This window comes from Eubalaena glacialis, chromosome 5, assembly GCF_028564815.1.
Source record: "Eubalaena glacialis isolate mEubGla1 chromosome 5, mEubGla1.1.hap2.+ XY, whole genome shotgun sequence".
Lineage (NCBI taxonomy): Eukaryota > Metazoa > Chordata > Mammalia > Artiodactyla > Balaenidae > Eubalaena > Eubalaena glacialis.
In genome coordinates this window covers 3,331,884-3,397,019 of record NC_083720.1, presented here as the reverse complement: position 1 = coordinate 3,397,019, position 65,136 = coordinate 3,331,884, and the positions used below count along the sequence as shown (strand labels likewise).

At 56.3% G+C, this 65,136-nt stretch overlaps 1 protein-coding gene across 3 annotated transcripts; it reads left to right on the top strand.

Moving 5' to 3' along the window:
• The first annotated feature begins 15,171 nt into the window (after positions 1–15,171).
• Positions 15,172–48,068, top strand: HTRA3 (HtrA serine peptidase 3). 3 transcript variants are annotated; one of them, XM_061191068.1, is made up of 9 exons: positions 15,175–15,866; positions 26,497–26,596; positions 29,459–29,681; positions 32,621–32,815; positions 33,552–33,584; positions 35,302–35,416; positions 43,533–43,581; positions 45,167–45,262; positions 46,918–48,068. In XM_061191068.1, the coding sequence occupies exons 1-9, from the start codon at positions 15,482–15,484 to the stop codon at positions 47,081–47,083; spliced, it is 1,362 nt and encodes a 453-aa protein (XP_061047051.1). In that variant the 5' UTR covers positions 15,175–15,481; the 3' UTR covers positions 47,084–48,068. The 3 variants fall into 3 exon arrangements, with proteins under 3 accessions (XP_061047053.1, XP_061047052.1, XP_061047051.1); XM_061191070.1 differs by lacking the exons at positions 43,533–43,581; positions 45,167–45,262; positions 46,918–48,068 and adding an exon at positions 36,654–36,677 and having other exon boundaries at positions 15,172–15,866; XM_061191069.1 differs by lacking the exons at positions 43,533–43,581; positions 45,167–45,262; positions 46,918–48,068 and adding an exon at positions 36,743–37,497 and having other exon boundaries at positions 15,173–15,866.
• Positions 48,069–65,136: the final 17,068 nt, after the last annotated feature.

Below are 65,136 nucleotides of genomic sequence, written 5' to 3'. Positions count from 1 at the left end.
GCACACCCAAAGCAATACACACACCACATCAACACACACACGCACACACACGCGTCTCTATAAAACAACTATTAAAGTTATACCCTCCATACGCGTCAATGGCGAGAAAGGCAGTAAGTCAGAAAGAGAAAAATAAATATCGTATATTCACGCATATCTGTGGAATCTAGAAAAATGGTACAGATGAACCGGTTTGCAAGGCAGAAATAGAGACACAGATGGAGAGAACAAATGTATGGACACCAAGGGGGGAAAGTGGGGGTGTGGGGTATCGGGGGGTGAATTGGGCGATTGGGATTGACATGGATACGCTAACTAATATGTATAAAGTACGTAACTAATGAGAACCCGCTGTATAGCACAGCAGGGTCCCGCCACCATGGTGCACATGTTAGAGAACTTCCTTCCAGATTTTGATAGAAAGATGTATAGGCATACATCCTGTCTAAGTTTTACCAAAATGGCATCATAGGGCCCCTCTGGGGTGTGACCTCTTTTGTCACCCTAGGAGGTAACGTGACACTTTCCACTTGCTCTGAGTGGAAGCCTGCATGCCACTGCCGTGCCCCATGGCACACCATCCCTCAGACCCCCGCCACGTGGCGTTAAGTCACGCCTGGTTTTCAGTGTCATAAATAGCGCCGTGGGAAGCATCACAGCTCAGAATCTGTGCAAAGCCTTAACTGTTCATCTCCTCGGGATACATTCCTAGGAGCCTGTTGTGAGCAGCGTTTCGCCTGTATGAGAATCCGTCCCTGTCCATCTGTCTGTCCAGGTGTCCCCGTCCCCCAAAGGCATCCTGCACAGGTTCAGAACACAGAGGGCGCTCCCAGACGAAGCGGGCGCTCCACTCGGAGGGGAAGCAGTGTGGGCAGAGGCCTGGGGGTGACCACTGCCAGCCAAAATCTCCCCAGGTGGCGCAGAGGCGACAGACATGGGATGGCGGGGGCTGACTCCATCATAGCATGAGGCCATTTATTGCCAGTAAACGAGGGTTGGGTCTTTTCGATTTTGGTAAAATAGATATAACACAAAACTCACCTTTTAGATCATTTTTAGGTGTACAGTTCACCGGCATTAAGTAATTCATAATGTTGTGCCAACGTCACCACCATCCATCTCCAGACAGATATGTCACTGCAGGGAGCCTGGCCAAGCTGGGAGGCAGAGAAGTGGGGGCTGCAGGGCCCCAGGAGATGGAGAGGAGGGGCCTGAGCTCCACCCTGAGGAGGCCCTGCAGCCCAATCCACGCACTGGAGCGCCAGGCCCGGAGCGGGGGAGGGGGAAGGGGTGCGGGCAGGGGGCATGCCTCGGAGGTGAGGTCACCCAGGACGGCTGGGCCAGAGCAGGAGCCCAAGTGCTGTGTCTGCACAAAGTCAGGGAGGGCTGCGGGGTGACTGGAGCTGGCCTAGCGCTGGGGCCTCACAGGGGACAGGGAACCTCGGGCCATGAGGCTGGAGCTCCCGGCCCATCCCGCAGGGAAATTATAGGGGCCCCCGGCCGCGCGCCAGATGGGAACAGCCTGGCAGGCTTTGCACGGACCGTATCCACACAGGGTGCTGAGGTTAAAGGGGCATCGTGTCTGCAGCTCAAAGCGCCGAGCCCAATGCTGGACACCACTGGGACGCAGCCTGGATGGGCACTATCCTCGCTCAGCCCTGCCTCGCCCCTCCTGGCCACACAGCGGCCAACGCCACCCTGCAAGGACACACGTCACCTCACCCTCCAGCCCCTGCCCCCCCAGGAGCCCTGCCTGGAATCTTCGGCCAGAGCCCACCTCTCCATCCCTGCCCACGCTCTGGCCACAGAGAGCCTCCTTCAGGCTCCTCCAGGGAGTGGGACATTCCGGCTATGCTGAGTGCTGCCCGGTGGGGACGTCCACGCCACCATCAGTGCCCTCTGGCTGGGCCTGGGAGGCAGGAGCTGCATCCAGTCCCGGGCAGCACGGCCCTGGCCATGGGCACTCGGCCCAGAATCTGGATCCTGGGAAGCAGCTGGCGCCCCCCAACTGTGAGCAGCAGCTCCGTCCCGCTGCACCTCGACTCCCTCGCCGGACACACTTACAACTCACAGCCACCTGGCAGCTCACAGGCAGAGCGTCGCCAGGTGGGAAGGCAGGTGTGTGCGGTGGGGCGGGGCAGTGTCTCTGCCTGTCTGCCCAGCTGGTGGGGAGACACGCTGCAGACAGCGACACGAGCCTGCCACGGGGAGGGAGAAGAGGCTGCCTGGGTCCCAGTGCCGGGGTCAGCACCTCTGTCCCACCCCCCGTAAGCTGCAAGCCTCGAGGGCAGAGTCGCTAATGAGCCAGTGTCCCCAGGGCGCTGCAGAAATGCTGTGGATTCTTCCTGGTTTCAGATGTCAATGCTGCCCCTTCCTGGTCTGGGTTCCCAGCCTCACCTCAGGCTGGACACTCAGACGGTCTGCCCTCTCACCTCACCCCGCCTTTGGTCGGGTTCCCCAGAAGCAGACCTGAGCCTTTGCTCACTGTGTTGTGGATATGCAGGGGGTGCCCCTGTGCTTAGGACACGCACGCCGAGGAATTGAAGGTAAAGAGATGTCACGTCTGCAACTCGCCCTCAAATATCCCAGGAGAAAATCTGTGCGAGAGACAGAGACAGAGAGATAGAGAGAGACAGAGGTAGAGGGACAAAGAGAGACAGAGACAGAGAGCGAAGAGGAGAGAATAGGCTTTGCGAGGACTTCTTGAGGAATGGACACTAAGATCAGAGCCGCCCAAGGAAGGGAGAGGAAAATCCCCAGGACGATGACTGACTCCAGAAAACGGGAAAGGTCAGGCCTGGTCGTCTCCAGGGGGTCTGGAACTCAGAACTGTTGCAGAGGGGCACGTGAGCAGGACAGGCGATGGACAAAGTGCTGTAAATCAGAGTGAGGAAGGGGAGAGGGTGTCAAGACCACTCAGTGGGGAGAGTATAGTCTTTTAAACAAATGGTGCTGGGACCACGGCATCCCACATGCAAATGAATGAAGTTGGGTCCCTACTTCACACCATATACAGAAATTAACTCAAAATGGATCATAGTCCTAAATGGAAGAGCCAAAGCTATAAAACTCTTAGAAGAAAATGCAGGAATAAATCTTTGTGACCTTGGGTTACAAAGGCTTCTTAGATATGTCAGGGTTAGGCAGAGGCTTCTTAGATATGTCACCAAAAGCACAAGCAACAAAGGAGAAAATAGACAAATTGGACTCCATGTTAAAATTAAACTCTTGTGCTTCAAAGGATACCAGTGAAAAGACAACTCACAGAATGGGAGAAAATATTTGCAAATTATATATTTCATAAAGGGATTTTATCCAGAATATATAAAGAACTCTTATAACTCAATAATAAAAAGGCATGTAACCCAGTTTAAAGATGGGCAAATAATCTGAATAGACATTTCTCCAAAGAAAATATTCAAATGGCCAATAAGCACACGAAAAGATGCTCAACATTACGGAAATGCAAATCCAAACCACAATGGGATACCACCTCATATATAGTAGGATAACTACACTAATTTTGTAAAAGACAGAAAATGAAAGGTATTGGCAAGGACGTGGAGAAATCAGAGCCTCAGTGCCGATGGGAACGTGAAATGGTGCAGTCACTTTGGAAAACTGTTCCTCGAATGGTTAAACATAGAATTACCATATGACTCAGCAATTCCACTCCTAGGTATGTACCCAAGAGAACTGTAAACTTAATGGCCACACAGATTTACATATGAATGTTCACAGTGCTTTCCATAATGGAAACAACGCAAACATCCATTAATGGATAACAATGGATTACAAATGGACATGTACTATGTGGTATATCCACACAATGGAACATTACTTAGTCATAAAAAGGAATGAAGTACTGATACATGCAACAATATGGTTGAACCTTGAAAACGGGATGCTCAGTGAAAGAAGCCAGTCACAACAGGACCACGTGTTGTATGATTCCATTTATATGAAATGTCCAGAATAGGCAAATCCATAGAGACAGAAAATAGATTAGCAGTTACCAGGGGCTGGGTGAAGGGGAAATGGAGAGTGACAGCTGACGGGTACAGGGTTTCTTTTTAGGGTGATGGAAATGTTCTAGAATTAATTGTAGCGATGGTTGTACATACTTGTGAATATATTGAAAGACCACTGAATCGTACTCTATAAAAGGGTGAATTGTATGGCATGTGAATTATATCCCGATGAAGTTGTTATATTTGTTTTAAAACCAAGGGGGGGAAATTCTATGGCAGTCCATTGGTTAGGACTCGGCACTTTCACTGCCGTGGCCCAGGTTCAATCCCTGGTCGGGGAACTAAGATCCCACAAGCCACATGGCACAGCCAGAATAAATAGATAAATAAAATAAAACCAAGGGGGATTGTTAGAAACTGAGATTTCGGAGGTGGAGCAGTTTCTGGTGATACAAGAGCCGGGACCAAGGAGGGCTGGAGGAGGAATTCCCTGCGGTGAGGAGTCCTGGGAACAGGTCACCGGATGTGCTGTCACACAGTCACTCGGTGGGGATGGGGACTGATGTCCGGGGTTTGGGAGAGAGGGGAGGGGTGGGCTCGGGCCAGGGGAGTGGATGAGAGTCAAAGAGATGATGGGTGGGTGAGGGGCGTGTGTTTAGGCTGGAAACCGTCATCCACAGGGCTGGGAGTTGTGGGGTACATTTAGTCCTGAGGTACTTAGAGGAGGCGGTACCCAGGCTGAGAGGTGGGGACGGGGGCCCTGGTTCTTTACTGCCTGGTCAGCTGGTTACCTGGTGGCAGCCAAGAGCGATGTAGTGCACAGGAGGGTGAGAGCCAAGTGTGCCCTTTTTTTTTTTTTTAAATAAATTTACTTATTTTTATTTTTGTTTATTTTTGGCTGTGTTGGGTCTTCGTTGCTGCGTGCGGGCTTTCTCTAGTGGTGGCGAGCGGGGGCCACTCTTCGTTGTGGTATGCAGGCTTCTCACTGCGGTGGCTTCTCTTGTTGCGGAGCACGGGCTCTAGGCGTACGGGCTTCAGTAGTTGTGGTGCACGGGCTCAGTAGTCGTGGCTCACGGGCTCTAGAGCGCAGGCTCGGTAGTTGTGGCGCACGGGCTTCGTCGCTCCGCGGCATGTGGGATCTTCCTGGACCAGGGCTCGAACCCGTGTCCCCTGCGTTGGCAGGCGGATTCTTAACCACTGCACCACCAGGGAAGCCCAGTGTGCCCATTTTAAGGAGGAGGAAACCGAGGGTCAGAGAGGTGAAAGAGCACTGACACGGTCACACAGCAGGACGTGGCAGAGCCTAGAACTTGAGCTTGGAGCCCCCTGCATCTTGGAGCTGGCTCATGGCTATACCATGTGCTGCCTCCCAAAGTGCCAGGCGTAGGCCATGCCCACGCCTCCTGCAGGGATACTCAGAGCGAACTAGCGATGCTCCCCTGACATGTGCGGTCCAGAGAGTGCCGGTGGACTTGGCAGGCTGGCTGTGCATGGTGGGGTCCACAGGGTGGGGAGCCCCATGGCCTCCCTGGTTCTGGATGTCCAGTGTGGCCAGGCTCTGGGCTCCAGCACACATGCAGTGCCTGGGGACTGCCTAGGGGCAGAGAAGGGCATGGGCTCTGGAGTCAGACAGACCCAAGTTCAAATCCTAGCCTTGGGTGAGACTCGGTGATCTCTTGGTCTCAGGTCCTCACCTGCACAGAGGGAACCTTGTCATGGGGGCATAAAAGAGACAGTGCCCAGCAATGGCAGGTGCTCTGTAAGTGGCAGGTGCATAACCCCCACCACTTGGCTGAGCTCTCCTCTTGAATCTATGTTTATTGTCAGGGTCTGGCTGGGCACAGCCCCTGTACAACAATCTAAGTCGCAGGTAACTGCAGGAAACTCAAATCAAGCTGACTTCAACATTACAGAGGATTTACTGGCTCAATCGACTGATAGCTTAGAAACAACAGCTTCAGGCATGGCATGATCCAGGCTCAAGACCAGCTTGCTTTCTCTCCTTTTCTCAGTTCCACTCCTCAGTTAGCTCCATTTCAAGGCAGACTGTCCCCTCAAGGTCATCAGATGGCTGTCAGTCCCACTTTTCCTGGCTCCCACGCTGAGGGAAAGTGTCTGGGCAGAAGGAAATGTTTCTTCCTAACAGTGTCAGCGAATGGTACCTTATGTGGATTGGCTCTCGTTGGGTAAAGGACCCACCCCTGAACCAATCACCATGGAAGGCGGATGGGATATGCTGACAAGCTCAGCCGACCAGGGCTCACCCTTGAATGGCACTGGGTTCAGACCCACCTGAGTTTCCTGACGGAGGACAGGAAACCAGGCTCCAATTGATTGGGAAAATGGGAAGTGGTTCTCAAAAAGCGCCAGGATCTGCCTCCAGAGCTTATACTGTCACAGGGTGGGTGCTGGGAGGTCTGCCCTGGGTCCAGGCTGAGAGGCTGAGGTAGCTGCGGGGAGCCCGGCCTGGCAGGAGAAACATGGGTGTGAGGTTCTGCCAGGCCAAGGAACAAAGGGGGGCGGGCTGTCCTGGAGGGTGTGTGGGAGGGGCTCCCATCCCTGGGGAGGTGCAAGCCCATCAGGAGGACGCTCAGTGGGGACTCTAGACTCTTGTGGGACTCCCTCTGGCCCGGAGCAACTCATCTTTGTGACTGTGTGACCTCAGTCTCCAACTGGCCACCCCACAAACCAGGGCCCAGCTGTGTGGCCCGCCGGTCAGCACCCAGGTCTGCCGTGCCTGGCTGTGTGGCCCTGGGTGAGTCACTTCACCTCCCTAAGCCTGAAACATGGGGATGGTAAGAGTTTCTGCACAGGGACCCCCCGGGGGTTAAACCACACCTGGGCACAGAGCATGGTGGGAACAGGTTTGACATTAGGACCGTTGACGGGGCGGGGGCCTAGGGAGCACCTGTGTCCCATTAGCAGCATGAAAGCTCGGAGTGGAGCCCCAGCGGGCCAGCAGGCGGCCTCCTCGCCCTCAGTTCTGAAGTGCTTCCTCTCTGGCTCACCTTCAGTCTAGCAGCCCGCTGGGACCGTGTGGACACAGCTCAGGGGTCCCGAAGAGCAATGTGGCCCAGGGGCGAGGGGAAAGGGGTGCCAGATCCCTGCCCATCACTCCCAACAAGCCTGCCCATCCTGACACCCTGGATGGCCAGAGTGACTGTTTCTGGGCATCAACTTGCCCCCCCAGCTCCGGCGAGGATGGGGAAGGGCCTCAGGGGCTGAAAGAAAGGCTGGCGGCTCCTCAGAGGGTGGACAGAGGCCCAGCAGCCTCCAGGACAGCTGCTCCGTTGGCTGGGGCGTGAGCCGGCTGTCCAGGGAAGGCCGCCTTGCTGGACAGGATGTACCCTTCCAGGAGTGGGGTGGGCCGCTCTGGTCCAGGGGGAGGGTCACGTCCAACTCCTGTCAGCATTGAGGTGGGGCAGGGTGATTTCCAAGAAGGGCTTGGGCTGCAGACAGTCAAAGCTGAGAATTGTTGTCTTAAAAGAAGGGAAAAGGACCAAGCCCTGCTGGCCGGGCGGCTCTGATTTCATCATTTCAATCAGCCGGGACCCCTTTAAGACGTCTGCCCGCTCCTTCCTTTCAGCTTTCCTTGCCTGGCCCTCATTCAGGTCTGCTGGTTCCAAACCAGCTTTTGTAGGAGAGGCACGTTGCCTGGGTTCCAATCCCAATTCTGCAGCTCCCTTGCTCGCTGTGTGACCTTGGGCAAGTTATCGAACCTCTGTGCCCTGCTCTTTTCATCTGTGAAACAGGCATGTCGATGGGAGGATGTGGTGAGGACCAGACACAGATGCTTTGTGCTGTTACGTAGTAGAGGCTCAGTCATGTGACCTTTTGTTAACAATTAGCCTGGCATCTCTGCAACCCACCTCCCCTTCTTGGGCCTCAGTTTTCCCTTCTATAAAATGGACGTGGAACAGAAGTGTGGTGCTGGGGTAAGAGCATGAACTTTGGGGTCAGACCCAACTATTTTCTAACCCTGGGTCCATTGCCTAATGGCTTCGGGGTCTTGGGAAAGCCACTCAACCTCTCCTAGCTTGGTTTTCCGCTCCCATGAGGTGGGTGTAACTAGCGCCCGCCTCGTGGTACTTAAAGAAACACCCCGAGAAAGGGCAGAGCTGGGCCAGCAGGCGGGGCCCAGGAGTGGCTGTCTCCGGGGCTGGGACTTGGCCCCAAGGGCTGCCTCCCCTCCTCCAGGCTGTTGTCCCCCCACCCCTCCAGCTGCTTCCCTTGACTTGCTCCCTCTGTCCCCTCAGAGTTAACGACACACTTACTCAGCCCTCACCTCCTGTATTCATTTTCTGTGCCGCAAAACAAATCACCACAAACCTAGTGGCTGGAAACAACGCACATGTATTGTCTCATGGTATCTGTGGGGCAAAACTCCGGCACGACTTAGTTGGTCCTCGCTCAGGGTCTCACACAGTGTTGGCTGCCTGCACCCCCGACTAGAGGCTCAGTGGGGAAGACATCTTCAGGCCCTTCAGGCTGTTGGCAGAATTCATTTCCTTGCGGTTGTAGGACTGAGGTCCCCACTGTCTTGTGGGCTGTCAGCTGGGGACCACTCAGCTCCTAGAGGTCACCCCAGGTCCTTGCCTTGTGGCCCCCTCCACGGGTCCCTCACACTTCCAGTCTCTCTACACTTTGAGCCTCTGCCTTCAGGAAGGGCCCAGGCCCTTTTAAGGGCTCACCTGATTAGGTCAGGCCCACCCATACTCAAGGGGCATATGAAGGGTGTGTACACCGGGGGCAGGAACCTTGGGGGCCATCTTACAGCCCTACCTACTGCCTCTGTTGGTCCCTAGGAACCCCAGGAGGAAGTTTCCTTCTTTTCATTCTCTAGATAGAAAACTGAGGCCCAAGGTCACAAGGGAACTAATAGAGAAGAAACATGATGACCAGCCTCTGATGTTTGCAGCCTTCTTTTTTTTTCTTTATTATTATTTTAAATTTTCTTTACTATTATTTTTGTTTTTTGGCTGCGTCGGGTCTTAGTTGCAGCACGCGGGATCTTCATTGAAGCGCGCGAGCTCAGTAGTTGTGGCAAATGGGCTTAGTTACCCCATGGCGTGTGGGATCTCAGTTCCCCCACCAGGGATCGAACCCACAACCCCTGCATTGGAAGGCGGACTCTTTACCCCTGGATCACCAGGGAAGTCCCTGCAGCCTTCTTTTGTAGACAAGGGAACTGATGTTTTCTCCACAGTCTCCTGGGGTCCAGCAAAGTCCAGAGGTGGGAATTACAGCAGCATTTAGCTCAATCGAAGGAAGAACATTCTAACAACGGGAAGGATTGCCTTGATGGGTAGTGAGCTCCCCGTCACTAGAGGTGTGCAAGCAGAGTGTCCACCTCTGTGAAGGGAATGCCCAGATCTGCTGGTCTCAGTCACTGTGTAGCTTCTTTCAGCTAAGTCTCTGAGACTTACCTTCCTGCCACCTGGGACTGTCTTCTGGCTGGAAAATGCTGAGCCCAGCAGTGGGTGATCAGAGCTGGACTGCAGGCAGCTGCTCCTGACTCTGCTGTCTTCGTGATTGGGTCAGGGATGGATGTGAGAACCATCATAAGACACGCTGAGACTTTTGCTGGGACTGCAGGGGAAGAGGCCCCTTAGAGGATGTGAGTCTGGTTCTGCTGGCAGCCATCCTGCAACCCCTAGAGCCTGAGAATGAAACCAGCGCCACGGCGAGCACAGCCCAGATGGGCCGCAGGACACTGTGAGTTCCTGGACCAGGCCATACCTGACGTTAGGTCACCTTGCACCTTCCAGGAAGGTGCACCGATAAGCCCTCTTTTGCTGAAGCCAGTTGGAGTGGGGCTTTCTGTCGCTTACCTGCAAACAACTTGGGGCCAAGGCATCACCTTGCACCTGGATCTCTGCAGAATCCCCCGCCAGGTCCCCTACTTTTTGCACACCCCCTTCTGGCCAATCCAGGCCCTCATGTAGCCAGAGCGAGCTGTCTCAAAACAGCTGACCTTGCTGTGCTGCCCCTTCTCCTCCTCCAGGGGTCCCCACTGCCCTAGAGAGAAGGCCTGCCTTCCCTAACCCTGCTGGCCCCCTCTGCACCCCTGCACCCTCTCCTGGGGCTCCCTGTCTTCCTGCTCTGTCCAGCAAACCCCTCCCCAGCATTCAGAGCCCACTCAGGGAAGGCCCTCCTTTCCCCTGGGCCCCAGAGTGGCCCCCGTCCAGCCCCCAGGCTTCCCTCTGTCCAAGCATCCTCCGTGCGTGCTGTCATGGTGTGGTTGCCCCGAGACAGCGCGGTGAACTGGCCGTGGGCACGCGCTCTGGAGCCATACACCCTGGGTCCATATCTTGCTCCGTCTCGGGCAGGCTCTGTGCCTTTGGCCACCTTACCCCACCTCTCTGTGCCTTGGCTGCCCCACCTGCAAAATGGGGATTATAGTAGCACCTATTCCCCAGGGTCCCCAGAGCAGTCCTGAGTGCTAGCTGGTGCCTGCCCCTCCCCCTCTGCCCCTGGAGGCCAGGGGCCAGGGAGGACACAGGGGTGAGGAGGGAAGTCTCTCTCTCAGAGAGACTCACCTCCTCCAAGTGTGGTAAGGGCCAAGGGGCTGGGGGCTGAAGACAGAGTGGGTCCCACCCACCCTGACCCCCTCCCCCCCCAACCCTGTGCCGGGGGCCCACCCTCTGAGTCACCCACTAACATGGGCTGACGAGTCTTACTGCAGGCCGAGGTGCGGCCGGGATGCAAAGTCCCCAAAGTGACCTAAGTCATGACCTCATCCAATGTGAAGCCTTAGACAAAGTTCAGGTCAAAGGGCAGAGGCTTCCCAGAGCTTGGAGAGCTCGACCCGAGGACCAAGGCCCGGCCGGCTGTCCAGCTCTGTGCAGAGATGGAGGCCTGCGGTGGAGGTCCCCCAGGGCTCCCGCCTGGATGGACTCAATTCCATTCCGATCAGTGGAAGTAACCTTGGCCGACGCCCAGCCTGGCCAGCGCTGGGGAGATGAGACACCGTCCGTCTCTGCGAGGGGCTGACATCTGGAGCGGAGTCAGGCACGACCCAGATGGTGACCATACTATGACGGCAGGCTGGAGCAAGGTCACTCTCTATAGCAGGAACCCCACCTACAGATGCAGGACCCCGAGCCCCACAGAAAATATCCCTTTGGCCCAAGAATTTGGGGGCGTCTCCCCCAGGGCGCTTCTCCTGAGCTCACAGATGAGGCAGAGCCTGCAGGCAGCACTACTGCCCTCTGTCCACCGCTTGCTGCTCTGCCGGCGGTCAGGGCTGTGCCAGGCGACCCCACCGGTCTCCCCGCCTGGGCCCTTGGGCGCTAGGCTACGGGGAGAACGCCTCGGTCCCCCGGGCTGTGTTTTGCTAGAGGGTCCCAGAGCAGAGTGTCTGGGGCCCTCGCTGACATGGTTCTGACGGCCTTCAGTCCTCATGGCCCGCTCCCCTCTTCTGGAACCTTCTCGCCCTGCTCTGTTGTGTGCCGAGAGTCACATGGGCTGACCCGGCCCGCGCACGGAAAGGTTCGTGGAGCTCTTGCCCTGCGGTGTAGTGTGTTCCATGGGGAAGGCGTTCTCACGAGCGAGTGAGGCCACTTCTCATCAAGTTCAGTATCACGAGCTCCTGCTTCTGAATGAGGTTCTAGGATGTGCCACCAAGCTTGGGCACTTACTGCAGAGCCCCCTGCTCCCCCTGGGCCAGGCTGAATCCCACCTGCTAAGGAATGGAGCTTCTTGCAGGATCCCTAGGCTGGCTTGCCCCTCATTCCCACTGAGAGCTATTTTCTGGGGAGCCACACGGGACCGGCTGTGGAAGGTGTCAGGCCATCCTGCAGAATCCTTTCTGAGGCTCCCTGGGGACACCTCTTTCCCCTTAGTAGTGAGAAGTCAGGCTGCTTTGGAGTAATGGCTTCTTTCTGCAACATAGACATCACGTTTCCATCTTTGCCTTGGCTACCAGGAAGCTGGGAGCCAAATTTATGGGCATGTACTCGAAAATAGCATTTTGTGACAAGAATTTGTATCTTACCTCCACCTCTGGTTTCCCATTATTTTTCTATCACTCTTTTTTGCTTTACTTGATTTCTCTTCCTTCCTTTTGATCTTGTTCTTGTTTGTAAAAGGCCTTAAGTACCAACGGTGGGGGTAAGGGGGAGTAAATATAAATGAATGAATAATAAATAGGAAGAGCCTCCACCTTCCTTGAAGCACCACCTGGGAGCATCCTAGGCCTTCGAGGACGTTCACCCACAGGAGGGGAGACTCAGATCCAGCGGGAGGGGTTCCTGCAGCAGGCGGGGAAGCCACTGAAGGTGCCCTGGTTTGCACCCAGAGGCAGGATGGAGAGGGAGCAGCAGGGGGCGCTGCTCCCTCCGTCTCCCCGGCAGCTGCACTAACATCTGGAAACAGATTCCCTTTTTACCGACAGAGCACTCTGGGCCTGGGGCCAGCCATGCTCACTGCAGCCTCTGTGAGAGGGGCCTGCCTATTTCAGGCAAAAACAAAGGCAACCCCAGGGACTGCACCCCAGTTTCAGAGGGGAGAAGGGAAGTGACGGATGGGTCCTTTCACTTCGGGCCTCAGTTTCCCCATCTGTACAAGGGGAATAAATATCCCCTTTGCTCGACGGTTGTAAAAGTCAAATCAGGTGACCGTTGGGGGCAGTGTGGTCTTGAGGGAAGAGCATGGACGACTGAGTCCCAGGCTGCCACACACTGTGACCCGTGCATCCCACAGCTTCCTTCAAGGATCGCAATACCCACCTCCCAGGGCAGCCGTGAATATGGCATCAAGTCATGTAAGCAGAGCACCTGAACAGCCGCAGGGCCCAAGAACAGCAGGCGTTGTCCCGTGTAAACTGTAGAGGGCTGTGAGAGCTCTGGTCTGCAGCTGTGGCCAGCCCAGGGACCTCTCTGTGACTCAGTTTCCCCACATGTAGACAAAAGGTTTAGAAGAAATGAGCTCTCGGTCCTACCCAGGTCTCTGCTTTTCTGTGCACTGGAGCATCCCGGCAGGGTTGGGTGTCTGGCATGCCAAGGCCCCCCAAGGAGCCTACTCTGGGTCATGGTGCCCCCAGGACGTCCTGGGCCCATGGGCCACTCCCTCTGCCCCTCAGGCCTGCACCCTCCCTAGAGGAGAGACAAACCAGGAGCCCTGGCCAGGGTTGGGGGAGGCCCAGACCAGCCCTGTGGCCTCCTACCCCTGGCATTCTGGGTTATTCCAAGAAAGGCCTGAAATTCTCCACATCTTCAAAGCAAAATCCATTTCCACTTTTTCGAGGCAGAAGTGCATATCCCATTGCCCTTTGTCAAAGGGCCTTTTAGAAAGGGAAGACCCAGGCTCCTCCGGCCCGTTCTCCTGCTGACCTTCAACCCTATGCTCACGGCCACTGCCTCTCAGGGGCCCCAGCTCCCCTTCTGTACCCCAGCCTGAGCCACTTCCTCCAGCGTACCTGTCTGATGGGCCACATCCCGTCTGACCTCTCAGCAGTGCCCAGTCCTTCAAGGACGCCAAGGCCCTCAGGGACCAGACACAGTCCCTCCCCTCCGCCCCAGCTCCCTCTCCCTCCTCTGAGCCAGAGGTTCCTAACCTGGGTGTCTGAAAACTTGGATGAAAAAAAAAAAATCTTTATTTTCACCAACCCCTACCCTGAAGCCCAGCATATCCTTCCATGGTGAAGCAGGCCCAAGCCACAGGGCCCCTGTGACCCTGTCACCGAGAGGAACACAGGTATTTCCCCCCATGCTGCAGCGGCTGCAGGCACCTCTAGACCCCCTTGTGCTCTGAAATCTGGCCGGGTGTCCCACTGCTGGACAGATCTTATTTAAGGGGTTCACAGAGAAGCCATGTACTTACCATGGATTTATTTGTAGTTTTATATGTTTAAATAACTGGACTAATAAGAGCACTGCTTCCCCTAGTAATGCCGGCAGCTTGTTTTATGCATTTAAAAGACATCATTCCGAGCAGGGCTCTCCAGACTTCGCCAGGCAGCCGAAGGGCCTGCCAGAGAGGGTACAGACCCCCAGCTCCAGGGTCTGCACCCGAGAGCTTTCTCTGCTGAATGGGTCGCCACTCTGACTTGCCTTTGCTTCTGGACCCTTGGCCCAGGTGGGGCAGAGCTCCTGGCTTGACCCCGCCAGCCCCCAGGCCCATGACCGCATCCAGACCCTGCACCCTCTTATTTATTTATTTGGCTGCTCCAGGTCTTAGTTACGGCATGCAGGATCTTTAGTTGCGGCATACGGGATCTGGTTCCCTGACCAGGGATCGAACCCGGGCCCCCTGCATTGGGAGCACGGAGTCTTAAACACTGGACCACCAGGGAAGTCCCAGACCCTACACCCTCTTGAAGCTCACCTCCAAAGGACGGTTCTGCCCTCTCCTCGGATCCCCACAGCCCTTGTCACGCTGATGACATCATGGTCACCAGGCTCTGGGCCCTCGGGCGGGGCCTGGGTCTTAAGTGGCTTTTCAGAGACCGTGTGCGGAATAATCAAGAGGATGAAGCAGCCTCCCGGTCCCGTGGGCCGACCGCGTGCCACGCACAAGGTGCTTGCGGACATTCCTCCACCATCCACTGCGTGGGACTCTCCCTACATCCTGTGAGGCAGCAAGTGCTATTCCTTCCCCTTTCGTGCAGAGGAAACTGAGGCACAGAGCTGTAAGACAACTGCCAGGGCCACAGAGCACCGAGAGCCGGGCTGCAACCGGACAGACCCTGTCCAGAGCCTGGGGGAGCACATCCTCCAAGCTCTAAAGACTGAGGACAATGGGGTGGGGGGGGCACTTCCTGAAGGTTTGTCCCCAGTGGAGGTGGGGAGCCAGGAGGGGTGACATCCATCCCTCCCACCAACGTGGATTGGTCCGGGTCTGTCCGGAGGGCTTCCTGGCTGAGGCGGCCTGGGGTGCGGGAGGGGCGCCAGGGGCTGAGGAGAGGGAGGGGAGGCAGGCTGGGGAGGAGGAGCTGGGACGGTCTGGCCTTGCCCATTTCTATGAAGGGGAGGGTGATGGGGGGAGTAGCTGAGGTCACTGGAACTCAGTCATGAACTCGGCTAGCTCAGGGATTCCCAGGGGTGCCGGAGGCCTGCACACTGGTGGCTCCTCCTCCCCAAGGCCCCTACCCGGGGGCGGGGTCGCAGAATATCCATCACACCGGTTTCCCAGACCGGGCAGGCCCAGCTTTCGGCCGCGGTTGGGTCCAGGCCCGGAAGGCCGGGCGGGGGCGGTTGGGCCGGGGCGGAGCTGGCGGAGGGGCCGGGCCGCCCCCTTCCAGCGAGGGCGGGCGGGAGGCCGGCGCCTTTAAACGCGGCGGGGCCGGCTACCCGCAGACCGTCTGCCCAGAGGGAGCGGGCGCCTCCCCAGTCCCCCGGGTTCTCCGCGCCCCGGGCATGTCTCTGCGGTCCCGGCGCCCGCCCGCCTGAGCCGCCGGCGCGTGTGGCCGCGCTCCCGCCCGCGTTCCCTCCGTCGGCGCCCGGAGCAGCGGCCTCGGTGCGCCCCTGGCCGGGTCCCCCGCGCTGCCGCCCGCCGCGGGCCCGTCCGCCATGCAGGCGCGGGCGCTGCTCCTGGCCGCCCTGGTCGCGCTGGCGCTGGCCCGGGAGCCCCTGGCCACGTCGTGCCCCGCGCGCTGCGACGTGTCACGGTGCCCGAGTCCCCGCTGTCCCGGCGGCTACGTGCCCGACCTCTGCAACTGCTGCCTGGTGTGCGCCGCCGTCGAGGGCGAGCCGTGCGGCCGCGCCGTAGACTCGCCGTGCGGGGAGAGCCTGGAGTGTGTGCGCGGCGTGTGTCGGTGTCGCTGGGCGCACGCCGTGTGCGGCACCGACGGGCACACCTACGCCAACGTGTGCGCGCTGCAGGCGGCCAGCCGCCGCGCGCTGCAGCTCTCTGGGACGCCCGTGCGCCAGCTGCAGAAGGGCGCCTGCCCATCGGGTAAGCGCTCGGTCGGGCTGCTCCGCTAGCACTGCGGGGGGTGGAATGAAGCAATCTCCTGGGGAAACAGGCTCAGAGCCGGGGCGGAGCCTCAAGGTCCACACTCCCCGGGCACAAGGGATGGTTTCTTTGAGAAATCATCCAACCAGCCTTCTGGTCTTCCAGGTGGGGAAACTGAGGCTGGGAGAGGTAAAGTGCTGTCCCCAAGGTCACAGAAGTAGCCACAGTGAAACCCGGTGCTCTCCTGACCACCCCGAGGGGCCTGGTCTAGCTCTACATCTCTCCAGCCTCTGGCCTCATCAAAACTTACCCATGTTGTGTCTCATTTCTCCTGGTCCCCATATCCCTCCCTGCCTGGGTGTTGGATGCAAAGCAGTCTTTCCTGGCCTTAAATATCCAGTCTGGATATTCAAGAGACACCAATTGAGTGACATGTGGTGTCTTCTTTCTTGTCTTGCACTGCGCTTAAAACACATGTCCCCGGAGGGCTGTTTAGGAATGGGGAGCGGGCTTGTGGAGCCTCTGGACTGCTTGGAGCTCCGTGGGGACCGGCCGTCGGGGTAGGAAATTTCTCAGTCCCGTCAAACCTTAGAACAGCCTCTCATAACCTGGCCTTGGCTCTGGGTGGCTTCTTGCCACACAGGTTGACCCTGTGGAAGAAAATGCTGGAAAACCCTGCTGTGCCCTTATTTGTTTGGGGCACCTCTTAGGAATGCAGGCTCCGGCGTTGGTTCCGCAGGAGCTCTGAGTGCAGCAACCTGCGCTGGGCCCAGAGTTCACGGCGATGGAGTTGTCAGGCCCCACGTGTGCCCTCAGCCCGCAGCTGCCCACCAGGAGATGCTGACCGCCAGAACAGGCTCTACGGTGGGGCGCACGGCTGCCTGGGGTGCCGGGAAACCTTCAGGGGTGAGGGGCATCTAAGCTGAATCTCCAAGGATGAGGACACGTCTTCCAGGTAGCGGGAGGGGTAGGCTTTCTGGGAAGAGAGGACAGCGTGAACCACCGCATGGAGGCGCGTGCATGGTGAGCCACGTAGCCCAGAGCAATTGTTGTGCAGGGGATGCGTGTGTGCGCGCGTGCGTGCGTAGGCTTGTGAGAGACACCCAAGGCTGGGCAGCTTGGCTGGGACAGGACCACAAGTGGCCCATAAATGTCGTGTTTTAGGCTTCATCCTGTAGGCCAGGCTTCCCGAATCATGTCTGGGATTCTGAAAATAAGTGTCCTGTGGCCCCAAAAGTTTGAGAAAGTAAACGCCAGCCCTGCAATGGGGATTCACACTCCGCTTGAGTCTATCAGAGCTTCTGAGAACACCTACAGCAAGGAAAAAAAAAAACCCCACAAAATGATAAAACCCAGGGTTTCCCAAGAGAACTTCAACAGAGCTCTTTCCTGGCAGGACACACGTGACCTCCTCCTGGCACACCGGGGTTCCGGGGAGCCCGGTTTGGGAAGCGTTATGTGGGATTAGCCATGATTATACGGGAGAGCCACTGAAGGGTTTTAAGAGAAGAGAGGGTGATGAGGTCGGTCTTGTGTTTGGATTGTGCCCAGGAGACTGGGAGCATGGTGCCACTCGATGTCATGGAGATGGGCGTTATCACTTCTTGAGCACCCACTGCACCTTCTAACTTGGGGCCCGGAACCAGCCACCTGGTGGGTCTGGGAGGCACAGGGCTCAGGGTGGGCCTGGCGCCTGCCCACTGCAACTCGGTGGTGTCTGTGGGCCCTTTCCCAGTGCCAACCCCCCCAAGTAGTGGATGCTGTTAGAATCAGGCTCCAGGGTGCCGGGGGTCAGCAGGGAGGTTGGAGGTGGTCTAGGCATTTTGGAACCTTTATTCTTGACTGAGGGAGTCCACGTCTGTGAAGCACCTTCTCTGTGTGTCCCGCTGGCCGTGGGCTGGTAACAAGGCCCCTGTAATGAGGCAGACCCCATCTGTGTCCTGGAGAAACTCAGACGGTGGGGGAAACACAGGAGGGTGAGAAGAGGACAGTAGTTCAGTGACCACAGACAGACGTCTGTCCAGCACCTGGGCTCAGTAGGTGCTGTGGAATGAAAGGCTGGCCCACATGGTGGGTGTCCCTCCTTGCATACCTCCAGTGATGATGGGTTCATTACCTATCCGTGGAGCTCCTGTGTACTCCCATGTCTGTGCTAGGCAGATACTACACGGTGTGGGTGAATATCTGTCAATGGGAGAGTAAAACCCAGAGAACTGTGTGCAGAGGGTCTGCGTAGAGCAGAGGTGTCCCTTTTCACAGCCTGTCTGCCTACAGCTGCAGACAAATAGGCCTTCAAGCGTGCAATTAAATCAGAATCTCAAGCCCTGGGCGGTTCACAACGTGGCATTTAATCATCAGCTTTTATTGTTCAGCCCCAGTGCAGGTGCCAACAGAGGCTCTCGGCTCTATTTATTTAAGCGCTTTGTTGGCTTTCGATTTTTAATCCTCTTAGCAGCTTCCTGGGGCCTTGTGGGTCTCAGAATTCTGCATTCAGGACTCATCAGGCGTCCCCACTCCTCTCACTCCCCCTGCCCAGACAGCAGGGCTGAACTGCAGCATCTGTTGGCTCCTGAGGACTCGTGAAGAGCCAGGAGTCCAGCCAAGAGGAGCTTAAGGCCCGGGGTGCTGTGCAGCTGTTCTTTTCCCTCCAGGGCTTGGCCTGGGAAGCACCCTCGCCCTCCACGCTCACTGCGCTGGTCTGGAGGTGCACTGGGATCCCACAGCACCCCGTCCAGTCTGTCTTCCCACGCCTCTCCCCTTCCCATGCACCTCCACACGGTGGCCCGAGGGGGCGGGTATGAGACGCACATCTCCCCAGCCCAGAGCCCTGCTGTGACTCTGGGGCCACTGCCTTTGGGACCAAGCAGGACTTCTGATGCAGCCTGCAGGCTCAGTACGTCCTGGCCTCTGCAGCCTGTCCACCATCACCACCACCAGCCGAGTCCTTGTGAAATCCCTGATCATCTGTGTTGTGAGGGACAGGTGACAATGTGTGGAACTCAGGGGAGGGAGAACCCATCTCTGGGATGGGGAGAGACATAGATCAGGGAGGGCTTCCTGGAGGAGGTGGCATCTAAACAGCCATGGAGAGGTTGATGCAAAGAGAGCCTGTGCTGAGGAGGACAGCAGGAAATGCTGAGCATAAGCTGGTGCCAGATGGAGGAGCTGTGAGGGTGACCCATCTTTAGGAGGTGAGGGACCCCTGAAGGCTTATGGGTAACAGGTGTGCAGAGTGGGTACAGGAGCCCAGCTAGTGCGAGTCTGGTGCCCTGAGGAGGCAGAACTGATGAGGCCTGAGCTAGGGGGACAGCCGAGGGGGACAGGCTCCAGAGGCATTAGTATCTCATGACTGATGGGGGGAGGGGGTCAGGGTGGGTGGCGGGGCCTCTCTTGGAGCAGCAGGTTCGGAGAGTTGTGATCAAGTTCTGGCGGGGGGCTCTGGCGTGGAGGGTGTCTAGTGGGGCACGGGGTTCCGTGACAAGAGCCTGGCTGATGCGTGGCCCTGTCCGTGTGTTGGTGGCAGTACTGCTCTGTTTGTGTCATTGAGAAGGGGTGGCCTAGGTTTGGGACAGGGTAGCAGGCTTATCACCTCTCCAGGCTTTGGGGGCCCCGCCATGACCTGTGAGGCCTGTGGAGCCCCACCCCCACCCCCAGCCCAAATCCAGGTCCGTCCTTGCCTTCAAGTCCACATCCGAGGGGACCCAGCAGAGACGCCCAGCCGCTTTGGGGATGAACCGCCCTGACTTGGTCACACTGCAAGCATTGTGCTGGGTGAGCTGGAGCAAGGGTGCACCAGGCTCAACCCACTGGCTGCGTCCACCTGGCCTGACACGCACCTCTCAGCTGCCGGGAGCTCTGGGGAAAATGAGGCCAAGCAGAGCTTCACTTGGCCTCCTTGGAAGCCTGGGGTTCGTGCAAACTGGATGGCGGAGTAGCCCTCGGCTGACCGAGTGAGCCGGTGTGTCCTGCCAGAGGGTCTGAAAGCGGCCTCCTCCTGGGCCTGCTCTGAGGGTGAGAAGCCACCAGGTTTTACCAGGGTCAAGGGCGAGACCTTGTTCTCTGGGCTAAACACACATCGTGTCTGGGTGTTTTTGTCACGGCCCTTTAGAAGAAAAGACTCATCAAGGTGTAGTGGGCTGCCCGAGGTCGCCAGGTGGGGAGGCACAGCTGTGCTGAACCCGGGTCCTCCTGACTGCATCTAGTGCCCTGTACCCCGGGCAGGCCTCCAGCACCTTGAGGAAGTGGCCTCCCTGCTTGGTTTTGATAAGGATGTTGAATAAACAGGTTGGAAAGAGAATAAAATCACAGACCCCTTGTCCTCAGTGTAGCAAAGATGTGGCCAGGACGTGTGGGTGTGTGCGCATCCCAAACTGAATGCCCGGTCTGGTGCAGAGGGTAGCAGTGCACAACCTGCCCAACTGTATTCTCTAGCCCCTCTAGCAAATAATGGGCAGAGCCACAACCGAGACCCAGTTCTGTTCCCGGCTGCTCAGGGGTGAGTCCCAGCTCTACCACTTCCCGTGGAGAGACGCTGCAAATCTAAGCTCTCCACGCCTCAGTTTCTTCATCTGTGAAATGGGGACAACAGATCCTCCTCACTGGGTCATTGACAATCAATGAGATAATGAATTTCAAGTGCTTTGCACGATGTAAGCGTTAATTAATAGGCGTTAGTGGGAATAAACCTAAATGTTGACAAGTGGACGTATCTGACATAAGTGGAGTTTGTGAGAGGAAGGTGGGGCAGTGGAGGACGGGAAGGAGCTGGAGGGCAGTGTTTGTGGAGTGGCTGCCACGTGCCAGGCCCTGCCCACGGCGGTTCCACTGGCCTCGTTTAGTACCCACGTCACAGCTGAGGAGCCTGAACCCAGAGGAGTCAGCTGATGGACCAGTCAGGGCAGGGAGGGCTTCCTGTAAGAGGAGGAGCAGGGGCTGACCCCACCGTGGCTTCTGTGGCTTGGGCGGCCCTGTGGGCAGCCCGGAGTCCTGCCTGGCCTGTTGGGCCCCTTTGACAAAGCACAAACGAGCTGATAGCCGAGCCCTCTCCTCCACAGGGTTGGCTGCAGCCCCAGTGGGATTCACAGCCAGAAAAGCCAGGCTGGCCCTAAGCTGAGGACCGGCCAAGGCTGGGCTCTCCTGGGGGCGGGACAGCCAGTCACCCTGGCTGAGGACCAGCACGGGGAGAGAGACGTGCCGGGGGTCAGGGGTCTGGGACCTGGCTGCGGGCCTTGGCGGGTCTCCTGACCTTTCTGAGCCTTTTTCCTGTAAAATGGGTGAAGATTCCTGCCCTGAAGAACTGCTGTGAGAACTCCCTGCTATCATAAGTGCCCGGAGCCCCGGCTGGCGTGGCCCACGGAGAGGGAGGCCCGGCTGCAGCCCTCAGCCCTGGGTTCCAGAGACGGGAGCCTGGGGGTCGCAGACAGCAGCATCGCCCCCCGGGAGCTGTAGCCACTGTCTTTGGCTGGGGGGGAGACAGTTCACTCGGGGACAGGCATGTTTTCAAGAAAAAGAAAAACACAGGCAGGGAACCATCCTGGGAACTAATCAGACCCGGAAGGCGGCTCTTGGGGCTTCGAAGCCTGCCCCTTGTGGGTGGTGGGTGGGGCCTGGGGTGAGGGCGAGAGGCTGTGGAGGAGCCCCTGGTAATTCCCCTGCTCCCCTGCTGCTCTCCGCTCACCACTGTGGGTCGGGGCGCCCAGCCCACGGGGACAGTCTCGAAGGACAGGTCTGGGAGGGGTCGCCAGGTGCCTTGGGCCCCAGACGAGTGAGCTCGGTCACTGAGCCCACTGAGTCAGGGCAGGCTCCCCAGGGGAGGTGTGTTGGCCTGGGCCTGGGGGTGATGAGGGAGGGACTGATTACAAAGGTTTTGGGGGGCACTTCAGAGCACGCATGCTTGGGGAACCAGAGCCGAGGGTACCGGGTCGGGGGCGTGCGGCAGTAGCAAGGCTGCAGATGTAAATGGGACCTGGACACCCAGGTCCGTGAGCCCTGCTGAGAGGTTGCCATCTGGCCTGCAGGCTGTAGTCAGCATTATGGACAGATGGGCGCAGCCTGGGACCTTGTGGGCACCTGCGGATGGCCCCTCCATTCCCAGCTCTTACCTAACTACTGGGTGAGGGGGGGGCGGTGTCTTCTGATTGCAGGAGGCAATAGAAGAAGGGGCAGTGACCTCGGAGTTAGAGGAAAGAACTGGGTCTCAGTCCTGGCTCTGCCCATTGTGTGCTGGACGGGTAATGCATACGGTTGTGCAGGTTGCGCACTGCACAATTCCAAGGGAGGTAGTCACGCTGTGATGTTTGTTAAGAATGGTCCTGGAGTTGTGCAGTACACAACCCGTGCAGCAGTATCAGTGGCCCTGTGGGGTGTCTGGGCCAGTCAGTGTCCCACCCTGGGCTTCGATTTCCCCATCCATTCCATGGCAGTCGTGACTGTCCAGAGCTGGCACATCATAGGTCCTCTTTCAGGGTCTGCCGCTGTGCCGGAAGCCCTGCCATGCAGAAATGTGGGAGGTGGAGCCCCGGGCCCCGCCTGGCTCCCTGCCAGCCCTTCTCCCCGTCCCTTTCCGCCCTGGCTGTGCCCCTTCCTCTTGCGGGAGGGCGCCACCGCTGGACACCTGGCCTTGTTTGCTTTGCTCTGTGTCAAGTTCTTCCTGACTAGAACTTCCAAAGCCTGTGGATTGCAGCTTATTTTTGAAAACAAAACAAAAAAAATGCTAACAGCTGAATCCGGTCAAGACTGACTGTTGACTTCAGAACTTTGGCTCCAGGACAGTGTGAGGGTGGGGATGGGGGTTGTCAAAACCCCCAAATAAACAGAGTCTGCCTCCCAGCCGTGGGGCCCAAGGTTTTCATGTGGAAAGAGGCAGTGGGAACCACGTCTTCCCTTCCCACTGATTCATGGGATGATTCATCTGTGTGTGGGGAGGAGGACCAGGAAGCAGGCCCTGCCCGCCTCCCACCTCCTCCCCGCCACCCACCTCGCCGGCTTAAAGGGACAGGGCCTGGCAGGGCCTGTGTCACCAGCCGGCTGACCCAGGAGCTCCGCAGGGGAGCCCCAAGCCGTGGGGTCAGGGCGGGCGCGGGCTCTGAAGTCCATGGGACCGGGCGCTAGCTCCAGGCCTGTCTCCACCCTAAACCATCTTTCTCTCCAGCCTGTTTCCTGGGACACACTGACGCTGCTCTTGTGAGGCTGCTCCCCCCAAAAGCTGGTTAACAGGCTGAACAATGTCCTTTGTGGTGGTGTTTACAGACCTACTGTGTGCTGGGCCGGATGGGGTCAAGCAGAGCATCCTCATCCTTGGGTTAGGGTTAGGGTTAGGCCCTCCCTCCCGTGCCCCCTCTCAAGGGCTGCCTTGGGGGTTCGCGTATGCTGGTTACAGCTGGGCTATCGGGGGATCCGGACATGTCTGTGTCCCAGAGGAGCTGGTGCCTGTGTGGGAGGTGAGCCCCGCCCGGCTTCTCCTTGGAGCTTCCACAGCCAGCCAGTCACCAGGGCCCTGCCGGGGATGGTGGGAAACACAGCCTGGCCTCTCGCTGTCTCACACCCCAGCCCAGCTCACAGCCCGTCCAGGCCTTCCTCTCTCCCTTGTTTCTTTCTGTATCTAACTTGCTTACAGGAGAACATTTGGAAAATTCACAAAAGAAAACAAAATCACTCATAACTTTACCTCTGCCCCCGAATATCCACCATGAAATATTCTGATGTGTTTCCCGCCAGCCTTTGGCCTATGAATATTTTACAGAGGGTTTTTGTTTTTAAATCGTCACATGAAATTGAATGTCGCCTATTTTAAGTGATCTCTGGAGAGGCCACATTGGAAAGAACAGCATCTGGAGGGAGGCCGCCGTGCCGTCCAGATCTGCGGGTGGCCAGGTCAGCTCCTTGGCTGCTTGGGCAGCTCGGGGCGCTCAGCCTGCGGGACCTCGGCTGGTTCAGCCAGGGGCTGGACAGACGCGCCTAAAGCTTTGGAGTCGCTGAGATCTGGGATCGAGTCACGTGGCAACGCAGCCTCTTCTGATCAGATGTTTTCACCCCTCCTCTGTCTTATTCACACTGGGCCCGGTTTGGAGTCAGCCGAATCCACCCATAGCTGCCCTCATGCGTGATGCTGTGTCTTTGCATCTCTGTTCCCCTCCCGGTGTGCTCTTCCAGGCCTGGATTAGGGGTGCCACTGGACTCCCGCATCTCACCCTGGGCATCCCCCTGTCCCGTCACTGGTCACACAGTGCTGTGCCTGGCTGGTCACTGGCCTGTCCCCAGCACTGAGCACACACACGGAAGGCACTCAGCCTCCCTATGAGAGCGAGTGTGGTGGGTGAGGCATTATGCTGGGAGCCCCAAGGGGGGCTGGAAGAAGACTGCCAGGGGGGCTGCCTGGAGGAGGCGAGATTTGAGCTGCACCCAGGACAGGCCAGAGCATCGTGGTAGGGAAAACTGGGGAGCGGTCCATGTGGGAATGGTGGATGATGGCGCAGAGACTGGGGGTAAGTGGCCCCCATGGTTTACAGAGCAGGGAGGGGTGACACCTGGCCTCACCCGCCTGGGCTTGCCTGTTCCAGCATGGCATGGTGGGCACGAGCCTTGGCCAGAGGAAATCCAGGCCTGGTGCTCCTCCCCCCTGCCTGGGGGTCCTCCGGGACCTTGGTGATGTGGGGATTGCCTGGCAAGGGAGCTTTCTTGTCAGCAGAACCTGGAAGGGGCAACAAGGTTGGTGGCTGGCTTCCTTCCCTGTGCCTTTAAGATAAAGCATGAATGCTGGTTCCCAGTGCCCTTGGGATTGGGCAGGCAGAGCTAGGCTCGGGCCCCACAGGCTAGCTGACAGGTAGCTTCTCCTCCAGAGTTTCAGGGACTGTTGGCTATCCACGTGGAAATAAACGTGCCTGGCACCCACGTGTGCTGGGAGAGGCAGAGCCGTGGCCCGGCATGGGCCTTGCCCACAAACATAACCTCTGAATCTTAGACGCCACCCCTCCACTGGGCTTTGCCTCTGGGAGGAGGGCTCTGGGCACAGCGGTCCCTGGCGGCCGCAATTTGATCATCAGGGAGCCACGAGGTGGCCCTGCAGTGGGCCACGTCTCCCAGCCAGTCTCCAGCCACCCCGGATAGGCGGCCTTTGATTCAGGCTGACCAAGGGGGCTGGGCCCGCCGTGGCCGGCGCCCACAGGCTGGTTGAGAGGCAGATATCACAGGATCCGTGGGGTGGGCCCTGCTTGCCTCCCCGGACCGAGGAGCCCAAGGCAAGCTCTCCTCTGGGCCCCGAGTCCCAGCTCAGGCTTAATTCACAGTCAGGGCCTTGAGGGGCCACGGGAGGGAGGGGAGGGCCCTAAGGAAGGGAGCCCTGCAGCCCCTGTCCTGGTTCTCCTCGAACTGAGCCTCAAGTTTCCCCACCTTTAGGATGGAGCTGATGCCCCCTGCCCTGGCTGCCCCCCTGGACAGCTGGGGAGATGAGTCGGGCCGTGGATGGGGACCGCACTTGTCCACGGACGTTTATGAGGCACCGACTGTGGGCTTGCCCCCACCTCCTGTGCTGCACCCAGCCTGCTCCCTCCCGTCCCTTTGGACAACCAGGAAAACCAGATTTTCTCTAGATCCTCATGCTTGGTCACTTCCCAGAGACCATTGAGAGACATCAGCTGCAAAGCTGGACCTTACAGGCCGAGCCCTCTTCGTTCACCAGCATCAGGGAGCAGGGTGGGTGGTGGGCTCCCCCCTTCCCCTCCCACCCCTGCCGAGGCAGGGAGCATTACAGTTTGCAAGTCGCAGCCTATTCCCACAGCTCCCTGGGGGATGGGGGTCGAGAGGCACCTTTGGTCTCACATTTCAGGTGAGGTGTCGAGGCCCAGAGAGGGTAAGTGATTTGCCTAAAGCCACACAGCTGGAGCTCAATGGTGCTCAGCCCAGTACTCATTTCAGGCCCTGGGAGCCCTTACAAGCAGGGCTGGGCAGCGTGGGTTCCAGACAGCGCCGGTCTCTGGCGGGGACCTGGGAGACCCCAGCACGTGCCCGAACAGGGAGACCAAAGGGGTGTGGGCCTTGTGCCACCCACACGTCTCAGGCCTGTGGTCCTGGCGAGCAGCAGCCCCACTGCTGACGGCAGCGGAAATCTGAGCCGGCGAATGTTCCAGGGAAGGTCGTGAGCTGCCTGGCAAGCCAGCCTGGGGCCTGGCTAAGTTAGACACAGATCAGGGTCGGGGTGGGGGTGGGGGGGCCCTGGCGACTCAGACAGCGGCAGCCAACCTGGCCCAGATGGGGGCCACACCATGGCCAGGAGTGGGCAGCTCAGAAGGGACCACCCAGGGGCTTCTGCTGTAACCTTGTCCAGCCACTGCAGTAGCCCAAGGCCTGGAGGGACAGGCCAGAGCTGGCAAGGGGAAGGGTCGGTTTTCTCACGCCAGGGCATTGCTGTATCTGAGAGAAAGGGCAAGGGCCCAGGGGGACTAGCCCAGATCCAGCCTGAGCGTCACGTCAGTGCTGTGTGGCCCAGGGCAAGTGTTCTGACCTCTCTGAGCCTCCTGGCCGGGCTGGCGATGTGAGGTGAGGAAGCTCAGCATTAACCATCCTTGGGGCAAGTGAGCCCCCCTTCCCAAATGTCTGGGCATCACTAAAGCACCTGGTTCTTCTGCCAGTACAGGTCTCCACCAGCTGACCAGCCCGCGGTACAAGTTCAACTTCATCGCTGACGTGGTGGAGAAGATCGCGCCGGCCGTGGTCCACATAGAACTCTTCCTGAGGTACGTGGAGCCCCCCTCGCCTCTCCAAGGTCTCCCCCCCATCTGCTGGGCCCAAAGTAGACTCAATTCTAGCACTGGGAGGCAGGAGAAAGCAGAGCGGGCGTGGGGTCCGGCGGGCCTCGCTCAGATTGCCGGATTGCTGTAGCCCTTGCGGGGGATGCCCCCTCCCTGACTCCGACCTCCTCGCCTAAGGAGACAGGAAGCACCTCTCAGGTGACCGGGCTGTGGCACGAGCAGGTGCGAGGTGGGGGGTTGCTGAGGTGTCACAGGGACACTGCAGACCGCTGGCTCCCGTGGAATCCTGGGGTCTAGTCCCAAATTGACTTACACCCCGCAAAGAGAAGACACGAAGAGCATGACTTTTCTCACATTTAAAGTGTTTCTTCCATCGAGTTTCCTAACCTTTTGGCCAGTAGCAGCCCAGATGAGACGCACAGGGTCAGAACCCCACTCCATCCTGTTGGAATCGGAGGGAGCCAGGCCCCCGTGTGCCACGCTGCCCGAGGGGACGGTCACTGAGGCCTCGGCCACGACCCCAGGGCCTCGCTTGACTTCACAGCGCTCTCCCCAGGTGGTGGAGGCCGGCTAGTGTCATTAAGCCCGCCTGAGGCACAGAGGACCAGGTGGCCCTGGGGGTTCCCAGGAGTGGGCAGACTTGCTCACGCCCTGACTCCTGGCCCCAGCACAGGGCCCCCTGCTCGCTGGCCGTGGAGCTTGACGAGTGGGAGCCCTTGTCACTGGGCATCGCTGCCCCCCGTCTCTGGAGGGCAGGGACCGTGCTCACCACTGACGGTGCTCCGTGCGGGGCGGGGCGGGGAAGACTGATGGTGTGAGCTCAGCAATGTCCTCAGACGCCTGCTGTGTGCCCATCGCCGCACGGGCTGCCTTTCCTACAGCTCCCGTGCTGCTCCAAACAGCCCTGCTATGTGCCCGCCTCCTAAAGGAGACACGAGGACCAGGCAGCCTGTCCCTTAGCGCTGACTGACAGCCTATGCACCTTCCCATGAATCCAGAAGGCGGGCTCCCATGTTCCCATTTTCTGGATGTGGAAACAGAGGCCCGGGGAACTGCCCCAGGCTCAGAGCTGCAGAGCTGCCCCAAGTCTCTTGGACCTCAGAGCTGAGCCCATCCCCCTGCGATACGCTGACCCCTCGCTGTCCTTTCCACGGGCCCCAGACCCTGAGACGTGTCATTAAGGAAATGACAACTGGACATGTGAGTAGCACGTCCCTGGCCTTGCAGGTGACTTGGAGGGGGCAGCGTCTTTCCAGAAGGCCCCAGGCATCAGACCCCCAAACCAGCAGGGCAGACGGTGATGCCATTTCCAAGTCAGCCTTGGAGGCTGATGTCCGGGTGGTGAGGCCAAGGCGGGCGAGATCCCAGACACCAGAAAATGATCCTCCAGCACAGGCACCTCTGGCTGTGACCCTGGAGCTGGAGAGGAGGCCCTGGGCTGCCTGGGGCCCTTCTGCAGACACTTGACAAATCCTACACATGGCAGCCCTGCGGGGCTCAGGTGCGGCTGCCACTCAGGGACCCACGTGGAACTAGGCGGGGGCAGAAGCTGGTTGCTGGTGTGAGTGAACAGATGCTCTGGTCACCCTGCAGAGGGGCCGAGTGACCAGGCTGCCTGGTTCAGACCCCTGCTGTGCCCTTTTCCTGCCTGACCCGGGCAGCTGGTTCATGTCACTGGTCCTGTTTCCCCACCTGCGAACTGGAGGCCTGCCTACCTTATAGGGCGGCTGTGAGCGTGAAATGACTTGGTCCCTGGCTCAGAGGGAGCTCTTAGTGACATTAGTTGTCCCTGGTCCTGCTGCTGGTGAGGTGGTGTTTCTGCACCTCCCAGAGACCCACTCCCCGGAGACTTCCCTGCCATCCCTGCTCCTTCCCTCCCGTTGTCTCTGCCAGGCAGCCTCAGGCACTGATGATGTGCTCCATACAGGCCCTGCACTGGGGTCCCAGAGGCGACCGACCCCTCCCCCGGGGTAGGTCCCAAGCTGTGTCGGGCATCCTGGGAGCTGAGGTTGCTACTCAGAGGGCTCCAGCCGCGGCGGGGTGTTGTCCCCCACCAGAGAATACTGACTCGGGCCCCATGCCAGCTGCATCACCTGTTCCATCCCATTTCACGGAGGCAGACGCTAAGGCCGGTGTCCCTGCCCTGCCACGTCCAGGGCTCCCCCTGTAGGCGCGTGGCGTGGAATTCACGGAACGGAGCCTCGCCAGCTCTGCTCCTCACGCCATCTGGGCTTCAGGGTAGGCAGCAGTGGGGAGGCGCCAGAGGGAGGTGGGAGCACGCTCCCCTCAGTGTTTAGACCCTCTCTCTGCGCAGCCAGAGATCTGGGACCTGCTGTGGGACAGTCCGCGGAGGCCCGGTGCACATCCCCGCATCTTCCCTATGCCAGGAGCAGCCCTGCTTGTTGACCAACTGCCTGCAGGCCCCCGGCTCTGTGGAGCAGGTGTTGTTAGCCCATTTCCTAGATGTTTATGAGAGGGGTCAGCGTCCTGCCCACAGTCAGGCAGATGTACGTGGGGACTGGACTTGAGGTTAGAATCCTGGTCTGTCTGGCTCCAGGGCAGGAAGTGCCTGCTGTATCGTCATGGGTCTGACATTCACGGGCCTCCTGACTCATCCTCGCAGATGGCAAGTCACATATCACGGGCCCCTCTTTGCGGCTGTGAAGTGGGTCTAGACTTAACGACCTGGCCAAGGCCACAGCCAGGCGGTGGCAGAGCTGGGATTCGATCCTGGGCCTGGTGGACGCCCAGCCCAGGCACTGGCTCTGCTCCTTTCCCCCCCCCGGCCCCCTGCTGTGGCCGACCCCCAGCCCAGTCCTGAACGCCCGCCTGCTTGCCCCCCCGCAGACACCCTCTGTTCGGCCGCAACGTGCCCCTGTCCAGCGGCTCGGGCTTCATCACGTCGGAGGCTGGCTTGATCGTCACCAACGCCCACGTGGTGTCCAGCGCCGACGCCGTCTCGGGCCGGCGGCAGCTCAAGGTGCAGCTACAGAACGGTGACACCTACGAGGCCACCATCAAGGACATCGACAAGAAGTCGGACATCGCCACCATCAAGATCCACCCCAAGGTGCGTGGGCGGCGGGGGAGGGGGGGAGCCCCTCCTGGACCCCGGGGCTCTGAGACGCGCTGGCCCAGCCCTCCCGTCGGACACTCGGAGGCACTGAGACCCCCGGGGACCGGCGATGTGTCCCCAGTCTTGGGTCTAGTCAGACTAGAACCCGGGCGTCCGGACATCGCCCTGTGCCTCCCCTGAGCCGCCCGTGCAGGGCAGAGCAGGCTCTGTGCTGCCCATAGCCACTCCCACACGGAGGGTCTCCGAGGCCCAGGACACTTCCGTTGTCCCTCCCGGGCCCATTCCTGGGGATGCCGCTGTCCCCGTGGGGGTGACAGAGGCCAGTGGGGAGCACTTGGGATACTTCACCCCCTCCATCCCCCCACTTCCACATCGGCACCCCAGCTGAGCAGGCAGACCTACCCCGGGGCCACAGAGCTCCTCCGTGACTACCACTGGCCATTTCTGGGAGGCCAGCCTGAGCACACCCCCCAATCCCCACCATAGCCCTTGGCGGGAGGGGCGCCAGGGTCCGGCTATTTCGGAGGGGAAACTGAGGCCTGGGGAGTCAGGTGATTGCCCGAGGTCAGTCTAACCAAGGGCAGGTTGGGCCCACTCGGCTAAGTCCTGGACTCCCTCCAGCGTGTTTCTTGTCATCCAGCGTTGTGGTCACGACTCTGGGGGCCACTGCGGGCTCACCTGCGGTGACCTGTGCCCTGCCTATGCCATGAGGTCCCTGAGGGGCGGGCCCATCTGGGCTGGCGAGTCCAGCTTGGCTGAGTCTGAACCTGGCTTCTGCTCTTAAAGTTGCCAGCACTTGAGATGATCGGTCTTTTGCAAGGAGGTGTCCTCTTGCCCGATCACGGGAGAGGAGGCTTAGTGGCTCCACGCCACTATCCTAACGGAGACCCTTGCCCACTTTTGAGCCCTTTCCCAGTAGTTATTGAGTCTGGGAACACCACCTCCATTTTAAAGACGAGAAAACTGGGGCTGGGGAGGAGGGATGTACTCAAGGACAGAGGCTGGCACACTTTTTCTGTGAAGCGCCAGGTAGTAAATGATTTAGACTTCGCGGGCCCTGTGGTCTCTGTAGCAACTTCTCTGCACTGGACTGGGAAAGTAGCCACAGGCCAGATGGCTGGGCTGTGGTCCAAGAAAAGATTATTTACAGAAGAGGCTGCTGGATTGGGCTGGATTTGCCCAAGGGCCACAGTTTGCGACCCCTGCCCAAGGACCCCTGTGGGGAGAGGCAGAGCTGGATTAGACCCCAGGTCTGGCTGTCTCTGGGTCTCTCCCCTTCCAGGCACTGGAATCCCAGGGGGGGCAGGGGCGCACCCCAGCGGCCACCTGGGGCCAAAGATGCCAGTAGAGTCAGTAAGACCCAGGTGCTCTGGTGCCCAGAGATGCCCAACGCCTGCAGCGGTTCTCCTGACAGCAGGTCTGCCTCTTAGCCTCCGAGCCCTGCACGCGGCATCAAACCAAGCTTTGGGGAAAGCTGCCGACCCGCGTTGTTCTTCTGGGTCCTCACCCCGATTGCAGCGCCCGGTTCCTCCACCTGGGACCCTTTGTGCCACTTACTGAGGCTCCGCCGTCCAGCAGCACGGAAAGTGGCGTGTCGAGACCCCACGTCTCCCACGTGGGCGCAGCCGCTTGGTGTCTCCTTAACCCGCCCGGAGGTCCCCCCTCACTCCGTTTACAGGCGTTTACCTTTCTACCTTTATCGAGAGCTGCTATGAAAAACAGGGAAAAATTCTTATTTGACGTGGTGGCACTGCGTAAAAAGGGGAAACTCCTGACATGGGAGCAGAGAGCAGAGGCCAGATGGAACCCACTGTCCCGAGGGTCCACAGTGCGGGATCCTGCCCCCCGACTTCCAGAGTTAGCCGAGGCCCCTGTGATCTGAGCGCCGCCGTCTCCGGGGCTTTTCTTCCTTTTTCCATTGTGTAGTCTAGAAGCTTTACTCCCCTCCACAATGAGCACATGGATTTCATGTTATTTAGTTCACCTGGAAGTTTGCTTCCTGTAGTTGCCTTTGTCACTGACGCACCATTGGTGGGGAAACTCCAGCACCTTGTGAAGAAGACTTTTTATCTGGAAATAAGAACAGACCCACAGGAAGCTGCAGAAGTGGTGCTGAGGGGTCCCACATGCCGCCCCTCCCCCCGGGGTGACATCCGACATGAGGGGTGCACCATCAAAACCAGGAAACCCTCCAAGTTCACGGGCATCTCCTCCTCTGAGCTTGCTCCCTGCAGCTTCCAGAACATGGAGACAAATAAGGCACGGCCCCTCTCAGAGCTCCCAGTCCAGATGCAGAGTCAGACAGACAGACAGACAGGCAGACAGGCTCCGCTGGCTCCAGGAGAAAACAGGAGGGGAGAGTGCGGATGTCCGCGGTGTGCAGGGGCAGGATGGGGATGCAGAGCGTGGTTAAGTCGCTTTATCTCTCTGGCCTCAGCTTCCCTGTGTGTCTATGTTGGGAGATCAGGTTGGGCTGCATCGGATTCCAAAACCAGTATCGCGGGTCCCCACTGGGCTCCAGGGCTCCCGCAGACCCCATTCCACACATCAGTGTGTGCATTTTCCGGGTGCTGCTGTCCGTGGCTTTTGTCGGATTTTCAGAGGGATCTGGGATCTTTGAACCACTGGGCTCAGTGACCTCGGAGGCTGCGCCCGGCTGGACCCTCTGTGCATTCTCCCTATGACGGGCCCCTGAGGCCTGCCCTAGGGAGACCTGTGGTCGCTGGGGGGCTGAGCCTCTGCTCTGTGAACGCCAGCCCCGGGTCTCGTGGCCACCACGGGGCAGCCAGACTTGCCTTGGTCTGCAGCCCTGACGGCTCCGTCCAGCTGCTCCAGGGACCGCCCTGCCGGGGGCCTGGACGTGATCTGGCTCTGGTCCCACCAAAGGCCGACAGCTGAGCCTCCCTCCCCGTGTCCTCCCCACCTTCCCCCAGAAAAAGCTCCCGGCGCTGTTGCTGGGCCACTCGGCAGACCTGCGGCCCGGCGAGTTTGTGGTGGCCATTGGTAGCCCCTTCGCCCTGCAGAACACCGTGACCACGGGCATCGTCAGCACGGCCCAGCGGGACGGCCGGGAGCTGGGCCTCCGGGACTCGGACATGGACTACATCCAGACAGACGCCATCATCAACGTGAGCGCCCGCCATAGCCACGGGGCTCTGTCCCCAGAGCCCTCTCCAGCACTGGGCGCAGCCACTGGCTAGAAAGTTCTTTCTTTAGAAGAAGCGGAGCTCTGACTCCCTGTGACTTCTACCCATGGGTGCCAGGCTGGCCCTGGGAGTTAGAGGCTGCTGCCCTGACCCGGGACAGCCCTTCAGGGATGTAGAGGCATAGCCGAGGCCCCTGAAATACCTTTGCCCAAATACACACCCCGGTCAACATTGATTATTACTATTATTGTTATTATTACTATTATGTTGGATGGCACCTTTTGCATTCACAAAGCACTTTGACGGCCGGCGCCTGCCTCTCTGGCTTTGCCGTGGTTCAGACCCTCTTCTGGAAGCGTTAGTCTTTGAGAGACTCCTCGAGGCTGGTGGGATGAGAAATGGTGCCCCATCCTGCATCTGCCTGGTGCTGCCCCTCCTGTGGATGTGAGGCTGGAGGGAGCCCATGAGGTCTGTGCAGACAGCACTGGGCAGGTCAGACCCTGATGATCAGACGGCCGTGCACTTGGCCTCTGTGGGCCTCAGCTTTCTTATCTATGAAATGGGGGCCAGTGATGAGGCCTTTCGACGTTGTCCGGGGATGCCATTCAATTACATGTTTCTGTGCTGGTTGGAATGGTAGTTGGAAGAAAAAGCTTCAGGAACCCTCGGGGTCAGGGGGCCCAGGGCACAGCTAATGTCAAATTTCTTCGCCCTGCAGTACGGGAACTCCGGGGGACCGCTGGTGAACCTGGTAAGTGTCCCCTAGAGCAGGGGCCTCGAGTTTTCGGGGGCTCTGCTCACATGGCGGGTGGGGCACAGCCTCGAGGCAGGCGTGGGACCCAGAACACAGCCAACAGCCTGGAGGCCCGGGAGGAGGATATGACCCCGAGCACGTGCTGCCCCGTGCCCCCAGGGGAGCTGGTGCTGTCAGAGGAGTGAGGGACGCCCCGAGAACAGCAGCCCAGGCCGGGGCTGTGTGCCTGTGGTGGACCTGGGACAGGGGACACAGGTTGGGGACGAGTCACCCCCTCTGGGTGCCCCTGTTGTCGTGTTGACAGGAGACGAGATGGGCGTGCCACGCACCTCGGCACCCAGGCTCCCTGGGTTTGGTCCCTGCGTCTGGGCCGTGTGAGGATAGACCAGGCCAGCTGAGGTCCAGCCCTCTCTAAGACACAGATGCCTGTTCCCCCAGTGCCGGATCTCAGGGGAACGCCTTAGCCTTGCCATTCAGGCAGTGCTCGGGAGGGGGTCCCATCCAAGGAGGGGGTCAGGCAGGGACACACCCAAGCACAGTGTGAGGAGCAGGGAGGGCTCCAGAGGGACACCGGGCCAGGGGACCTGGCAGCTGACGTGATATCAGGGAGGGCTTCCTGGAGGCGGGAGCATTTCATCTGGGCTGTGGAGATGGAGGGTTTGGGTGGATGCGGACGTGCAGGAGAAAGATATTCCAGGGAGAGGGCAGAGCACGGGCACGAGGTGGAGGCGTACAGGCAGGTGTCGCTGCTGGAGCAACAGGTGGGAAACAGTGCAAGGAGGCTGGCGCGCCACGTCCTGACACAGAGGGTGCGTCTCCCCGTGCCCTGACAAGCCCTAGGCTCTTCCAGCAGTGCTGAGGCCATAGCGCTGGTGTTCAAGAAAGCTCGTGTGGGAGGACCTTAGGCCAGAGGTCAGGAGGCCACGCCCTGTGGTCCAGGCGGAGGGGGATGGGCATACAGGGCCGATGAGAGACTCTGCATCCCTGGATCCTCTCCTCGCCTGGTCCTCCCACCTCATGGCTCCTGGGGAACAGGTGGGGATGGGCACTTGGGGGACCAGGCAGGCGAAGTATGCCTTTGTCCAAAGCTCTGAGGCAGACCCCAGAGGGGACCCCTGGTGACCAGACCAGGCCCTGGCCTGGGTGTCGTGTGCAGGTGTCACCCCCGAGGTGAACGGGAGAGCCAGGGCAGGGGTGCCTGCCGGGCTGAGGGAGGGGCTAGGTCCAGGAGAGAGGCCTCAGGCTGCATATCCGACAAAGCTGCAGCAGCCTCGCGGCGGGCAGGGCAGGGCAGGGTGGGAGCCCAGCTCCAAAGGGACAGAAAGGAGGGGGGATGCTGGGGGCAGCCCTGGGCCCACTTGCCCCACCCTGCTTCTAGAAGGAGGGGATGGGGGGTCCCACAGTCCTCATCACGTCCCTCTTGGCTCCAGCCCCTCAGAATGCTGCCTGGGGGTGTCCTCGGTCAGTGGGCTCTGCTTCTCAGGGGCAGACTGCAAGCTTCCCCGGCCGACACTCTCCAGCGATGGGGGCGGGGTCAGCTTTGGAGGCAAATGGTGGGAGAGGTGGGGGTCCCTGACCCAGGTGTGAACCCCAGAGCACCTTTTCGGAGCTTCTCAGGGAGGGCGCTGATGGCCAGGGTCCCCTCTGCTCTGCTGCTGAGGGCAGAGGTCGCTTGGGCTCCCCGAGTGACCACCCGCTCTGATCACCTGCCCAGGACGGCGAGGTCATTGGCATCAACACGCTCAAGGTTGCAGCCGGCATCTCCTTTGCCATCCCCTCAGACCGCATCACGCGCTTCCTCACGGAGTTCCAGGACAAGCACGGCAAAGGTACGGAGCTCCCACGTGGAGGCAGGGAGGCTGTCCCAGGGCTGAGCCTACAGCCTCCAGCCGGGCCAGGAGATCCTGCGGTGCTGTGTGCCCACGCTCACTCCTGACCCAGTCCTGACTTCCTGAGACACCCCCGCCCCGGGATACCTCAGCCTCTTTCCGGTCTTCCACTTCATGGCCACGTTCACCCCTACCCCTCCAGACTGGTCCCTCTGGCTGGGGATCATCAACCTCACCTCCCACCTCCAGGGGTTTGGCTCTTGGGCTTCACTTGTCTGGGCTGCTCCGTAGCTGTCAGAACCCAGTGCTTCCTTCCTTCCATCCACCCACTCACCAACCCACCCACCCATCTGCCCATCCACCCACCCATCCCTTCACCCACCAGCACACCCATCCATTCACCCACCAACACATCCATCCAACCACCCACCCACTCACCAACCCACCCACCCATCTGCCCAACCACCCACCCATCCCTTCACCCACCAACACACCCATCCCTTCACCCACCAACACACCCATCCATTCACCCACCTACCCACCCATCCATTCACCCACCTACCCATCCGCCCATCCACCCACCCATCCCTTCACCCACCAGCACACCCATCCATTCACCCACCACCACATCCCTCCAACCACCCACCCCCCCATCCACCCATCCATTCTTCTCCCCACCCACCCATCCATGCACCCACTCATACATCCGTTCATCCATCCATCCACTCATGCCTTCATCCATCTATCCTTCCTTTCTTCGTTCCTTTTCCTTCTTTCTTTCCTTCCATCCCTCCTTCCTTCTGTTCATCCATCCACCTATTCACCCTTCCTTCCTTCCACCCATCCACCTGCCCATCCGTGAGTCCTCCCTCTTTCAGCCCTCTGGCCATACAGACTGCCGGGCAGCGTAGCCTCTACTCCGGGGAAGCAGAGCCCGAGGTCCTGATCCTTGGACATCACCCTCTTCTCATCCTCCATCTCCTACCCCCATCCACACAGGCATGTCCAGCCCACCCTGCCCGCTCCCAGGTGGCCACGAGCATCCATCTGGGAGAGGCGTTGACAAGGCCAGGTGACTGTCCCCTGTCCCTAGTAAGGACAGGCCAGCCGCTTTCCCAAAGTCGGTGGTCACGGCCACTCTCCAGAGGAGGGCCGCGTTTCTGATCTCAGGACCTTTCCTGGCGGCCTCCACCTTCCCACCATTCTCTTCACCTGAGCAACTTCTCCTTCCGCGCAGTTTGTCTCCCATGACCCCTCGTGGCCAGCGCGCAGACCTGACTCTGCCCTACTGCTCACACCTTCACGTTGCCCCCTGTCTCCTCCCAGCCCCTTCGCCAGCAGTCCACTGAGGGCAGGGGCACTTCTTCATGCTTGCCCCATCCTCCACGCCCCCACCAGCCAAGTATACAGACTCCAGTACAGCCCAGACCAGGGCTAAGAGGACTGGTCCCATGAAGAACCGCAGTTGAGGACCCCGTTTGGTTCATCCGTGTCCCTTATGTGAAGACAGCCTGAAGCCAGGGGCACAGCCGGTCTTCCCTAAAGAAGCTGAAGGCTTCTGTTGGCCAGGGGATCATCTCACCTCTTGAGCCCTTTTCTCCTTGGCTGCTAGGAAGCTCAGAACTTGATCCAGGGCTGCACCTTCGTACCACACTTGGTTTTTTTCTCTAAGAACCAAGTTTTCCAGTTTAATTTTCCTCTGCTCCAGGGGTGCCTTTGACTTTGGCCACCTTCCTGGAAATCAGTGGGGCTGTACTTGGCACAGATTGAGCTGTGGGGTGACTGTTTTGCTGGAAATGGGGTGATAACATCCTCTTCGTTTTTCTCTCTTCCTCTGTTGTTGTGCAGGGACTGTCCCCATCCTTTGTTGTACGGGGACTGTCCCCTTCAGCACTGACCTCACCCCAGGCCCCAGGGAACACTCGTCCCCTGTCCCCAGAGCTGTCACCTCCCTGAGGACATGTGGACTAATGAAAGAGCCCAACAAATTTTAGCTGAATGACTGAATTTATAATTTGAAAGCCTTCTGAAATTGACTGATGTTCACTTTTAGGGTTTTTTTTTGAAATAAAAATACCAAATCATCCAAACCCAGTTAATCTAAATTTCTTTAAGACTAACCGTCTTTTTCTTATAGTGAGGGGATGTTAGTTAAGGTGCACTTCTTGTTTCCATCTAGGGGTTGGGGGGCAGAGGCCTCTGGGGGACTTTCAAGGTAAGAGTGGCCCCAGGAGTGTCTGGGGGTTCAGCCAGCCTTAGGACTAACGTGTACCCACAGTGGGTGATTGAGTTAGTGGGCTGGGCCATCCTAGGTGTCCGCCCAGAAGGTACGCAGATAGTCCACAAACTTATGCCCAGGACTGAGGGGCAGAAAAACAATGGTTCAGCTCAACTCCCTGAGTCATGTGTGACCCTGGACTAGTCCTGTCCTTCCTGGAAGCCTCAGAGAGTTGGAGAGGGAGGAAAGGGAAGAGGGCCAGTTATGCTTACACATAAGTCTAACCCTGACCACACTCGCCACTGTCATTCAACATGGTCTAGGAAGTCCTAGCCATAATAATTAAATGAAAAAAAAAAAAAAGAAAGAAATAAGAGGAAAAAGGAAAACTGTCACTCTGTAGATGACATGGTACTCTATATAGAAAATGCTGAAGGCGACACCCAAAAACAAATAAAACCCGTCAGAAAACTCAGTTAAGTTGCAGGATACAACATTAATCTACAGAGTCCATTTCGGGGAGACAAGAGTCGATGCCGGAGACCAGTTAGGGGCCCACAGCAGCCTTTCTGGTGGCCAGGCTCGGGGGTGGCAGCTGTGGGGAGAGGGCTGGTTGGGTTCGGGATCTGTTTTGCACTTGGAGCCAATAGGACCTGCTGGACCGTGGGGTGTCGACTATAAACCGACATGGCGAAGGCCTGAGCAAGGGGGAGTGAGGGGCATTTCCTGGGATGGGGACCCTGGGGCAAATCAGAGATTAGTCTTGATGCCGAGAAGCCCAGGTGTGTGCATCAGTCTCATGTCTGCTTGTTTGTTGAAGTGAGAGTCAGTTCACGTGGCGTGCAGTTGACCATGTGAAAATGTACCCTTCGGTGCATTCCTCCTTCCCCGGAGAGCATCCGCCCCCTTCAGGCAATCACTTCCCCTCCCCTCCTGCACTGTTGTTTTGTTACCGTCTTTGATGTACTTGCCTCACTTTGGATCAGCATGGTTCTGTGACATGTTTAGAAAGAAACAGGGCACCCAGCCTCCCTCCAAGCCTTGTTTCCAGCATCGGACACACATCACTTAAGTGATTTTCCAATAAGGACGGGAAGACGAAGGGTTGCAGTTCTGATTCTGTTTCTGGAGAGCCCGCCAGCGGGAGGGGCCCGCTGCTTCCGGGTCGGTGGAGGGTCAGGAATCTCCTGCCCCAGGAGATCTAACAGGACAGCCGCTGGCCTCAGGTGACCCTGGGCTACGCTTCTCGAAGCCGCGGCTTTCTTCCTCTTTGGTAAGCATGACCTTGGGGCTGTGAGCGAAGCTGACCAGTGGCCAGTACTCATGTCAGGAGCAGGATGGAGGGCTGAGGCCTCAGTCCCCGGGCCCTACCCCTTTCCTCTGAGGACCTCATCCAGTCTTGTGGATTTAAGTGCCAGCTAGAGAGTGACTCCCCCAAATTTACATCTCCAGCCTGACCCTCTCCCCAAACCCTAGACTCAGATGTACAACTGCTTGTCACCCCCCCACCCCCACAATCTGTGTGTCCCCATCACCATTCCCCTTCTCAGTTATGGCAGCTCCATCCTTCCAGATTTTCCCACCTGCATCCAATCCATCAGCCAGCCCCGTTGGCCCTGCCTTGGGGATCTGTCCATCCCCTACTGCCCTCTTGCCATCTCCAGCTCCACCCCCCAAGCCAGCCACCAGGGGCACTCATCTCCTCTCTGCTCCTCTGTCCCTGCCCTTGCCCCTCCCCCCGACCCCAGACTCTTCCCCCTGCCAGAGGAGTTTCTTTCAAAATTTAAGGCAGACTGTGGCGTGTCTCTGTGCAAACCCTCCCCAGGCTCCACCTCACTGGGAGTAAAATCCCGAACCCAAAGCCCACCAGATCGATGGGGTCAGGGCTCCCACGTGCTCTGACCTCATCTCCCACAGGGTTCCACCATCTGGAACATCCATCAGTCTTCCTTGGTGAAATGTCTGTTTACATAATTTGCCCATTTTTAAAATTGGAGTTGTCCGTGTTGTTAAGTTTTGAGAATTCTTTATACATTCTGGATAGGATACCTTTGTCAGATAAATGAATTGCAAGTATTTTCTCCTGGTGGCTTGTCTTTTCATTCTCTTAAGAGCAGAAGTTTTGTAAATTTTGATGAAGTCTAATTTACCAATTTTTGTAAATGGATTATCAGTGTAGTGTTATATCAAAGAGATCTTTGCTAACCAAAGGTCCAGGAAGATTTTCTCTTACATTTTCTTCCAAAAGTTTTACTTTGTGAGGTTTTAGACTTAGGACTATTATGTGCTTTGAATGAATTTTTAAAAATAGTGCCAGATATGGATCAAGTTATTTTTTCTTTTCTTGCTTTGGATATTCAGTTGTTCCAGCAACATTTGTTGAAAAGACTGCCCTTCTTTACTGAATCACCTTGGTGCCTTTGTCAAAAACAAAATGAGTATATTCCGTTCCACTTGTCTTTTTGTCCCTCTTTATGCCAACATTACTGTCCTCTTGACTGTAGCTTTACGATGAGTCTTGAAGTCAGTCCTCCAACAGGTCTTCCTTTTCAAAGTTGCTTTGTTTCTTCTAAATCCTCTGCATTTCCATACAAATTTTAGAATCAGCTAGTCAATTTCTACCCCCCAAAAAAAACCCTGCTGGTATTTTGATTGGGATGTGCTGAATCTATAGATTTGATTGGGGGAAAATTGTCATTTTACCTATATTAAATCTTCTGGCCCCTGAACAGAGATACCGCCTCACTATTTAGGTCTTCTTTGATTTCTCTCAGCAGAGTTTTCTAGTTTTCAGAGCACAGGTTTTACACATCTTTCATCAGATTTATTCCTAAGTATTTTGTAATTTTGATGCTATTCAAAATTATTCTTCTATATTTCAATGTCTGATTGTTTGTCACTAGAATATGCAAATAAAATTGATTTTTGTATGTTGATCATAAGAGATCCTGCAACTTTGACAACTCACTGATTAGTTCTTTTTGGTAGATTCCATCAGGTTTTCTAAATAGGTGATTATGCAGTCTGTGAATAAAGACAGTTTTACTTCTTCCTTTCCAATCTGAATGCTTTTTTTTATTGCCTGGCTAGACCCTTCTATAAAAATATTGAATAAAAGTAGTGAGAGTGGACATCCTTGCCTCATTAATGGTGTTAGGGAGAAATCTTCAGTTTTTCACCATTAAGTATGATGTTAACTAAAGGCTTTTCATAGATGTTCGTTATCAGGTTGAAAAAGATCCCTTTTATTTGTAGTTGTTACTAGGAATAGATGTGAGATTTTGTCAGATGCTTTTTCTGCATCTTTTGAGATGACGGTTTTCCTTTTTAGTCTGTTAATATGGTAACTTTCATTGGTTGGTTTTTAAATATTAAACCGTCCTTGCATTCCTGGAATAAACCTCACTTAGTCATGATGTAGTATCCTTTTTATATATTGTTGGATTTGATTTTCTGAAAACATTTAAAGATTTTTTTCTCATATATCGTCATGAGGGATATTGGTCTAGTTTTCTTTTCTGGTTTTGGTATTGGGATAATGAGTTGAGAAGTTGTTTAGGAGAAAAACTCCCTTTGTCAGTCTCTTCTGCTCTCAATTTTCTACTGTGATACTACTTCACTTCTGACACATCTGGTCAGCAGTGTGAGGGGTTTCCCCACGCCAAGCTGGGTGCCTTACAACTTAACTCAATTCTGACACCGTCTACCTGGAGATAGCATCAGACCCCACAAGTTAAGGGCTCAGTCCTACAAGACTGCCCCCCTACCCTGCTTTCAGATGCCAATTGCACACCTGTGACTATAAATCAGAATCGCCCATGACCCCCTTCTCGGGTTGGATCATTTGCTAGAGCAGGAAAACTGTTTACTCACTAGATTACCAATTTATTATGAAAGGATACGTCTGAGGAACAGCCTGATGAAAGAGATGAATAGGGCAAGGTATGGGGGAGGGGTGCGGAGTCCATGCTCTCTGGGTGCACTATTCTCCTTGCATCTCCACATAGTCACCAACCCAGAAGCTCTTTGAACCCATCTTTTTTAGGGTTTTATGGAGGCTCCATGACATAGGCATGATTGAATAAATCATTGGCCATTGGCAATTGATCCAACCTCTAGCCCCTCTCCCCTCCCCAGAGTCAGGGTAGGGAAGGCTGGGGCTGAAATTTCCAATCCTCTCATTACATGGTTGTTTCCTCTGGCAACCAGCCCCCATCCTTAGGAGCTTTCCAAAAGTCACCTCATTAACATAAAGTCAAGTGTGATTGAAGGGGACTTGTTATGAATAACAGAAACCCATTTCACCTTTATTGTTCTGGAACTATTTCAGGAACTGAGAGCAAAAGATGCCCCCTGTAGCTCTAATCACTTTAGGAACTTACAGAAGTTTTAGGAGCTATGTGTTAGGAACTCTGGGCAAAGACCAAAATATATATTTCTTATTATAAGTCACAATGTCACAGAAGTACCATTTTCCATTTTCTAGAGCCACTTGTGTAGAATTGATATGATATCTTCCTTAAACATTAGTTAGAATTCTCCTGTGAGACCGTCTGGGTCTGAAGTTTCTTTGTGGAAAGATTTTTAACTACAGTCTCAATTTCTTTAATAGATATAGGGCTATTGAGGTTATCTATTTCTTCTTGAGTGAACTTTGGTAGTTTGGAAATTTCAAGAAATTTGTCCAGTTTACCTAAGTTGTCAAATTTATTGACATCGAGTTGTTCATATTAGTCTCTTATTATCTTCTTAATACGTGTAGAATCTGTACTGATGTCACCTCTCCCACTCCTGATATTGATGATTGTGTCTTTTCTCTTGTTTTCCTAATCAGTTTCCTATCAATTTTATTGATCTCAAGGAATCAACTTTTGGTTTTCATTTATTTTCTCCACTATTTCTGTTTTCTATTTCTTTGATTTCTACTCTTTATTATTTCTTTTCTTCTGCCTGTATTAGATTTCATTTGATCTTCTTTTTCTAGTTTTTAAGGAGAGAACTGACGTTATTGATTTGATATCTTTCTCTTTTTCTAATAGTGGTACTTTAGTACTATTAATTTGCCTCGAAGTACCGCTTTACCTACATCCCACAAAGTTTGGTACATTATATTTTCATTTTTATTCAGTTTAAAATACTTTCTAATTTTCCTTTTGATTTATCTTTAAAGATGGGTTATTTAGAAATATATATTTGGTTTCTAAGTTATTGGGAATCTTGTAGATACCTTTCTATTAGTGATTTCTAGTTTAATTCCATTGTGGCCAGAGAGCATATTTTTATGATATGACGTTTTTTAAACGTACTGAAACTTGTTTATGGTTTAAAATATGTAAATGCTATTTCTGGGTCTAAGTCACAGGCTGGAGCAGCTGGGGGCATAGAGGTACCATCTTAGCCTATTATGTGTATAGTGCTCCAACCAGAGGGCCTGCCACATGGTTAGAGCTCACTGGGTATTATCAATTAATATATTATTTATGGAGAAGGCAGGGGAAAGTGACGAGTTCAGACCAGAGTAAGGTGAGTTTGGGGAACCTGTGGGATGGAGGCTGGAGAGAAGAGCCCCACTGTCCACTGGGGTTTGGATGTGGGGCTTAGCAGGAGAGCAGATGTCAGAGCTGAGGTGGTTGGATGGTGCCCAAGAGAGTGAGGGTGGGCACGAAGCCACAAGATTAGAGCCAGGACGTCTCCCAGCTCCTCAAGAGCAGCCAAGTGGAGAGAGGTAACTCTAGGTGCCTGATCACAAGGGGGCTGGGCTGGTCCAAGCAAGGTGGCTCCTGCTGCCTTCTACTACTGGTGTAGGGGGTGGGGGAATTCTGCCCCTGTCTGGCTCCTCGGCAGGGACAGAGGCTTTCACGGTGGCTCTAACCAAGTCCCGACATGCTTGGTTTCTAGACTGGAAGAAGCGCTTCATTGGCATACGGATGCGGACCATCACACCAAGGTGAGTGCTGAAGGACGCTGCCCCCTGCCACCCCTCCGTTCTCATCCCTCACCTCGAGCTTCCTCCCAGACCCTGGCCCCGACATGCCTGGCCACCTGCAGGTGCTCCAGCAGACCAGACACACTCAGGCTTCTGAGCCTTTGCTCAGGCCGGTCCCTCTGCCTGGAATGCCTTTCCCCCTTTGCCTGATAGGTTTCTTTGGCTTCTGTAGGACTCCATTCAGGTGCCCCTCCTCCAGGAAGCCTCCCAGATTAGTTTCCTGTGGCTCCCATAACAAATTACCACAAACTCGGTGGCTTAAAACAATAGAAATTCATTCTCTCACAGTTCTGGAAGCCCACAGCCCAAAATCAAGGTGTCAGCAGGGCTGCACTCCCCCCGGACGCTCCAGGGGAGGATCCTTCCTTGTACCTCCCAGCTTCTGGTGGTTCCAGGTGTTTCTTGGATGGTAGTTGCATCACTGCAAGCTCTGCCTTTCTCATCGCATGGCGTCTGCTTCCTGTGTGTCTGTGTCCAATCTCCCTCTTATTTCTCCAAAACACCAGCCATTGGATTAAGGGCCCACCCTAAGTCAGGCTGATCTCATCTAGAGATTCTTAACCAACCACGTCTGCAAAGACCTTATTTCCAAACAAGGTCACATTCTGAGGCCCTAGGTGGACATGAATTTTGGGGGTGGGAGAGACACTATTCTACCTCCCCAGGCTACTCGAGTGGGAGGAGGTGCCTCCTCTTCACTTGCAAAGCTGTGCTTCCCTCGCCAGCATCGCTTTGGTCCCATGGTGTCAGAATTGCCCATCCTCAACCTTGACGATGAGCTCCTTGGGAGCAGGGACTGGGTCCTGCTCATCTGTCTGCTCCCCACCCCTCCCAGAACCCGGTCTACAGCAGAGTGGGTGCCTGGAAATACTAAGTGAGTGAAATCGAGAAGGGGGTGGGGAAGAGGAAGGAGAGGGAGGAAGGAAAGGAAGCTGAAGGGAAGAAAATGCAACGTCAAGTCCAAGGTTTGAAGAAGGAAGAGGTCACTGCACTGGGGAGCTCTGGGAAGAGATAAGCTCACCTGACTGACCCTCCCACCCACTCAGTCCCTAAAATGACCTTCCTCCTGTTTCAGCAACTGTTCACCTAGGGAATAAATCTGAAAGCAATTTGGAATCAAGACCAATATGCCAATTTATCTTCTAAAGGTGTTCTTTCTCTCTCCCTATCATCCATCCATTCATCCATCGCACCATCCATCCAGTCTTCTGTCTCTCCACAGTATCATTCACCCATTGTCTGTTCATCCTCCTCTACCTTTCCTTCCTTCCTCCCTCATCCTTCCTCCCCCCATCCTCCCATCTATCTGTCCATCACCCTCCCCTCTTTACACTTCTAACCATCCACCTTCACCAAGGTTTCTCTTGAGGAGCCCATGTTGAGTAGGGGACACAGACAAGAATCAATGACAACCCAGAGTGGTCAGTGGCAGGACAGGGCAATGTGGGAGCCCTAAGGAGACGCCTGGTCTGGCCTGGGTGGTGGAGAGAAGGAAGAGTCAGTTTAGAGGCTCAGAAGTGCCTTAACAGTGGAACTGCCTTTTCAGTTTGGTGGACGAACTAAAGGCCAGCAACCCAGACTTCCCGGCGGTCAGCAGTGGAATTTACGTGCAAGAGGTTGTCCCAAATTCACCTTCTCAGAGGTAGGCTCCACCAGAGGAAGCAGGGAGACTGGGCAGGTGGGTACAGGGCCTGGGCTGGGCTGCACTGATTTGCATGACTTTTAGCTTCCTGGCAGCATGACGCAATGTGGAGTGGCAGGTGGGATTCTGGCCAGTCCTCTAAGCCAGAGGCAGGCTGGAGAGGTGAAGGCCGTGCCCTTCCTTGGCCCAGAATGTCCTTTCCTTGGGTCTGGGGAGACAGAGTAGCAGAGGTCACCCCGAGCTGAGAACTCTGCGTCAGCCTGGCTCTCACCAGCCCAGTGGGCCAGCCTGGGTCTTTCTGGGCCAGTGTTCTCATCTACAAAATGGGCATGATTCAGCCCACTCTTCCTGTCCCGTGAGACATTGTCAAGATCAAATGAGATAAAGCCTCGTTTTCTTGGAAACCATCAACTACTAGAGAAAGGTCGAATGTTGCAGCCCTGTGAGCTGAGGCAGGCAGTGCGGTGGGTGGGGTCTGACGCACTTGCACGGCTGATCCTGTGCCCTAGACCAGCTCTGAGCAAGCGCCTGCCCCTCCTCTGCCTCAGGGCTCCATCTGGGCAGTGGATGGGCTGCATCAGATCCTGCTTTTAACTGTAACTCCGGGAGCTGGAGATAGACCACACTGAGGTCTTGGGCTGCTGTAAGGGGTGAGGGCAGAGTGCGGAGTGGAGCCGGGCAGGTGGGCCCCCCAGCCCCTGTGGCCCCTTCAACCCAACAGGACCCCTCCTTTCTGTTTTGTGTGCTGGGCTGGAAGACGTGGACCCCTTGTGTCCTTCCGCCGTGAACACGGCACACATGCTCAGCCCGCAGCCGACCTGCAGTAAAAATTGTTGAAATACCGATCCATGAAGCCAAAGAATAACCACCCCAACTCAAGCTCTTTATTCCGAGTTGCTGCACCCCGCTGATTCAGCAGACAGCAGTCACCGAGAGCGGCCACACGCAGGGCACCCCGAGAGCCAGACAGGGGAGCTCGGTGGTGATGGTGGCCGCCGCTGACCAAGGCTGCATGTGAGCTGTGCGCTCCACATGCATCATCTCAGTTAATCCTCACTGCAGCCTGGGACACGCAGGCTGCTGCTCTCGCCCCATTGCTCAGATGGGAAGACCAAGGCTTGGCAAAGTCACTCCTCCGACGTCACACAGCCCACACGTGTGGATCTGGGCGCTATCACCCATGCATCTAACCATGGTGCCACCCTGCCCGCCCTCTGGGTGGAGGGGAAGGTCACGGCGAGTCAGGTGCAGAAATGGGGGGGCCAGCCCAGCTCACTCTGTCTCTGATGGGAAAGTCTTACGTTAGAATCAACCCCCTGGACCTCGTAATTTGCAAAGCATGTTCCCACATAGGGCTGTAGATGTGGAAACTGAGGCTCGAAGGGGCAGAGCACCTGGCCCAAGGCAGCCCAGCTAGGGAGGTTGCAGCCAGAACGTGACCCCAGCCCTTCTGATGTATAGAAGTAGACCGACAAAGCGCTAGTCCGTTGTAGGACAGTGCTTTCCGTCTGGTGTGAGAGCCTTGCGGTCAGGGCCCCGTTCTTCCCTGTTGAAATGAATTTTCTTAATGTGCTGCTGTTAAAGCCCACTGTGCCCAGACCCAGGCCCGGGCCTCTCGGGGCAGTGCTGTGACCATGTGTCTCTCCTGTTGGCAGAGGGGGCATCCAAGATGGCGACATCATCGTCAAGGTCAACGGGCGCCCTCTGGCCGACTCGAGCGAGCTGCAGGAGGCCGTCCTGACCGAGTCCCCCCTGCTGCTGCAGGTGCGGCGGGGGAACGATGACCTGCTCTTCAGCATTGTGCCCGAGGTGGTCCTGTGAGGGTGGGGCCACCTCCCTCCATCGCCGACCGGAGCCTGCAGCCGGGACAGGGGCCAGCAGACGGGTTCCGCCCAGAGCCGCTGCCTCCCATGGGGTCAGGACAAAGGACCGAGGTCGGTCCTCAGCAGAGCCAGAGGCCTCCTCCCGGCCATCCAGGGCCAGAGCCACAGGCTGGGCTTGGCCAGGGGTCCGCATCTCAGCCTTCTGGGAGGATTGGCTACAGCATCACGGTGCCCCTGGGGGCAGCCCAATGTCCCCCCCTCCCACCAAATGCTCCTGAGGGCCCTTCCAAGTTCCCAGATCTAGAAAACTCTTCTATTTCCCCGGAGGAAGTCCCATCCTCTCTCCCGCCTGCCTGCCTTTGCACCTGTCAATAGGATACCTCTCTCTGAAATGCCCGCTGCTCCTCCCCTCCCCTCACTGACTCTCACCTGTTCAGGTCTCAGCCCCCCAGCCTCCTCCTCTCCCAGGTGCGCCTCCCTGGCCTCCCAGACCCAATAGCACAGTGCCCACCACGTTGAATGACCAGGGCTGTCTGCCCGGCCAATCTGCTCCCCTTGAGGAGTCAGGCGTGATGGGTCTGGCCCGGAGCTGGCACCGCGGGATGTCCCCTGGCTGTCCAGCCAAGCCCCAGGGCTTGGTGATGAGGTCCGCCTTCCCAGGCGCAAGAGAAGCTGGCAGGGAGCAGAGCGTGTCTGACTCCCTGGAAGGCCGCCCGTCCTCCGGGAGCGGACCCTGGGGTGGAGGGCAGAGGGCAGAGGACGCTGGGACCTGCAGGGGGCGGGGAGGGGAGGACTGAGCCGGCTGCACCTCCCCGGGCTGTTCTGTGCGGAGCGGGACTCACGGCATCGCCCCGGAGCAGGCGAGGTGCTCCCCTCTCCGCAGGGAGCCTGTTTCCAGGCGGCCCCGTGAGCTTCACTGTGCGGTCGGTCCCCCATGTTGCTTGTACTGTACGTTTCTCTACTGTATGGGAATTAAAGTTTACAAGCACACGGTCCTGTGCCAGCAGGGGCGTCTGGGGCAGCCCACCCGCCGCTGTGCAGCTTCTCCTGACCCAGAGCTGACACATCAGTGGGCACGGAGACCCGGGGCCAACCGCCTGGAGCACCCAGGCATCACCACGCCCCGGCCACCCCACCACTCAGCCCTGGCTCCCCACTTACTCCCAGCCCCCCGGTCCCCGGCAAGACCCCTCCCCTCCCCGTGCCGTGGCCTCTCCCCCCAGGCAGGAGGGTCCTGAGACCACCGACCTCCTGGCAGTCGGGTCCTGAGACCACCGACCTCCTGGCAGCCAGGCAGAGCCCGTGGAGAGGCGCCCGGCTGGCAGCGGCGAGCCCGCTGAGCGTGCAGTGCGTGCCCGGCCAGGCCGTGTGATGAAGGCTTCCCTGCATCTGTGCTGTGTCGTCCTCACTGCAGACCACCCAGCAACAGGGAATGAGGCAGAACAGGAGGGACAAAGCTCGCTGCCCAGGGACACCGCGGGGGCTGCCCAGGGATGGCGGGAGCTGTGAACTTGCCCAGGGCCAGCTCCCAGGGTCACAAGTGGGGTTGTGAGGGTGAGGGGCGCCCATCAGGGCTGAGAGGGAGGGGCCCAGCCCTGTGTTCTGGACCACCGGCCCGGAAGGATCGAGGCCCCTTGGTTCCAAACCTCACAGAGCGGCAGGGTCTGCCGCCAGCCGGCCTCTGTGTGACTGCGGCCACCTTCTGCCTTGGGGGTGGGGCGGGGGAGTGACCTCAGACTGCAGACTTCAAGGTTTTCCGAGCTCCGAGAGCCTGAGGTTCAATAGGTCCAGACTTAAATGACCCGCCACGGGGCGAATTTCAGGAGATGGTCTCAGACGGCCATGGTGGCAGCCAGAATCCTGCTCAGTACCTAGAAGGGCTCACAGGAGATGCGTGGAGACAGGCACGCGGGCGCTGGAGATGCTGAGTGTGGCCAGCTGGCCAAATGGGGGAAGGGAAATCGGACCAAAAAGCACTCAGCACCCACACGCAGAAAAGAACCAGAAACTGTCACAGGCGGCTTTTTAATGACAGCTCTGGGATCTGGTTCACCATCCCAGTTTTGCAATCCCAGGGCTCAGATGATCATGTGAACTGAGGACCCTTCTCAGTCCCCACCCCCGGGCTGTACCCAGGCCCTGCTGGGGAAGGAGGGGGCCAGGCATAGAGGCAGCCCTGCGAGTCACCTCCCAACCCCTACCGTGCCGTGGTCCCCACTGCCCGCCAGCCCACCCGCCCCCTCCCGTCCCCCCTGCGCTGGACTCCCACAGTTACAGCCCATCCCGGTGCCAGCATCCTCCGAAAGCGTCAGAGCATGGCCCCCGAGCCTGGTTCAGCCCATGCCACGGGGCGGCCCCCCTCCCAGCCAGCCCCCATCCCTCCCCTCCCATCCAGAGTGGGCCACACCGTCCCCACAGAGCAGGCCCTGTGCCACCCCACCCCTCAATCTAGAACAGCCCGAACGTCTGAAGTCTGTCCGCCCTCTGAGGTCTCTGCTTTCACTCCCACCAGGCAGGCCCCCTGTTTTGCGCACTCGCAACGGCCCACGCAGCGTGGTCCTTGCTCTCCATCGTCAGCCGCCCCGAGCGCATGCCCAGCGGCCACTTGGTGCCCCCTGAGAGTAAGGAGCCCGGGGCTGTGGAAGTGGCAGTCCAGGACACGGCCGCTGGCGTGTGGGCCTGGACTTGGGCAGAGAGTGAGCTCGAAGCAGGGCACTGAGAGTAGAGCCTCAGACTTGACCAGGGCCAGGCATCTGAGAGGGATCTAGGGTCCAAGATCAAGGAGATCCATTCGGTTCCTGGCGGGAGCGGCTTCCCAGCTGCCGAGGTTGCTGCTCCTGTGTGCACACGTGGCGCGGGGGGCTGCCCATAGGGCCGGCAATCCCACCGTGAAGTCCCCACCCTCACCGAGCCCTGCTCACCCCCAGGCCCCAACTCTCCCTACCATCACGCTGCAGGTAGGGCTTCAGCATATGAATGTGGGGGACACAATCCAGTCCTTAGCACAGCAGCAGGGGTGGGGAAGGGAGAGAAGCCGACTGAGGCCTGCGGTGTTGAGCTGGTGGGCTCAGGCAACGGGGCGGACCCGGCTGGGACCCTCCAAAGAGCTGTGCAAAATGGAAAGCGGGGTGGTCGTCCACAGACCCCACCCTCCCTCATTCCAGGGGGCGGAGCTAGTGTCCGCTATGCCCAAAGGGAGCCCCCAGGCCAAAGGCAGAGGGACGCAGGCCCTGGAGGTAATGCTGACAGCGAGCCCAGAACTGCCCCTCGCAGCTGCAGGTGACCTCAGAGGTGGGGCAACGTGGGGGAAACCGACAGCCCCTCCTGCCCGAGACCTTGAGAGACAGACGTCGGGCGTGCCCAGCACTTGCCCAGTAGGTCCAGTCGGATCACGTGCTTGCCGTGCCCCAGACGGGTCACCGGCTCCCTCTGGGCATTTCAGGGAACCGTCTTCCCCTGAGGTGTGGAGCTGGGGTGGACCGGGCTCCCTGAGCATGGCCTCTGCGGGCAGCAACGGTGACCAATTCATCAGCATCCCCCCTTCTCCACCGCCACCCAGAGACCCTCGGGTTTGGAGGGGAGGGAGGAAGTGGGCAGACGCGGGACGCAGCCCTGTTGCCCAGAGAGGGCGAGGTGAGACCCATCTGTCCCTAAAGCGGCTTTGCTGCAGTAAATGCTGAACTAAATGTCACATAGGGCACTTCCCTGGCAGTCCAGCGGTTAGGACTCGGCGCTTTCACTTAGGTGGCCTGGTTCAACCCCTGACCCGGGAACTAAGATCCTGCAAGCGGCATGGCACCGCCAAAAAAAAATGTCACACAGGAGGTTCCTGACTCACAGTCTGGCCCCAAAGTGCCCAAAATGTCACTTCACATCCGCTTGCTCCCTGCCACCAGCCCCCTGGGTGACATGGCTCCCTTACCCTCCGTGACCTCAGGTTGTCCACGTGTGAAACGGGAGGTAGGAGGTAGGGCTCTCAGCTTAGGAGTCAGCTGGGCCTGGGCCGTGGTCTCGGCTCGGCCCCTCCCTGGGTGACCTCTGTCGGGGCCCTTGACTCTACGCTTCTGCATCCAGGGAGGCCTATGGATGCCACCTCCCGGGAGGAGGGACCCCTCGCCTGATGCTGGGGGCTGCCTGCTCACCCGCCCCAGCCGGCCCTGCAGTGGTGGGCTCTGTGGCAGTCAAGGCCTCTGTCCTCCGCCAGCCACTCAGCCCTGACTGCCCCCCGCTGGGCAGAGCTGGCCTCTCCGCGGCTACTCTGGCTGCTCCTGGAGAAGAACAACTTTCTCAGAGCCCGCCAGCTGCCGCCCAAGCCGTGTGTAACCCCCAGGCTCCTGACACAGCCCCTGGTGGCTGAGCTCACAGCCCACCCCCTACTCTGTGTCCCAGGAGCTGTAAACAAGGTGCTGAGAAGGTCAGAGCCCCGTGGGGAGGGGGACCCCCACTTCCAGCCTCGGGGTTCCAGAAGGATGGGACTGAAAGGGGCATCACAGCTTACCAAACAACCCATTGCACAGAGGCTGAAACTGAGGCCCAGAGAGGAGAAGGACCTGGGGTCACACATGAGCTGGGGGCTGGCCTGCAGGGGACAGGGCTGGGCCGGAGCAGACAGCTGTGGCCACAGCTGCAGCTGGACAAACATCCATCTGCCCGAGCACGTGGGACCGGGCCAGGAGCTCCCAGAGCCAGCGTTCCGGGGTAGGATCACTGTAAGCAATAGACCTGCAGGTCATGGCATCTTCCTCCCAGAGTTCCTCCCCGGCCCCCTCCGGGATTAGTGGATCCAGAACACAGTGACCAAAGATGGAACTTCTGGAATGGGTCAGAAACATGCGAGGAAAACAGCAGAGGACCTGGCACTGATACCCCAGCCTTGAGCCGTGCCTTGGGGAGACCAGGCTGGGGCCCACCTGCCAACACTGCCCAGCTCTGTGTCTCCATAGGGCGGGTCCCACCTCCAGTCACCCCCTGCCCTCCACCGCAGGCATGGACACTCGCCTCCCCGCCTCCCCGCAGCCCCCATGGCTGCCCCGCTCTTGCTGCATGTTTATCAGGTCTTTCGGGATCTGGCTCTGCTCTCATCTCCCTCCGCTCACTTTCCCCCGTCCCGCCTTTGTGCGAGCCGCTCCCTCTCCCTGGACGCTCTCCCAGGCTGCCCTGTGCCTGCTTCTTTCTACTGACCATCCCCTCCATGGTAGGCTGAAAAATGGTCCCACGGGTGTCCACGTCATACCCCCCGGAACCTGTCACGTCACCTCACGTGGCCAGAGGGACCTTGCAGCTGTGATCAGGTGCAGGATCCTGAGATGGGAGGTCACCCTGGATTCTCCGGCGGGGGGGGTGGCACGTGACCACAGCGTCCTGATAGAGCGAGGCAGGAGGGTCAGACAATGGATGCGAGGTTGGGGTGACATGAAGGGGCTGAAGACTGTGGGAGCCTCTGGAAGCTGGAAAAGATGGGGAAATGGGTTCTCCCCTGGAGCCCCCAGAAGAACCAGCCCTGCCCACACCTGGAATTCAGCAGTGACACTGACCCTGAGAACTGTGAGAGTAAGTTGCACTGTTTTAAGTCACTGCATTTATGGTGATTCGTGACAGCAGGAGCCTGAACCCTCTCTAAAGCCCATCCATCCTCTCTCTCCAGGAAGCCTGGCCGCACCAGGCCCCCAGGGAAGTCCCTGCTTCCCGCATCGGGTCTGTCCCACTGTTCAGTTGTACACTGACCGCTTCCTTTCCCAGAAGGCCGGCTCCAGGAGTTTGTGAAGGTCTCTGAAGTCCCAGCCACGTCCCCAGAGGCAGCCCGGTGCCTGCAGCAGAGCAGGTGCTCAGGGAAAACACTCCACTCAGGTGGGGCTCGGGAAACCGAGGTCCTCTTAGCGCTGACATTCTGGGGCCCGTTCCTGCCGCGTCACTGCACGCCAGATCCCCAAGTTCCATGTCAGGGAAGGCCAGATACCCAGGGGCGTGGAGACTCGGGGAGGGGAGGGGAAGGGCGATGGGGGAGGGCGGAGAATGGCCCCAATTTCCTCATTGCCACGGATTTCTCTGAGCCCCGGGAACAAGCCTCCCTACACCCGCAGGTGTCCACTCTGATGGAGCAGACCACGTGCTGTCCCTTTACCCACCCGGAGTCACCGAGCTCCACCCGGGACCCGCTCCAGGCTCTGGGGACACCTCCGGCCAGGAGAGCCTCCCGGGGAAATGGACCGCCCTCCTCAATTTGGCCTCCATCCTGTTCCCTCCCCTCACTTCAAAGGAGACCCCCCCCACTCTGGGGCCACCCCTCCAGGGCTCCTCAGAGGTGGTGAGCCTCTCACCTCACCCCTCACCCCTCACCCACTGAGAGGGGCCCTCCTCCCTCTGGCTGCCCAAGTCCTCTCTGACGTCCGTCATCTCTACACACGGTGGTCACAAGCCACACGCTGTCCCACAAACGGCTGCCCTCTGTCTTCTCAGGTCCAGAGGCGAGGCCAGAGTCTGGCCCTGACCCACCTCTGCAGACCCTCCCACACTCACAGCCCCGGCTCCTCCAAACCCAGATAAACGGAACAAGATGTGACAGCACACGCGTTCACACTGCACACGTGACTATGCACACGACCACATGTAAATATACACACGCAGACACGTGTGCACACACACAGCACACGTGAGTGTGCACAGGGCACACATGTGAATATACACACAGACATGTGCACGCACACACAGCACACACGCATGCAATCGCCCCGCTCCCCACCGCTCCTCTGTCAGCGTGCCGTGTCCTTGTGCACATTTCTTTTCATTCCACGTGTCAGGTTATACCCACTTTTCTTGAATTCAGTGTCGTCTTCTTCTATCAACGTCTTTTTCGTTTTGGTTGAAATGTTTCCTCAGGTAAATGTTTTCTAAAAACGGCACAGTGGGTAAATGGAGAGCTGACGTGCTTGAAACGTTTTTATTTTTGCAGAATCATTTTTCCTGTGAAGTGTGACACATAGAGAAAAGGGCCCACGCCTACGGTGGAGTGTATCATCTGAAAACAAACCCACACCACCACCACCCCCCCATTGTCAAGAACAGAAGTCTGACAGCCCCCAGACCACCTGCAGTCCCTCCCACGACGCCCCCTCCTTCTTTCACTTTGTGGTCATCATTTCCTCCCTTTGCTTTAAAGCTTTATCACCTACGCCTGCATTGCTAAACACAAGTTGAGTTTCACGTGCATCTTTCACTATTAAAAATGGGATCCCAAGATGTGTCCTCATTTGTGTGTTTTACCAAATATGGTGCTTGTGAGCCTCATCCACAGTGATTGTGGCTTTAGTTATTGATGTTCATCATCACTGCAGAGCGTCTGGTCCACGAGTACCTGTCTCCTGGTGACAGACCCTTGGGCTGTTTCCAGCTCGGGGCTGTGCCCCAGCTCCTCCACGCAGCCGTGAGCATGTGTGTGTGTCTCCAGCGACTGGGCAAGCATTTCTGCTGGGTGCCTCTCTAGGAGTGAAACGGCTGGGTTATTGGGTGCATGTGTATCCCATTTGGGTAGAAATATAAGCTTTTCGAAGTGGTTTTACTAACTTGCACTCCCCCCGCCCCCCGCGTGGATGAGAGTTCTCACTGCGCCACACCCTCACCAGTGCTTGATGTAGCCAGCCTTGAATGTGAGGCATTCTGTGGCCACGGAGCAGTAGCTCTTGATTTCAGTTTGCAAATCTGTGACTCCTGGGAGCCTGGGCAGCTTTGCAAACACTTGTTGGTCATTTAGATGTGCTCTCTGGTGCAGGACGTTTCACATCTTGCCCGTTACTCTCTAGAACGGCCTTTTTCTTATTGCTTGGTGGTTCTTTTATACACTGTAGAAATGAGCTCTTTTCAGGATTTTTGTGCTGAGAATACCTTCTCTGTCTCTGTAGCTTGCATTGTCACTCTCCAAACGGTATCCTTTGATGAACAGAAGGGTTTGTTTTAATAGCCCAATTTACCCATCTTTTCCTTCCTAGCCAATGTTTTTTATATCTGGCTTAGAAAGTATCTTCCTACCTCAGGATCCCTACCTTCCTGATAGCTTCCTGAAGCTTTATTATTTTACATTTTACACCTAGATACATAATCCAGCTGGAACTGACTTTTATGTGTGGTGCAAAGGAGAGGTCAAATCCCATCCTTTTCCATCTGGACATATGGAGATATCATTGTCCCATAAAAGGCAATTATTTCTCCTTTTGTCAGAGCCCAAGCTCCCATATATGCCTGGTCTGTTTTTGGACTCTTCTGTCCTATGGATCTTCCCCTCTATCCTTGCCCCAACACCATCCAGTCAAAATCACTTTAGTTTTATGATATATTTTATTATCGAGTACAGTAAAACCATCCACATTGTTCTTTTCCTTCAAGGGTGCTTAGCTGTCCTTGACTCTTTGCTTTTCTGCATATATTCTAGAATAAGTTTGTCAAGTTCCACCTCTTGTGAATTTCATTAGTATGGCACTGGATCTACAGATCAACTTTGAGAGAGGTGACATTTATAATATCCAGGCTTCTACTACACGAACATGGGTATTCCCCCATTTATTTAAATTTCCATTAATTTTTCCAAAAATGTCATATAGTTTTCTGTGTAGATAGCTTACATTTGATGTTGTAAATAGTATCGTTCAAAATTTTTTTTAAATTTCTGACTATTGCTGATATATAGCCTTGTTTTTATGATTTTTTTCTTATTTTTCAATAATTTTGTATACTGGTCTTATATCCAGCAACCTTGTTAATTCTAACAATATATATAGAGAGAGTATTTTGGATTTTCTACATACTCAATAATATCATCTATAAATAATGAGTTTTGTTTCTTCCTTTTCAATCTTAATACATTTTACTTGTTTTTCTTGCCTTGTTGCACTGGCTAAAACCGCTAGTTCAATGTTATGTAGAAAAACTGATAATGGACATCTTAATCTTGTTCCTGATCTCAAAAGAAGAGATTTCCACATTTCACCATTAAAAATAATGTTTCCTGTAAGTTTTTTATACTAACCTTTATCAGCTTAAGAAAGTTTCCTTTTATCACTAGTTTGCAATAATAATAAAAACTATGAATATTGAATTTTAACAAAAGCCTTTTCTGCTTCTACTAAAATGATTAAATGATTTCCTCCTTTGCTCTGTTACTGTACTGAAATACCTTGATTTTAAAATGCTATACCAACCTTGCACTACTGGACAAAATCTTATTATGGTGTAATATCCTTTTTTAATATTTTGCTGGCATTTTGTTTGAGTTTTCTGTGTTCATCAGTAGTTGGTCTATAATTTTCCTTTTTCCAGGTGTTCACTTTGGAGTTTTCTATCACGATTATTCTGACCTCATAAAATGACTTGGGCAGTGTTTAATCTTTTTCCATTCTCTGCAAAAATTTGTGTAAGATTGACATTATTTCTCTCTTAAATGGTGATAGAATTTTCTGGTAATGACATCTATTCTTGGAGTTTTCTCCAAGAACCTTCTTGGGAAGGTCTGAACTATGGATTCAACCTCTTTAGTGTAACAGGGACAATTCAAATTTCCCATTTCTTCTTATGTCAGCTTAGGCAAGTTGTGTTTCTCTGGGAATGTGTTTATTTCATCTAAATTTTGCAAGTATTGACAAAATTGTTCATAATTTCCTCTTTTTATTTCTTTAATGGCCTCTGTTTCTCGCATTATGTCCCATTTTCATTCTTGACATCACCATTTGTGCTTTCCCCTCTTTTTATCCTGATTAGTCTTATCAGGGGGTAATACATTTTATTACTCTTTAAAGAAGATTTGACTTTGTCGACCCCTTCCATTGTATATTTGTTTTCTATTTCATTGATGCACAGACGTGTCTCAGTGTCCAGCCCAGAGTGGACACCCAGACCTGCTGTGCCCCAACTCCTTGTTCAGAAGATGAACCATTTCCAAACAGACCCAGCTCTGTTCTCAACTCCCCTTGGCTCACAGCTTTCCCAGGGCTCCTGCCCCAAAGCTGGCATACCTTTGGGCTGGGATGGATATGTCTGAGTCTCTGGGGGTCAAGCTTAGGCGCAGTTGATTCCCCGCCACCTGCAACCTGCTCACACACGTGGACAGTGTGCCATCCCGCCCTCCTCTCTGCCACCCAGGCCCCCCTCTCCATCAGCCAGGGCTGAGCTTTGAGCAAATCTCCTGACAAAAGACTGTGCATGTGAGGAGCTCAGGGACCCAGGGCCGCACCAGCCAGGGGCCAACAAGGCCCTGTGTATATGCTTACATTCACTGAAATAAAACTATGAAGACCACCAATCTGTTAGATGCTCTGTCATGACCCAGATCACAGGGTACTGAGAGGCAGGGAGTCTGTGAATCAGTGTACTGAGGGGCAGGGAGTCCTGGGCGCCTGCTTTCCCTTCAGTCCAGACCTGCTCTGCTGGTCCCACAGAGAGCAAGAAGCATCCCTCTCTGTGTTCACTCCCCCCGGCCTTCTGACCCAGCATCCTCACTCCTGCCTTCAGGCCCACCTGGATTCCTGAGACACTGAGCAACTCCGCTGCTTGACATGCTGTGGGTTCATCCATCCCACAGTCACCCAGGGTTGCGGCATCCCCGCCGGGCTGTGCTGCTTCCGGCACCCGGTCCTCCTCCCGCACCTGGCTCCCTTCCATGGTTCCAAGTCCAGGCTCACCTGCGCGTTCTCAGCCTCTTTGAGGCCCCAGGACTTCTTTGCAAACCCTCTATTCTTCCCAGCCATCGTCTTTACCTTTATCTTCTATCCCCACCTGGGACCTCTTTTTCTGCTTGTTCTAAATAGGAACGACAGACTTGTCAGATAACAGAAGTCATTGTCACTGAGGGGCAGGTGTGCAGGAAAAAACACCATATCCTGGAATTCTCTGAAAACAAGAGTTGGCAGGAGGTGAGGGTTGGAGGCACACCAAGGTCGAAGCATTTACACACGAGGTGTCTGAGGCCAGGTCCCCCAGATGTTGACCCTGAGCCATGGATTCAGGCGTAGGTGACCCCCAGAAGCCCTGCAGGGAGTGGGGAGTTGGGACAGGGAGGGAAAGGGAGCCAAGAAGCTGGTGACTTCAGAGGCACCTGGGGCGTGATCCTGCTGGGGGAGAAGGGAGAGGGGGAGGAGGAAGGGGAGGAGGGGGAGGAGACAGAGGCTCCTGTCTGAGCCTCCATTTTCTCATCTATGAAATGGGATAGCAATGTATCCATCTCATGGGGTGGTTATGTGGCTTGAGAGAGGATTCAGCTGAAGTATTAGTACAGCACCAGCCCGTAGTGAGAATGTAATGAATAACTAGGGGCTATTATGATTTCTGTGTTCCTGAGATGGTCCAAAACTCCCAGTTCCCACATCCAGTGGCTTTCTAACTCAGGGAAGCCATGATAACGATAAACTACATCGAGCACACCCCTTTAGCAAGTAGGATCCACTCTCTCCCTGAGGTCTGCCTGTTCCCACATGCCTGACACCGAGATCTGCCCCAGGAAGAAGTGCCTTTTTATGAGGTTAACTGCAACGTGTTTCTGCAAGCATTTTTATACTGTATTTGGGTAGGAAGCATCGATGTGTCCGGGTCATCCAAGGGCGGGGCTGTCTGGATCTGTCCGCTGAAGGCGAAGCCTTGGCCAGCAGGCCATGACATCCACAGATAGAGCCATTTTCTATTTTGGTGTCGCAGAGTGGGCTGCTCGTGGACAGGATCCAAGCTGGCCACTATCTTGACAATGTGTTTGCGTTTAGAGCTGAAATGGGTCTAAAAGTAGGTCTGGGAGAGATGGCTGCTGAGGCCGGCATTCTGAGTGCCCAGTGGCAGGTTTGGGGGCTCAGGATGGAGCCCCGGCTGAGAATGTGAGCAGAGCAAATACAAGACCCTGCCTGCTGGCCTCCCCAAGCCGCCACCTGAGCACGCCTCCCCTTCTCTCCAGGGCCAAAGGCCACCTCCTCCAGGAAGCCTTCCCGACCCCTCAGCTGAGGTGGCTTTCTTGTTCCTCCCCTGTGGTCAGTTTACCTGCCTGTCTCCTCCATGAGACTGTGAGCTCCTTGAGGCAGGGCTGCTGCTTCTTTGCCTTTCTATCACTTGGCCTAGATGCTTAGTGAAAGCTCTGAATCAAGCCCACATGAATTTTCATCTTGTCTCTGAGTCCCCAGCTCTGTGACCTTAGGCACAGGCTCTCCCTCTCTGGGCCTCAGTTTCTGCACCTGGGAGGCAGAACAGCAATCCCTCCTCATAGGGGTGGTTGTGAGGCTCAGAATATCCAGGCACCCCCTTCCTTGGTGCCCTTGGACTCTTACACCTGCAGGAGCAGCTCTTTCACCTGGAGCAATGGGGACATGGAACTCATGCTGGGAACGATAATGGTGTACACTTAGAGAGGGTTCATTAGGAATAAATGGGATACATCAGGTAAAATAAAATTAAAACTGTGCCTGAGACTTAGTAGGTGTCCCCAAGTATTAGGAGCCATCATCATGATCACCATCATCATCATGATCACCATCAACATCATCACCATCACCATCATCGTCACCACCACCATTAACATCACCATCATCATCACCACCATCATCATCACCATCACCATCATCGTCACCGTCATCATCACCATTAGCATCACCATCATCATCACCACCATCATCATCATCGTCACCGTCATCATCACCATTAGCATCACCATCATCATCACAACCATCATCATCATCACCATCACCACCATCATCACCATTACCATCATTGCCACCATCATAATCACCATCATCACCATCATTGTCACCATCACCACCATCATCACCATCACCATCATCGTCACCATCACCATTAGCATCACCATCATCTTCCCCATCATCCTCATCACCATCACCATTAGCATCACCATCATCATCATCATCATCATCACCATAATCATGATCATCACCATCACCATTAGTATCACCATCATCATAATCATCATCACCATCGTCACCATCAATCACCATCATCATCACCATCACCATCATTACCACAATCATCATCATTGTCACCATCATCGTCACCGTCACCATCATGATCACTACCATCATAATCACCATCATCATCATCATCACCATCACCATCATCACCATCCTCATCACCATCACCATTAACATCACCATCATCATAATCATCATCACCATCGACACCATCAATCAGCATCACCATCACCATCATTACCACAATCATCATCATTGTCACCATCATCATCACCGTCACCATCATCATCATCACTAGCATCATCATCACCACTACCCCATCATCAGCATTACTATTGTGATCACCATCTTCCTCAGTATTTCTCAAGAAGAATCCTCTTGCAAACTATATGAGAGAAATATCGACTACTGAAGATTTTGTGGGGAACAAGGGAGGGAAGGTACATCACAGCCTCACAGCAAACAACTTAAAAATGCCTGCAAACTACAATAGGGTTGCTTCCCCTGGAACCCGTCCTCACTGGAGGACCGCCTTCCACTCTGACCCCACTCCACCTGCTCTCTGCACGCTCCCCCTTGCCCTCCCTGGTCTCCCCAACGAGCAGCAAATCCCCTGCCCTGGTTTGCACAGTATCCTCCCAGCAGGCAGGCTGGCCACGAGGCATTCCCTGACTCAAGCACATCCATGGTGGTTTCCACACACTTGTTCCATGGTGTTAATGAATAGGCACCCAGCCCCGTGCTAAGTATTCAGGGTACAGCATCTCATCCAGTCTTTCCAGAAGAAACTACAGCTCAGAGATGCCAGAGGACGCACACTCAGGTCACAGCTATAGGCGGTGGTTCCCACAGGAGCACTGCCCAGCAGGGTCAGCTGTTATGTCATCTGTGCCATTAGTTCAGTGGAACTAATGTGGGGCCTGGAACTGGCTGAGCGGGCCTCAGTTTCCTCACCTGTAAAATGGGGATAATAATACCTGTCCTTGTGGTTTTGGAAGGACGGACACAGGCAGGCGGAGAAGGCATCCACGAGGCTCCTCTGAGGAAAGTGGGCCCAGCAAGTTTTTCTGTGAAACTCCGAGGATGGTCACGGCTGGTCTCAGCCACACAGTTCAGCGGGCAGGCCCGAAGTGTCTGAGACAAACCCTGCCCACTGGGGGAGCTGCCCACATACAGAGAGGGACGCCTGACGCAGGCAGAGCCCCTCGTTTCGGGGGACAAATGCTCTGGCCCCAGAGGAGCCCACCTGTGGATTAAGGTGCCTCCTGCCCAGCTGCTTCTCTGATCCTCCTTGAAGCAGGAACAGCTGGGCCCGGGAGGCTGCGGCGGGGAAAGCCCTCCTGGGTTGTCCCCACGACGCTGGACTGTGTGCCCCTCCCAGCTCCAATGCTCACCAGCATCATGTTAGTGGCTCAAAATCAGCCACTGTGGGAGAATTTACACGTGACAAGTGGCAGACCCCACAAATCAGGGCTCTGTCTTTGTTTTACCCAACAGGTACCAGCACCTGGCCCTCCCTCTGCACCTACCTCCTGCATTTACACGGGATCCAAGTGTGCCTCTTCCCAGCCACCCTGGGGAGTCAGCCGGACGACCCCATCCCCCCCTCCCAAAGCCTCAGTTTCCCCATCTGTGAAATGAGGCATCTGGGCTCAGACTTTTGGAGTCTAGAAAATGAAGTCTTTCTAAAACTGGGACAGTTTTTCTGCCTCACTTCTCCTAGCGCTGTTCTTAAATAATTACCGTAGACTCAAGGCGCCTGAGTTACCTTCCACCCTCCTGCCTGCAGGCTTCTGACCCTCTGGGAAGCCAACCGTCCAGGTAGTGGGCTGGTCTGTCTCATCCTCAGCATCGGCCCCGCAGGCTGCGGTCCCGGCTCCCTGCTCCTAGGGACAAGGCCGCCGCCAGCAGAACCCCAGTGAGCGCTGCTGATGTTCCCCAGAGAGGGGACGTGTCCCCTGCCTGCTTGCACAAGGACCGGGCCAGGCACACCACACAGAGGACAAACAAATGTCAGCAAGCACAAGGGAAGGGGCCAGTGTCACCAAGAATGGGGGATGGAAAGTGACAACCACCATGAGATGCCATCCTACCATCACCAGCGGAGCTTGGAGGCACTTAGGTCCATCCGGGCCCAAGTGCGGAGACAGGCCACACACCCACCGCGGGCAGGAGACCTTCTTGCAGGGCAGTTTGGCCCATGTGTCTATTAGAGGGTTAAATGCTCATCGCTCCAACCCAGAAATCCATACCATAAAAATACACGTCTGCGCAAAAGTATGTGCACTCCTGGCTGGTCCACTTCTTCCACGGCTAACGAGAGCCTCGCAGGGCTGCCCTCGGGAAAACTGTGGTCACTTCCCCAGCTCCTGCTTCCCACAGGCCACCCCTCCCTGCTGCTCTCCCTGCGGCCACTTGCCCTGACAGGAGGACTCCCGGGCCGGCCACTCTGCAACGTGGCTTCAACCCCTCCGCTCTGCAAGGGCTGGTGCTCCTCCCCCGTCTCCCTGCTCGCCTGGTACCCTCGGATTTTCCACGGCCGCGCCCAGCTCTGTGCAGCTCGGAGAGACATCTTTCTGCCGGCAAGCGGTTCTCTCCAAGCCCCGCACCGGGCTTGGGGCCTGCACGTGCCTCTCCTCTCACCTGGGGATGGAGGCGCATGGCTCTCGGGCAGCTCGCCCCTGAGCCTCCTCGCTCAGGTCCCTCTCAATCACGATCACCAGAAGCGGGTGACGGCTCAGGTCGGTATACCCAGCAACCCTTAGTCATCCCTCAGTTACCTTTTCAGAGAGGTTCTGGCTCCTTCTTTAGAAAGGGTGGGCATTAGCCCGCTTTGCTCTCAGAAACAAATTCTGGGTGGGGAGAGCCCCATCTCATGGCCCGTTACCATTGTGATGCTGTGCTGACCACTCACCAGGTGGAAGGCTGTGCTCTGAGCACTTGATGTCTGGGTGGCATGGAATCCTCTGATGACCCTGTAACTGAGTTTGTTTGCCACTTTTGCAGATGAGAGACGTGATCAGAGAGGTTAAGGGTGTGCCCAGGCCACACAGCACAAAGCGGGTGGAGCTGGAATGTGATTCCAAAGTCAAGCTGCGAGCTCCGCGCACACTGCCTGCAGGGCCAGCGCCCCTCCCGGGCCCGAGCCTGTTTTACAGGGACCAAGGGTCCTGCTTTGACTCAGAGTCTTGGAGCTACTACCAGCTCCTGTGACAGCCTCAGGTTCAGGGCCTGGCAGATCTGGGGCTGCCGATAAATATTTGTTGGATGAATGAAAGCTTGTCACCTCCCCGGGATGGGTCAGAGCTGGCACGGACTCTCCCGGCTCTGTTTTCTTCATCAAACCTCTGGATACCTGCTCTGGGCCCAAGGAGAGAGGGGCTGGGGGAAGTGGCAGGCGGCCTACCTGGGTCCTCAGCCTGCCTTGCATCAAATGTCGCTCCGGGCTAGCGTGGGGGGTGCAGCCTCTGGGGTCCTGTGGTTGCCCCAGGACACGGGAGGAGGCGTGGTGATGCCCCATCCCCACCCCTAGGCCAGCCCACCTGCTGACGGTCCTGTCACTCCAGCCAAAGGCTGCCTCTGTCTGCCATTTCAGGCCAAAGGACCAGCCTGCAAGTGTGCCAGCAGGTGCCCTGGCAGGACGGACATGCCTGGGAGGCTACGCCCAGGAGTGGCCCTCAGCCAGTGAGGGATGGCCGCCTGAGGGTGACGCCAGCTTCCTCATGCCTGGGTGGGACCACTCGAGGTGTGCTCCACTGGGATTGAGCCCCAGGAGCCTGCAGCTGTGATTCTTGATGCACCCTCCGTCCCCCACTCACTTCCTCACTCCCCTGTCAGGGGTCACTGGGGTCAGCCTGATCCCCTTCCCTAGGTTCCTCCACAAGGAGAAAAAGCTCAGTGACCCAAGACAGGGCAGGTCAAGCACACTAGGACACCAGGCAAAGGGGTGAGCACTGTGGGCCCAGGAAACCAAAGGGGGCTTCCTGGAGGAGGTGGCACTGGAGACAGGCCTTAAAGCCAGAGCAGAGTCCAAGGAGCAATGCCCTCACAGTCCTTGGGCCTCCTTGGGGCCTTTCCGCTGCAGGCTCTGTGGACAGGGGACTTGACCGTGAGGAACTGCAGTTGGGCTTTTCGGCAGTATCTGCTCCATCATCTATTTCAAAAGCCTTTTAAAAGAAAGGACTCCAGCTGGAGAAATAATCCCCTCTCGGCCCATCCAGACCATAGAAAATGGATGCTTCCCAGGTGTTCCATCTCCGCAGATGTAAAATGCAGAGAGGCCCAGACCCCAGGCCAGTCTGAGTTGAATTTCACTGTGGGACTATCTCTCCAGCAAAGCCCTTGGATAGGGCAGGCTGGGGGCGGGGTGCCCAGACACCGGGAAGGAGACGTATGACAGCTGGCCCCAGTGACACTCCTGGGTCCCGTCCAGCCAACTCCAAAAGGCTCTGCTGCTAAACTCTTCTGCCCGGCCCCTCTCTGCTTACTTTTCTTTCTTTCTGCATTTCTTTCTTTTAAAAAAATATATAACTTCATTGCTCTTTTCTAATGTTAAAAGCAGCATATGGCAGAAAAATCAGAAAAGCACAAGTAAAAAAATTAAATCACTCGTACTGTCAGGACACAGTGGCAGTATCTGCTGACTTTGCTGTGTCCTTCTAAGTCTTTTATCGACGTCCACAAAAAAACAGGCTGAGATTTTAATTGGGTTGCTATGAATCTATAGATCAGGTTGGGAAAACTGACATCTTGACAATATAGAGGTTTCCTATCCACGAACGTGAAATATCTCTCCGTTTATTCTCTGATGTTCGTCTTTTTCCTATGTCCGAATCTTGTTGCATCGAGATGACACTGTAGGTAAATTTCAGTCCTGCTTTCCCACTTCATATTATGTAACGTTAAGCCTTTCTTCAAGCACAGATGCTAATTCCTGTCTAATTTTCCGATATGTGGAGACACAAGAATGCACTAATCATCCCCCATTATTGTACCTCTAGGTTGTTTCCAGACTTGTTTTGAACTATAATAACAATAATGAAGAAATGCTTGCCTTCTGTTCACTAAAACTTGAAAGCAGTTCAGCAAAAAGCTCAGAAAACGGCTCATG

Bases quoted from the DNA above. Each gene is read 5' to 3' on its own strand.
- HTRA3 (XM_061191068.1), top strand. From the start codon at position 15,482: ATGCAGGCGCGGGCGCTGCTCCTGGCCGCCCTGGTCGCGCTGGCGCTG. The intron at 32,816-33,551 runs GTGAGCGCCCGC...TTCGCCCTGCAG, and splicing joins AGACAGACGCCATCATCAAC to TACGGGAACTCCGGGGGACC. The intron at 43,582-45,166 runs GTGAGTGCTGAA...CTGCCTTTTCAG, and splicing joins ATGCGGACCATCACACCAAG to TTTGGTGGACGAACTAAAGG.